Consider the following 72,089-nt stretch of genomic DNA (forward strand, 5'->3'; position numbering starts at 1 on the left):
ACTACAATATCGGACATTTCTTGAGATATTTTAGTTCATCTGCGCCTTCGAGAACAGGTGGCGGAAACTTGTTTATGCCGATGGACAAAACATTATCATTCATGGAAAACCAGGTCCCCCGGATTCGTGTCCACGGTAACGCGCAAAGACCATGGCACCTTAGGATTTTCCGGAAGCTACCAACGTTTTTTTCCGTAGCGACCACTACGACCTCTCCTTGCAATTGGAAGAAATATTTCGCCCACCTATGGGAATACTCCCGTCTGTTACAACGGTCAAAACAGAACGTTTCCTAGGATGACCTTATTTAAATTTCCTGCGTGAATGCCAGAAAATTGTGGAAACTTGTAACTACCACCCGACTGAAAAACAACAAACACGACAGCTCCTACACCATACCGCTTACAGGCCGCGCTGGTTCTCACATGCCTCTCTCGTAGCTCCCAGACGTTATGAATGCCCACTTTGTTTCCACATGTGAGCCGTCTCGTAAAATTTCACTGCTACGAAAATAAAGTGTGCCACGAACGCCGCTGGCCATCACAGCGCCTACGGAATTAGCATTTTCGCTCAAAAGTAAAATAATGGAGCATCACCGTGCTAGACATAATGTTGAATTAATATAAATGTTATTACTGTAATAAATAAATTTTTAATACGTATATTGTGGCAGGACCATTTTATATGACTAAACCTCTGGAAACGACCCACAGATGCAAACAATACTGCAAAATAGAAATCCTGGGCATACTCCCGACGAAGGTACTGTGCAAGCAAGTATTGCAGCTGTTTATAATCCAGCTAGAAGCATGGGCTGCTTCTGAACAAAAGAAATCAAAACCCGGAAAACGTGTTGCCAAATCAGTAAGGATCATGTTGACGCCACTAACGGCTCTCCCAAGATAAATGCGGAAGTAATGATTTTGAGCTTTGCGGCGGGGTGTCTGCTATGCGCTGGCCTGAACCGTCCCACTCCACAAACGCAGGGGCTGCGGCCGAGGTTGCCACGAGCGACGCTGAACTTCCCGTCGCCCTCGCACGGGTACTTGTCACGCTCGATAAATTTCTAGTGAGGCGTTCACCCTTATTCCACCACATGGCGCATTCACGCAGTAGCCGGCAACTTTTGCTCCACTGAGGACCGTCGAATGTCAGTGTTATCAGCTTTCATGAATAAACATTCAGGAATATCTAAAGTTTCACAATTCTTCTTTACAATCATTCTTCCTGGCGGCACGGCTGTAAAAAAAATTCGTCACCGAAAGTATATCCTAGTAGCCAAATAAAGCATTCGTCAGAGGACTCGCTGTAACAAATATTAAACCCACGGTTCGACACGATGCCCGAAAGGCCATTTCGACACTGTAATATCGCTCCGGCGTGAAAAAGCGAGCGTCATGGTAGCCGCCGCTACCGTATATTGTGGCGTCTTGTCTAAAATCGAGCAGCAGTGGACGCATCAGACAGGCACTAATACGCTACATGAGGCGAACATAAATCGCCTACAAAAAGCAGAACAGGTCTTCCTTCCTTCCTGGCGACGCGGGTTGTTGCTTTGCGGTCGTCTGCTTATGCGCGACTGCTCCATGTGCTAGATTAAAGGCGACCTCTGCACTAAAAATTTATCAAGCGTAACAAGCACCCTCCCGAGGGCGAGGGGAAGATTGGCGTCACTCGTGGCACTCTCGTCGTAAGCGAGCGCAGCAGGATAATAGCGCCTCAATGCGCCCCAGCAGCCGCTCTGGCTGCCTGAGCAGTGGTCCGTTTATAGCTTCGGCCGATAGTACGTAATCCTTCACACATCAATCCCGCTGAATGGTCCGAAGCGTTTAGGTTAAGCCAGCGTTTTCTATCAGTAGTAATTTTATGTCGTTTATTACTGGTGACTATCTACTGCAGAGTTTATCCCCACTAACGAGACGCTTCACGACCAATTTGCTCTTGCAGACACTAGCACACAGCATTCTGGCTGAGTTGGCCATGTAACATTGCGGTACGGTATAGCATAGACATAAATGCATAATTTTGGCTATACACAAATCTCATAGTCACCACCAGCCTAATCAGGTCCACTGCACTACGAAGGCCTCTCCAAATGACCTCTAACAGCTACTGTGCTGCGCTGCTCGACTCCACAGTTTACCCCCGAATTTTTTTTATTTCATCCTACGTGGGTACGTAAAGCCGTTTGAGTAATAAGCTAAACAGATAAAAATATTAGATTTATAAAAACACTGGGGTAATTACCCAAAATGGTTGCAACCACGACAACAAACTGGACTCCAAAGGTGCGGAACATGACGGTACTGGTTGCTGAAATAAAAAAAAACGTTTAATGGCATAAAGCATATTATGGCGGCGTTGTGAAGCACCTCCTGTTTCAAAGGTGCTGCTGCCATACCTCTGTAAACCGCAATATTTACCTTCACGTCTTCCGGTAAGGTTGTACAGTAAAATTGTCAAACAAACTAGAGTTAGTGGTAACATTAAAGCACACTACAGATTTTGTTACGGCCATTTAAACGACCGTGGACCGAAATTCTCTTCACCCTGCAAGGCTAACATTGCCTCTTTGACGCTCATGCTAGTATTTCAAGGGCTCAATGAGCTATTTTGTTAACGAGCGGGACATATTCTTATTCACACTTCTATAAAACTAAAGACCAATACAGAAAACTATAAATTTCTCGATGAATATTTTAAATTACAAACAAAACGATGCAGCCATCTTTGATTCTAACATATATCCTTTGTTACTTATTGAAATATAGGATACGCGAGTTGCGAAGGGACGCATCTCAGGAAGATTTTATCATAAAGCAACAATTTTGGTAACCGAAAATATCAGTACCGTATCAAGTCATAGCTTACCAAAAGAACTTCACCAAGAAGGCTCAGTGCGACTTTGAAATGAAGGCTCGTCGTTCGCAAAGATGGAGCCGCTTCACCGTCCTTTTATATGATACCAACCAAAGTCTATGTGTCTTTTTCTTTTATTTTGACTGACAGCGACATACCTCATCTCGGGCAACAACGGTATTTAGAGTTTTCCATATAGTTGCTACGAAAAATTGAAATGTCACCGGCAGTGTCCGCAACGTTGGAGGGTTAGCAGACTAATTAAAAAGCCTGAAGTACGCGACGTACCTTTCGTAGAAATGTATTTATAAAAAGCTGAATATACTTTCATTGTTGCAAGAAGTTCATATTACCGGCGTATAACAGCAAAAATCCTTGATATCTAAATCAATTTCAACCCATCATTCTGCGATGTTCCTTTTTTTATCTAAATTGGCCTTCTGCTATTGCCAAGTATTTCTGCCGCAGGTCAGAACCTTTTGGCGTTTATACCGTATGACGTATCGTTTTATTGTTTTTTTGCTTTCGCTGGGTAGACGGAACTTCGGGGTCTAAAATAGTGTTTACGAGAACACTACATGCAGAAAGACAGTACAGTGTACCAGAACTTTATTCCTTCTTCAATTGGCATATAATGTGTAAAGGAAGAACACGCGTTCCTAAAATTCGCATCTTTATTGACCCGGTTTCGCCAATTCTGAAATTCGGATCCTATTTTTCATACGCGCAACAGGAGGACTTCCTGTAGCTGAGACGGCTCCCCTGGGACTTCCTCTAATAATAAACTCCGTCATATGAATAATTGAGCTAAATGTATACAATTTCAGAATAAAATAACATCTTTAGATTGCAGGAGTGATTTCGCAGAAAGATGTTAAACAAATAAACCTAACCAATCCATAAAATAAAATATTCAACAAAAAAATTGGTCACCTGCAATGCTTTATCTGAAAAAATAGTTCACTATTTGACCAAAAATAGTACAGGCCGTTTAAACTCATTCCGAAATTTTGGAGGCCAGCCTGGAGACTATTCGCAACTCTCTAAAGAGGGGAAAGAATTCTGTACTGCGATATATTGATGAACACCAGAATAGCACATGCAAAAAAGCAGTAAAGGATCGTGAGGAAACTCCACTCGGCTGTCTTACTGAAAGTCGTAAGCAAATTTATATCACATGTACCTCGAAAGCAGGTAATTTCTTTCATTGGTGAAAGTAGTGTAGGTGAGTTAACCCAACAAGCGCGTCGCAGGATTGGATTTGGGTGGCTCCCGCGTTTGGGAGATTTTTTACTTTAGAGTGTATAGAATGTTGCGCCTATGGGCTCCTCTTAGCGTCGGGCTTTTACTCTGGTGGCCCATATAATGCTTTCAGATTTTATGGCACCGTACTTTGTAGAAACTGTTCATCTGCACATTGGTAGCTGCGAAAAATACCAGAGGCCGTGTTTATCATTGCACGTAAGACGCTGCAATTCCTATTTCACAAGACATCTGAAAGTGGATATGGTAGCACAGAAGAGAATAATGTAGTTATCGCGACAATTCATATTATATTCCGCTGCAGTACTGCCTAAGCAGTATACTGGTTCGTATGAACCTTCAGATAGTTCTGTAAAATCTAAGGAGTGCGCACGAATTTTTTTTATAACTTGTATGCTAAAGAGAACTCTTCCGTAAGCTCTAATGACGTTTTAAAACGAATGGGAAGTGTTTGGTATGGCAAAACGTGCCCGCAGAATGGAGAACCATTCAGAAAATAAACGAGCAAAGCTGCATGTGTGCAACATAGTAGTAGGTTGGTTTCGTTTTAAACAGCTACACTTATGTTTGGAAAATTTAGGTTCCATTTAAAGGCTCGTGAATTGCTTGTACAGTACATCCCAATTCTGAGTTTGTAGATGCGCGTAAGGTTGGATGAGCAGGGGAATGTAAAATCCTACAAACTTGTGGACATCGACAATTTCAAAGTGAGGCAGTAACCAAACGGCCCCGTGACAGAAACCATGGTATGACTAATATACCATCAATAGACTAGTGAACACGATCATCTGCTTTGCTGAATAAAGATACATTATCGTTTTTGATATTTTCAGGACATAGGAGAACACCTGATTGATGCAACGTTTTATATATAGTCCAGATTTGTCATCAGGCAACTGCAGTTACATTGCTGTGTAATATACATCACCATCATCTCGACTTGGAGGCTAGGTAAAGTATAGTGCAATTTGTTGATGTTTAAACTACGCAAGTTATTTGAATTTTACAAAATGGGGATTTCCGCCGTGTCACAAGAGTTGCGGCACTCTAGTTTTCGACTCTAGGCAGCTGCAATGTGGCGTCCGCGTCCTCTTCTGATATTTCCGGCCTTGTTACAAGAAGCAGTATTTGAATGTGGCGTCCGCATCCTCTTCTGATATTTTTGGCCTTGTTACAAGAAGGAGTATTTGAATAAAACAAGACAGATCAACTGTAACTTCGCCTAAATAAACCTCAGTTACTTTTAGTGGTCAGATTACGAGGACAAACAAGAAATCAGGTTATTTATAATCCTGACATCCCATCTTTAAAGGGACACTGAAGTGATATGTAAACATTGCGGGATTACTTGCGCAAATTGTAGTCCGGAGTCCCCAGGCCATGTTTCGACCACCCTGGGCGCGTTTACGCGATTTCATTTAGTAGAAAAATTAATTAGAAAATGTTGTCCTCCTCTCTTTACGCTCGCCCATTTTCTGCGGCGTTTTCGTGTGACGTCGAGAGGAGCCGAGCTCGCAATTGGCTGCGCTACTGCACGGCTCCCCGGCCTTCAGACATAGTCAGTCTGCCCAGCGTTTCGTCCGCCGGCCGCCGACGGGTCGTCGCAATTCGTTCGCTCAGTCGAAACGAAGCCAGGACACGTTTGTGAATGGAAGAATCTGCCTCTCTTTACTTGGTTAGTTTGTACACTGTATCTAGCTCCAAGTCAAGGTCGCTTCACACAAGCGCTGCACAAGCGCACATGCGACGCTTCGCTGACTGGTACGCCAGTAGGAAACTATAAGGCATCTTGAAGGCGGGAGAAGAGTCAGCGAAGTCAATATAGGTACTAAGGAAATAATATCAACTGATATTTTTACCGTACAGCGTAAAACTAGGGTGCGGGAAGCACTTTCTTGCGCTGGGCGAACAAGCACAGCGGTCAGCAGCACGACTACGCATCTGCGAACACTTTTCCGTCTACGAAATGCAATTGCTAGACGTGAGCTATTGTGGAAACTCGGGCGACGCTTACTGCACGAGCGCAGTACAACACATAATCACCTAAGCTGCTTGAATTGCCAAAACGAAATAAAAGTGTAAACTGTTTGTATAATATATACCCTATATTAAGACGGCCTGCAGAGCCCGCTCCCTGGTCGAGTGGGTTGGGGCGCCAGGTATGTCTCCGCAAGTATTTTGCAAGTCACGAGTTCGAATCCCCGGGGGTACGTGCTTTTTTTTTTTTTGTAAGGTAACTTTTTTGTTTTCCGCCGACGTTTTCTATATTGAGTTCACCTTTTTTTGGGCCGCAACGTTCATGGTTCCCCGAACTAGTTCACAAAACGCGCGCAGGCTGGCACTGGCGCGCTAGCGAGTTCTCGTTGGCGTGCTGTTGCCATAAGCACCGACTGCTTGCCGGCAGTGGGCACAGTCCAGAATGAACAGACCCTTGGCCAAGTGCGAACACGCTTTTTACGATACAGGCATGAGGGAGGCAAGCTCCAAATATGGGGGAAAAGCGCATGACATTTGGGCGTCTGCGGGTACGCGGAGGGCGTTCATGCACTGCGTAGGTCTCGGCAAGTGAATGCTACGATTCCAAGCCGTACTGGGAGGCTTATCTTTATGCATTTTTACAGCTGACAACATGGCAGAAGCGCGGTATGATGATTACTGAGTTATTGAGAATGCCCATCCAACAACGACACCGGTTGTGTTTTACGGAACCGAAACCGAAACCGAAACTTGTTTGGTTGCTTACCTTGGGCATCGTCCAATCACGATGCTCGCTCCTCCTAACGTCACAGCTTTAGTTGGTGCGGCCGCCGCAAACCGCGCATGGTAGTTTTTCTTCTTTCGCGCTTTGTAATATAATTACCGATTTGTCAACCGGATAAACGATGAAAAGTGTGCTAATTTGAGCCAGTCTACGCAGTGCAAGCAAAAACGGGAGCTTGACAAATTCACTTCAGTGTTCCTTTAACATGGCGTTTTCATGGTTATAGAAATTAATAAATATTAGAAAAACACAAGTGGTTCTATACGAAAACGTACGTCTTAGTTCAAAGAAAACTAGAAAATGTGAACTATAGTTACGATTCAGTGTAAAATGAATAAATCTAAAAAGCACGCACGAGGTTGAGGATAGCCTAGGCCTTGGTAAGCATACAACTTCAACGTATGAAATCAAACTACGTTTATAATTGTATTTTCAATGTTTATCAACTGTTTGTGTATTACTTTAACCGTATGCCAAAGGTTGATTCCTCACATGTGCGATCACGTTAAAATTAGGTATACGGTAGAAGTGGTTAAACGTTTATCACGTGTAATGAGTGCATCGCAAAGTATTCCATTTGCAATTCATTCGCGTTTCTTTATGTTTCGCTAGTGAGAACTTTTAAAATTTTGAACCTCTTAATTAAAAAGGTGAACCGCAACAGTGCATGGATGAGCATGATTGCAAAAAACTCACTAAGACTGCATTGAAGTAGAGCACATTTCTGAATTCATTGTTCATTTATTTTTATTGTTTCCAATGTTTATTCAAATATTCATTCAATATTTGTTTTATTTCTCAGAGCGAAATTTATCGTAGCATTGAATGGTTCAAAACATCCCTGGATATTTGTGGCAATTATAAACTTGACGTTTACGTACATCACATCTGATTCAAAAATTTACGATATCACAGGTCCAATACAATAATTATTATGCGTTTTTTGTGGGAACATGGCCGCTCCTTGAAATTGCGTTCTTAATTGCATATTATTGCTATTGGAGGAGTACCCGAAAAACCTTTCCGGTACTCCTCCAATCGAGGGTGATAATGCGATTGGAAGAGTATGCGATTGGAGGAGTACCCGGAAAACCTTTCGGGTACTCCTCCAGTCAAGGGTGAATTCGTAGCCAAAACTGGACAATAGGTCCAACTGTAAGCTGTTTGTGGTAACTAGAACTCTGCTTACCATGAAGCATTCTTGACATTCCAAATCCGAAACAGAGAGTAGCTACAACTGATACTACCTGTATTGGAAAATGGAGCACTAAGCTGTCGTTCTATCGCTGCAATGTTTAGTTTTAAAAAAGAGGCTTGAATGTGAAAATCTTCGTGACCAATCAATGTTTTGGGCTCAGAGTACCACGCAAATAAATGCGCAATTTTGTATATTGTTTGGGACTTTTTAAGGAACATGTAAGTGTAGCTTGCTTGAGTGGGCTTTCTCAAGCCTTCGATGTGCATTGTTGGGGAGCTGTATGCTTCTTTTCCATTTCAGGTCCAGTTTCTTAATTTCAGTTCCACATTTCAGTTCCAAAGTAAGGTTTCAAAACATGCGAAATGGCGAATATGTGGAAATCAGTCAATGTCAAATATTGTCTCTGAATTTATGAGATGCGAACAATGTTCTTTTGATCACAGAAGTGTTTGCAGGATTTAAAAGCAGGCTTCTGTGACTATAGCTCAAGTAAAAGTTTCCGAAACACCTTTTCGATGAAACAAACCGTTGGGGTTTTACGTGGCAATATACACTTTAGGTACAAAAAGAGGCACAGTGGAGTTTTTGGAGATCCTTTGAAATAGCCCAATGATTATAAAATTTCACGCAGGCGTTTCTATTGTCGCCGCCATGTTAAAAGACCGGGCAACAGCGGGTGCCGGGCCTGTGTTTTCTTGCATTGTAATTAACATTATTTGCCGCTGGACCACTGCGGATACTACAGAAGTATGCAGGGTAACTTTTACTTTCCAGGTTGCATTCAAATAAGCGATCATGACTACTGGGGCTTCGGAAAATTCAATCTCAGCTGTAAGCGGGCGTTGACACTTTTTTCTCGTCGACATACGTTTAATTGAAATTCCAATGTTGATTGAAAAGCCAGCCGAAAGAAGCTCACAGGACAATGAGAAGTGCCAGACCAGTCCTTTCTTTTTTCGATACCGAACATTGAATTAAGTGGGCAAAGTATTACGTCATCTAATGTTTGGACATGAAACACGGGCTGGGTAAAGTATTTTGCTTTTTTTACTTACCACTAACATCCGGCCAGAGCTACTCTAAATGTGGTTTTCTTCAGGGCACACGAGCCATCTCTGTGGCCTGCCACAGCGGTCGCACGTAACTGGTAACTTCACGCTGGAGCCACACTAATGTTGTTTTAGCGTGAAATTGCTAGTCATGTATAGTTAGCACAAAACCCTTCATCCAAAGCAAAAAATATTGGGGACAGGCGCGAAAGACATGTCCGAAGACGGCCCACCAAACGTGGCCGCCGGCTGACAGGCTGGGTGTTGCCTTCTTGAAGGGCTACAGGAGCGTCGTCTTCACATGTGCATCGTTGTTGGTGAAACGCGCATAGTGTGGCCGGTCACGTGGTGCACCACCAGACGGGCATGCTAAAGACACAATGTGCGTTTTGCGTGTAGTTGCGCATAGCCTCGCTCAATGTGCACCATTGCTTGGGGATGCTTATACGGGTGCCTTTCGGTCGCAGTAACAGAAACCAAAAAAGACAAGAATGGACAATAGCACGTTGTAAAATAGGACGCTCATGCTTTCCCCAACCCTAAATCGCATGAAGTGCTTGGATGCCCTTGCAATTTTTAATGAAGGCGTTGATTGCGCCAAATTTGTTTACCTAAAAGTACGCATACCGGATTGTACTCCAGGTAAAACTGGCTGAAGCAAATCAGGCAAGAAAGTAAGGAGAATATCTAAACTTTTCTAATTTTAATTTTAAACAATATTGTTTGGTTTGGAAGTGAACCGGAAAAAAATATGTGTGGAAGACTATACGAGAAAATAAGTGGAATGAAAAGCACAGAAATGAGGTGGACGTCATAGTTTATCTCTTAAAACTGAATATCTATAACACAGCTCATGTGAAGCAAGAAAACCCCTGGTGCAGGGCGTTTAATTTAAGACGGAAACAGTTGGCTCCAACTTAGCATCCCAGGCATTATGCTAGGTGTGTCTATTATATTTGCACTCTTTTTCCCTCTGTGTGGTGAAGAATTACGCAACGTTCCGTAGTGTGAAACTGTCAACAAGCAGTGCAATGACTTGCCGAAAACTGGGAACGTTCACCATTTGTGCGACATCTTGGAGTTACGGCGCAGTTGAGTAACCAGATTATTACAGTTTCACAATTTGTGATATTGATGCATGTACGCAATATTCACGCTTGAAGCCAGTTATCTCCAGGTTACATTTATTTGCTGTATCCCAGGAGCAGCTCAGCGGAAAATGAGCTGCGTCACTGAGCAAAAAGTTGCAGCGTTGACTCCGGGTAATTACAGCCGTTGTTTTATAAAGCGAAAACAGCAGTAGCCCTAGGGTAATGTAAAAGAAGCAAAATTCAGCCAGATACAATTAGGACCACTTAGGTAAACGAAAGCGCACACACGACATTTTTTTCAAGCTGGGTAATCCTCGATGTCGCATGGTCTTTTGTGATCAAGACGATGGTTGGATGTTAATGGCGCAAGGCCAGCTGAGGTAACGCGCCCCAAAACAATGGTTATATTTGAGTGATGAAACCGCAAACACTAAGATAAGTCAGCAAAACAGAAGTAAATTCAGAAAACGACAATGAGCATAACTGGTGCATAAGGCAAGTGAGTTATCACGCGTGGTATGACATAAGGTCTAAAAGTTTAACTTCTAAATGTTTAAAAACACGCTTGATAGAAACCTAGGGATCATAAGACAAGTAAAACTCTGGTTGTAGTGGGATGTGTAGTCTGTATAGTTGTGGGAAGTGTTCTTGTCGTGTTGTGTCAAGTGTCTTGCATTGAATGAGAATGTTAACTACAGATAGGGCCCCTCCACACCTGCTACACACAGGTGTTGGAGTCCCCGTGAGCAGATACGAGTGTGTGACATGTGTGTGCCCTATCCGTGACCTAGCAAGGGCAACTGCTGTGTATCTGTTGCACGTGCCAGTAGTGTATGGTCCCAAGCGTGGTTTTATGACGTGTGACTTGTTAACTTGTTATGCGTCTCTTCTGGATAACATTCTCGCAGCGGCAGCGGTGGCGTGTGAACGCTACCTGATCAACTCCTCTGCAATTCTAGAGACTGCGGGATGGCGCGCTGCGCCGTGGCTGCCATCACAAGTGCCAATCATCATAGACGACGCATCTTTCTGTCCGAGAGCCTGCTTCTCTGCAAACCTGCGTTGTTAGCCCTACCATCCATCAGTTCTGCCTAAACACTTTGACTTCCTATCGCTGGCATCGTGGGGGGCGCAGCTGCCGTGTCTACCAGAGCGAGGATCATTCTGGCAGCGGCAGCGGTGGCGTGTGAACGCTACCTGATCAACTCCTCTACAATTTTACAGGGTGGTTTGGCGGCTTATGCAACGACAACTTCGCCTAAATTGCTTGCAATTCTTTGCCGCTGCTGCCGCTGCCACAAGTGTGCTGCCACTAGTGTGCTACCTCTCTGTTTGCCAGCAGTGCTTTGAAGTCCTTTTCTACACCTCTCAAAGTTTTCTCACTCTGCCGGTGTCCCTCAGCGAGGTATGGGGGAGCGAAATGCTAGCGGCCACCAGGACGTGACGAAGGCTCTTGCTGAAAAGCAACCAAACCGTATTAAGGAAGTTGTAAGGGTTTTGGGCGATTTGCTAGCCAAGCTTGACGTCTTTTCCAGAGACGTAAAAAATGAGGTAGCAAAGGTGTCAACTTCCGACGCCAAAATTCGTACCGAGCTTGGCGATATTCACCAATTCATAAAATTCATGCACAATTGTTTTGAGAACTTCAAAAAAGATGTCAATAGTTTTCGTCGTGAGAATGCTGAGGTGAATACCCGGAATGCAGAATGCTGCAAACAAAATCAGGAATTAAGGATGAAGCTTGCTGTCACTAGGAAAGAAATGATTGAGCTTAAGCAGTATAGCCGCAATATAAACGTGGAAATGCAAGGTCTACCAGTAGCGCCTCACGAAGACTCGGAGAAAGTCGTTGAAGACATTGCTAAATGCCTTGAAGTCGAAGTTAGCAAGCAAGACATTGACGTCGCTCACCGGGTGCCAACGAAAAAAAAGGATCAGTTTCATGCAATAGTCAAATTTCGAACAAGACGTGCACGACACAGTTTGCTCGAAGCTACTAGGAAAAAGAAACTGCAGGTGGGTCTTCTCGGTTTTGACTGTGACCTCCCGCTCTACTTAAATGAGCACCTTTGTGTTGAAAACAAAATACTGCCTGGCAAGGCTCGTCAGGCGAAGCGTGATAAAGACTGGAAGTATATTTGGGTATCCCAGGGCAGAATTCCCATGCGGAAGAAAGAAAAGTCACCTGTACTTCACATCACCTGCGGTGCCGACCTTGACAATGTGCTTTAAAGTGATCCAGAAGTATGCTATACGGCTTGCCTTTTTCTAATAGCATCAGAGCTTGTAGAGGAAATCTGCATTTGTCAAACCTGCCTTTGCTGCTCTTGTGGCTTACGTGAAAACTGTAACATCACCCCGGTGAAATACACAATAAGTGAATCTCTTCTTTGTATACATATAATTTATAGAAATGTGAAAGGCACTGTATTATTGTCGGTTCCTTCGCTATCCCAATTTTCCTGTAAATCATGCCGCACCTTTACTTTAAAATTAGGCTCTGTTTTTTGTGTTTCTTTTCGATTTATTGCACATATTCGCCCTGTAATATTTGTGCCTACGCTGTGTAGCCAGGTCTTTGTGTCAAGTACACATGATAAAGCACGACAACCAGTCGCCGTTCAAGAGCAAAGTAAGACAAAAAATGCTTCCGCTAATGAACACTCAACAATAATGACCACAGTTAAGTACGGCACCTTTGATCAATTGAAAAATAAACCAGTCCTATGTGACACATTTTTTCGCTGTTTCCACCTGAACGTGAAATCTGCTGCTAATAAGTCGGCCACCATCGAACAACTGTTAGGTGAGCTTGACATGACGGATGTTTTCATGTTAACTGAATCTTGGTATACCTGTCCGGAACAAGTTATTCGGCTTCCAAATTATAACTCCTATTTTTTACGTAGACCATTTGGTGCCGGTGGTGAAGTATGTGTCCTGGTTAAAAAATCAACTGCTTGTGACCCCTTGGTTGGATTTTGTGAACTTACACCTGATTATGATTTTTCTGTACACTATCGGGCTGCATGGACATTGCGGTTTGTTACCGTCCTCCTTCTGGTCGTATCATAGATTTTCATTCATTTCTAGAGAAATTTTCGAACTTGTGAATCTTAAAAAATATTACCCGGGGCTAGGAGACGATTTTAATTTAAATTTGCTTTCTGATAGTAACGTTACCCGAGATTTTATTTCAGTTATTTCAGCCAATGGCTGCGCGAATTCCATACAAAACTAACAAGAATTACGCCTACCACTGAATCTCTTATTGACCTTTGTATACAAACTTTGATGCCAATAGTTATCTGAGTTCCGTGGTTGGCTACGGTATCAGCGACCACTTTCCAGTTGTATTTGCAGTTAAAACACAAGCAAACAAGGCGGTGCCGAGGCGGCGTCTAGAACAACGCGTTACCGGAACTAGACTTGAGGCCTTTAGGGAGGTAGTTGCTTGTGTGAATTGGGCTCACGTCGTTGCCATGAAGGATGCAAGCGACACATGCAACACTTTTTTTTCGTAAAATTAGTAGAAATCTACAATATTTTTTTCCAACCCGCGCTTGTTTCCAACTTCAACTTCATCTTTATTGAGCATTTCCTACGTAGAAATGCGAGGACAAACACAAACAGCTGCAAAACTGCAGCTTGACGAGGTGTTTGCCCCTTACTGTTGGCGTGGCAGAGCAGAAACAGGAGTTCAACGCATACGCACAGGAAACAGTCCTAAGAAAACGAATCTCGCCTTAACATGTCAATATTACATACAAACATAAAAGTACGCATTAAAACGCACTATAGCTCATAGTTTGTAAAAGATACTTATTAAACGATATACATACATGCATAAAGACACTGATAGGTACAGTGAGGTCCACTGTTAAAGGGAAACGGCGAGCGCGTGGCCACTGCGCTCCGCGAAGCGCCGGCGCCGAGAAGTGGCGAGAATCGGAGACAGCCGGCACATGCGCACTGGCCGCACGAGGCGGGAGAAGCCGCTGTGTCGTCTGCTACGGCGCTTCGCCCGGCCGTTCACATCCTTCGAGTGCTTCGAGTGCGAAATCCCTCAGCTTGAGCGACGCAGCGGAGCGCCGTAGCAGACGACGGAGCGGCTTCTGCCGCCTCGTGCGGCCAGTGCGCATGTGCCGGCTGTCTCCGATTCTCGCCACTTCTCGGCGCCGGCGCTTCGCGGAGCGCAGTGGCCACGCGCTCGCCGTTTCCCTTTAACAGTGGACCCCACTGTACATAAATACATATAAAGGTTACAACACAAAACGAGGTACACAGGTACATAAAAAGAAAAATATTGGGTATGTCCGGAACCTGTGTAGACACAGAAAAAAAAAGAAAAAGAAAAACTTCGAAGAAAAGAAAGTTGTTCTAGGCGTATGCACAGATTTTTCTCATGCATTCGATTGTATTAATCGCAGCATACTTTTATCGAAACTTGATAGGTATGGTTTCCGCGGTTGCGCTCACTCTTTACTCGCCTCTTACTTAGCCAATCGTACAAAGTATGTTTGCATGGACACGCACAAATTATCTGTTAAGCGATAATAGCTGGCCTCCCAATGGGTAGTTTAATACGACCTTTGTTGCTTAATCTATATATTAATGATATTTTAAGCTAATGTCAAGAAGCGAAGTGCATTTTGTATGCCGATGATATGACCATACTTTTTTCGTTGGACTCGTCACACCAGATCGGAAGGGAAACTAACGCTGCTTGCAGTCTATTGAATGCTGGTCAATTACTGATTGATTAAAAATACACGCAAATAAGTCCAAAGCTATACTGTTTCGACCCCAAAATAAACAAATCATTGCTCCGCAGTATGTTAAATTTGGTTCTGACTCAACAGAAATCGTGGAATGCCTGAAGTTAGGAGTGCACTTCAGTAGTCACCTTACTTGGGATGACCACGTAATTCTGTAATTATAAAACTGTCTCGCATTGCAGGAATTCCTAGCAAACATCGTCACCTAATTTCACTTGAAGTTAAGGTAATGCTTTATAAATCTTCCTTTAAATCTTATTTAAATTATTTTCACCTAGTTTGGGGAACTACTACACTTGCCAATAAAAATAAACTTCACGTGCTGCAAAAAAAAATTCTTACGTTCCATTTGGATTCTCAGGTTCTCGGCCCCTACTGGCCATGTATTCCAGAAATACTGCATTACAAAAACTTTCGATCTTTATAACGAAAGATTAGCTCTTAGCTTTCAGAAAGAACTAGCAAGAAAGTGCAAATAGTTTTCTGATCTGGCCTGCCTTTGCCCGAATTCTCCTGTGTACACTTGCAGAAACACTCAACGATGCCACGCGCCCACTTCTCGTACATCATACGGTCTGCAAACTTTATCTAATACTTTACCGCGCTTAGTGAACAAACTGGAAGAAAGAAATATAGATATGCCGCGTAATAACAAAAAGGAAGTGTGTGTATTGATAGCGTCATTCTGTTCATGTTTCTTTTTTTCTTTACGTCGCCCATCTTGTTATCGCAAAGCTGGCGCCTATCAATGCTGCCTTGCAAAACATTTTTTTGCGGGCCTTCTTTTATTCTTTCTCTTCTTTGCTACTCTTCAATTTTTCGGGTCTTCGAAATCTAGCAATACTTTTTGTAATATGTGTACCGTTTTAATGCATTATGCATTGAATTTTTCGGGACTTCAATAACTAGCATTACTGTTTTCCCTAAGTGTAACGTTGTAATGCAATACGCATCTCTCTGTGGGTAATACCCTGACTGGTGTAACCATTTTTCCTGTAGGGCTTATTCCTGTTCTGTTGTATGCAGTAGCTCATATGTACACTTTTTTATTACCCCTTTCTGTTACCGGTGCATTTTTGTAAACTGACACTATTTGCCTTTTGTATGTTTCAGTATGTGCCTCGTCATTGGTTCCTCTGTTTTAAGTGCGAATGCACTTCTTAAGCGACCCTGAATCACGCGTCCACCGCCATCCGTCCGTCCGCACCACATACCCACTTAGGGCGATTGTCCAAGAAGAGTTCCTTATTTCTTGAGCACATACCCACTTAGGGCGATTGGCCAAGTAATCTGAATCACGCGTCCACCGCCGTCCGTCCGTCCGCACCACATACCCACTTAGGGTGATGGGCCAAGAAGAGTTCCTAATTTCTTTAGCACATACTCACTTAGGGCGATTGGCCAAGAATCGGGCGTGAGAAGGGCTAATGCACCCGCCTAAAGGAGTACTGACACCAAATTTCAAAGCTGAGGTCCGCTCTAGCAATCAAGTACAACGACAACACAAATAGGTGTCTGTGCATGGCACATACCCACGTGGGGGATTGGCCAGGAATCGGGCGTGAGAAGGGGTAATGCACCCGCTTAAAGGAGTACTGACACAAAATTTCAAAGCTGAGATCCGCTCTAGCAATCAAGTACAACGACAACACAAATAGGCGTCTGTGAATAAATGCATCTTTCTTTCTTTGTATTTGTGTGTGTGTGTGTGTGTGTGATCTCTCTTTCGCGAACATTACCGAACCGCGCAAATTCAACTCCTGCATTCGCACTTTCACATTCTTCCCCTCGGGGAAATGCGGGGAAATTTCTGTCTTTTTTTCTAAGCAAAAATATGATTTTTTATGTAGCGTTTTCATGTTTTTTGAATACAATATCGTTTTTTTGTTTAGTTGCTACGTGCATATTTTTTTACTTCGCATATTTTTGTGATCACAATAGAATTGCGATACTTTGGTGTGTTTTTTGGTTATTACTGTAGAAGCTGTACTGCATGCATATTTGCCGTCTGCTGCTTGACGTTTGAATTGGGCTGGCGGGCTTGTCAATCTGCTTCTATGCAGCTTCTATCGTCAGCCATGCGATTTACAACAAAAAAATGAAATAAAAGATACCTCACCTTAAAAGCTCACCTCACTCCAGTGTGTTTGCCATCTCTTGCGAAGTTGGTGTCTGATCTGTGGCTTCATGTCTGTGTACGGCACTGCTGCTATGTCCGGTGAATTCAAGAGTGTAGCAGCAGTGGCAATTTGATCTGAGGTTTTGTTCCCGGCAACTCCAGAGTGTCTGGAGCCCAACAGACAGCTATTTGAAGGTTTGATGTGAATGCAAACATGATAGCCTTGAAAACATGATTGATGACGAAGTTTTCAAAACGCTTTCTAGATGAACGTGCACATACAACGCTAAAGAGTCCGTGTACACGATGGTGTTTAAAATTTAATGTTGGACTATGTGATTTAGGACAAGTAAAATACTGTGTGCGTCCGCTGTGAATTCACTGCTACAAAGGTTCATTGTTTTACTGACATGAAAGTTCGGCCCATGCGCAGCAGAACCCACAGCAGTTGCAGTCTTGGACGAGTCACTGTAAAACTCTCCACAGTGGTACTGATACTGCACAAACAAGAGATACTGCAGAATGGCAATTCTTGGTGACCTGTTCTTGTTAAATTGCATAAAAGACAGGCCACATGACACAGGGCTGAGATGCCATGGTGGAATGGCATCAATGATGGTTGTCTTGTGGATGCCTGAAAAGGAGACTGCTAGCTCAGAATCATCTTCTCGCACTCTCAGAGGAAACGGTATGGAGATTGGTGGACAATTTAAACAGAGTTGCTGTGAGGTTGCATCGTAATAGTCGGAGTAAACAGATGATTCTTCATAGACAAGATTTTATAGGCATACAACATGTCCATCTACACCCTCTGGCGATGTAGGGACCATTTAGTGCATTCTACATACAGACTTTAGACAGGGCTAGTGCGAAAAGCGCAACATGCAAGCATTCTTATTGCCGCTTTTGTTTCACACTCATATACGGCACTGCCGTAGTCTAAGCGAGATCCCCCTAGCGCGCTACAATCACGCAGAAGGAGTTGCTTGTCTGCAGCATACGACTCGTGGAAGAAAACTAGCAATATTCATTGTTTTTAGGCATTCTTGCTTAAGATGTTTCAAGTGTGAAACAAATGTTAGTTTGTTATCGAATATTACGCCTAAAAACTTGTGCTCTTGTTTAACAGGCGTGGAAACACCCTTAAAAGCAATATCACGGTCCGGATGGATCCCGCGCTTCCTGGAGAACACAACGCACGAACACTTTTCTGGATTAAGTTGGAAATCATTCTTGTCTGCCCAGCCGGCAAGTTTTTTAACACCAGGATGGACCTGACGTTCACAGATTCACATATTACATCATTTACTACTCGGGCGGTGGCGGAGGCGGTGAAAGGACGCTTTCCTTATCTGTTCTTTTTTTCCTGCCTACCCAGGTTGGTAAACACTCTTATTAATCAATTTGCCCTTGTGTTACTGCTGCCGCCGTTGCCCCCGTGTTGCCAGTGTCCTGTGCTTTGTTGTTGAGCTCCTTGTTGAGCTGAGTGCTACTTTGTGCTACCGTGTGCTCCTGAATCACGTGTCATGGCACACACATGCCAGTCCTGCGTTGAGCCCATGCCTGACGACGGACGGCTCCTGACATGCAGCGAATGTGGGTCCTGTTACCATATTGGTAGTTGTTCTGGTTGGTCGGAGTCAACATTCAAGACCAAAGGCGAGAGTGGGTGTAAGGCGTGGCGATGCGCTGCGTGTCGCCCATGTAAGCACAAAGGTGGGGACAAAATGAACATGGACCCAGAGCTAACTGCCTGTTTAGCAGACATAACTAGGAGGCTGGATGCTTTAGCAGAGCTGCCTATTCAAGTAGGGGAGATTAAGAAAAACATTCAGATGATGTCCGAAAAATATGACGAAAACCTAAATCGTCAAGGAAAGCAGGAAAAAGACATATGTAGTTTAAATAGGCGTGTTGGAAAACTAGAGACTGTTTGCGCTTCCGCAGAGATTCTTCACCTCAGAGCCACTGTCAATGACCTTCAGTTTCGTAGCAGGAAGTTGAACATAGAAGTGCACGGCATCCCAGTAGCACCAAACGAGGATCTGCTGTGTAAGCTAAATGAACTGGCCAAGTCTGTTAACCTTCCAGAACTGACTGTGAACGACATCGACGCAATTCACAGGCTTCCTACTAGGCCAAACAAAACACCCGGAATTATTGTCCTATTTTTCCGGCAATCAACCCATGATACGTGGCTGAAAAAGCGAAAAGCTCTCAGAAATTATTCAACTGTTTCTATCACTGAAAACATGACCAAACACAATCGAGAGCTTCTTCGCCGGACAAAAGAGTGGGCAGAAACCAACGACAACCGTTTATCCTGGCATTATAACGGCAAGGTTCTCGTGCGGAAAAGTGAGCTTGGCAATGCCGTGGTTATTGGTTCGGCGGCTGACCTCGACAGGCTGACTATGATTTAACGTGCCACTGTCCCCGATATTTCCTATTGCTTTTATTTCGTCATGCTTCCTGCGAGTGTACAGGTAGACGTCACAAGCCTTACAAACATATATGATACTAGTTGCAAAAAAAGCTTAAGCTGCGTACATTTAAACCTGAGATCAGGCAGAAATAAGCAAGGTGAACTCGGTCAATTTTTTAGTGACAAGAAGGTACGGTTTCATGTTATTATGTTTTCGGAAACGTGGTTTGCTTCGCAAGAGGAGGTGTTTGCATTTCCGCGGTACAATTCGTATATATAAATCGTACAGATAGAAAAGGTGGTGCCGTAGAAATGCTAATTTCAAACTCAATGGATTCTGAACTGATACCTGAATTTAGCAGTATCACTCCTTTCTATGAGTCGCTTGTTGTCAGATGTGGTAATTCAGTTTTTTGTGTGTGTTACCGCCCTCATTCATGTAATGTACATACGGTTTTACCCTTCCTGGACTCTCTTTTAGAATATATAATGAAAGAAAATACACAGTTATACTTCGAGGCGACGTCAGCATTGATATGTCAGCCAGCAGCATTACTAAATTGGACCTTGAGTCGTTCTTAAAAACTCATGCCTGTCAAAACTTTATAACGTCGCCCACGCGACTCACTCTGCAATCAGCGACAAGTTTAGACCTATTTATAACCAATTTAGATCATTCTCTTGTTAAAGCTGGCACTATAATCCACGATATAAGCGACCACCTGCCTATATTTATGTTTGTGAGTCACTTCATCAGCACACCTAAACCACTGCGTTCGGAATGTTCTTACAGATTTATTACCCCTCAACCGTAACAAGCTTTTAGAGACAGTTTAAGTGGAGCAAATTGGAATGATGTATTTGCAGCAGGAGATTCCAACTCGGCTTAGGACTTATTTATGAAAAAGCTCACAGAACTATACTTTGACTGTTTCCCGGTCAAGACGTGTCAAACATGCAAGAAGTAGGAAACCCTGGAATAATAAAGAATGCCTGAAGCTTATTTGGAAAAGGGACAAATTGTTTAAAGCGTTTATAGTGAGTAAATCTCCCGAAGCCCTCAATGAATTTAAGAAGTATAGGAATTTTGTCACTAAACACTTCCGTGATGTAAAATGGCAATATTTTGCTAACCAATTTAGCTCAACACAAGGACACACAGAAACAGTTTGGAAGGTACTTAAAACAGTACTTAGCAATGCATCAGAGACTGTAACAAAAATCGTTAATAATGGTGTCCAACTCCAGGGCCGGGACTTGGCCAATGCATTTAACGACTTCTTTGTTTCAATTGGGGACAGTACCACGTCCCGCTGCGACTTAAAATATATGACGGACCGAATAACCCCAACCATTTTTTTAGAGCCAGTGTCTGAGAATGAGCTTGTAGCAACATTCCTGACCCTGAGCAATAGTAGAGCCGTGGACGCCGACAATATTCAAATGAAACCTGTGAAATTCGTCATTGATATACTAGCCCCGTGCCTTACCTTTATTTTTAATATGTGTTTATCAATAGATGTTTTCCCACGCAATATGCAGAAAGCCAAAGTAACTGCTGTGTATAAAAAAGTAGTAGAAATGGACTGTCTAACTACCTTCCCGTATCGGTTTTGCCAGTGTTTTCAAAAGGCTTTGTAATTTTGACACGTCTAATCTATTTTACTAACCGCTTAAACTTGAATAATTCTGCAAAGTATGGTTTCAGTAGGAACTATTCTACAGAACTTGCGCTACTGGCCCAGAAGGAATTAATTCTAGACAATTTCGAACGCAAAAATATGGTACTTGGGCTGTTCCTAGACTTCTCAAAAGCCTTCGACCTGATTAATCATAAAACTCTGCTTCAAAAACTGGATCATTATGGCATAAGGGGAATTGCGCATAAGGTAATTAGTTGATACTTGCAATACCGCACTCAATTTGTTGTCATCGAAGGAAAACGTTCGGCAGTCAAACCAATCACAACCGGTGTCCCGCAGGTAGGCATCCTAGGACCGTTCCTATTTCTACTTTATGTCAACGAAGTTGTCCGAATTGATGAAACAGTCCATTATAAAGTATATGCTGATGATACTAGTTTATTCTTTTTGGGAAAGTCGTGCGTCGAGTTAGGAAGTAGAGCGAATCGTGTACTCACTCAAATTAATTCATGGGCTCTACTTAACTGCCTAAAACTAAACATTATTAAAACGAAGGCTGTTTTATTTCACCCCCACCACACACCCGCTCAGCTGCCCAAAATTCAACTGAACAACACTGAAATTGAAATCGTGAAAAGCTTCAAATCTCTCTGTGTGTATTTCTCACAAAATATGACATGAGATGATCATGTCAACTATATTGTTAATAAACTATCTAGGACAGTTGATACCATGCGTCGTCACTGCCACTATTTGCCCACCTCTGTTAATATACTCATATATGGCGCCCTATTTTCTTCTCTGTTACATTATGCGTTCCTCGTATGGTCAACAACATCTGCAAACATTAGTCGGCTTACCGTCTTGCAGAAAAAAGCTTTACGTCTAGCTTGTAAAGTGCCCTATCGCAGCCATACCGCTGAAATATTTAGGAGATATAAAATAATTAAGGTTCCATCAATGTATGATTATAAATTAAGTCATTCATATAAACTAGACATATTGAAAAATAATGATGCTGTAACCAGCATAGCAAATTTAAAGAAAAACATCCCGGCATATAATGTACGCCATCCTGAAGTGTGGCATGTCGCTAAATGCAGAACTAATTATGGAAATCATATGTTAAAATTTCAATTACCTACAGTTTTAAACCTTATAGTAACGTCAGCAAACATTGACGTATCCTGAATAGCAGTAAAAGAACTCCGCCTAATGTTTGTATAATGATGTGTTGTGGAGACTTGTACTTGTATCTTATTTTTTGTGTTCGAGTGACAATGCAAAACCTCAATGTGTTTTTCTATGAAGGCTTTTAATGCTTAGCCGCATGCTTTGTACGCCGCCCCGTGTTCCAGGGGGTCAGGGCCTTTAAAGCTGTTTCCACAGCTTTTACCTGTTCTCCTCGTAACATTTTATTGTTGCCGAATAAATTTCAATTTCAATTTCAATTTAAAAGATATCTGCACGTCATCTATAAACATATAGTAAGTAATGCTAGGTGGCAATGCCTTACCGAGGGAGTTCATTTTAATTATATACCGAGCACAGCTTACAACTCCACCTTGCGGCATGTCGTTTTCTTGCACATGAATCCTTGATAGTGCATTACCAATCCTTCACGAAACGCTCTTTTCAACATGTAACTAGCAAGGGTGCTTATCATATTGCCCGAAACACCGGAAGACGTGAGGTCACTGAGGATCCCGTCCCCACAGGGGGCACCTTGAGTAATCTTCATGACGGTATGGGCGACCCCACGAGCCCCGAGCCCCCAAACATATGCTGGAACCAATAGTGGCAGTGTATTGTAAGCACACGGTGGCCGTCGGAGCCCGGGTGAAGCTCCGGCGGATGGGCTCCCGGTCTGTTTACAAGCCAGGGAGCTCCGGAACCTCTATCGATATCAGGGTAACCCGAGCGAAGGAAATCCTCCGTCCCCGGACTTTGTACTGTACCATATGGCATTTTCAAACAACCCCCCTCCAAACGTGATCGGTCCATGAAAAGGGGCCGCACCGAAGTTTCTTTTCCTCCTTTGCCTTCGATCGCTCTTCCAAAGCCGCATAATTTCTCGCGTTTTTTGATAATAAAATCCCTGGGTAAGTCAAAACCCATCACCTCCCAGTTTGTCTTTCTGATTTCCACGCTACTCGCGTGAAAGAAAAAACCTGTCGTCACCACTGAGGAACCTGGACTCTCGGCGGCCATTTTCGGGGGAGAAGATTCTGCGCTACTGGCTCTCTCTGTCATCCGCTCAGAAAGCGACTGAGGAACTTTTACGCTTTCTACGGACGGCAAACTTAAACTTAAACACCAGACTATAGACTGAACGCCTCCAGTGGATATCAGTGTCAGTACTTCAGCGCTGGGCATACGTGTCTACTCCAACACATCTTCATTCTTTCTTTTCCTTTCTTTTCTTTGTTTGCCTATTTTTCCTTTCCCACGCGCAGGATAGCAAACTAGGCTCTAACCAGGTTAACTTTTCTGCCTCCCTTCTACACCCTTCCTTCCTCCCTTCCAGGTTTCTCGAAAGCCATATCGGAAAGTAATTTTAGGCATAGAAAGTCACAATGGGAGAAGTTTTGATTGAAGTACAAAATAAACAACAATCCTCTAACCTCCTCAAGCAAACACGCACGGTCGATGTTGACATCAAGATCACGCCCCATCGCAGCCTCAATAGCTGCCAGGGCGTGATCTCTGATGGGGATTTATAAATGAGGCTGAAGCAGATCTGCTCGAAGGCCTGCGAGATCAGGGCGTGACAGCAGTGAGGCCAATCACCAAACGCCGAAATGATCAAATAATTCCAACCAAGCACATAATCTTGACGTGTGACCACTGAACACTACCTCAGTCGGTCAACGCAGGTTTCATGAGATGTCCAAACCGACCCTATGTACCAAATCCACGACGCTGCTTCAAGTGTCAGTGGTTTGGGCACGGTACGTCATCTTGCCATGGTTCACTGACGTGCGCAAAATTTGCAGCACATGATCACTTCACCGACAATTGCGCATCTGAGAGCTTCACCTGTGCGAACTTCAAGAGAACGCACGCTGTGTATTCTATGAGTTGTGAAAAGGTCAAGCAAGAAAACCAAATTATTGCCTTAAAAGTGATCGATAACATCACCTTCCCAGTGGCCCGAAAGAGGTTCGCCTCTTTGCATCTCGGGAAGTACGCCGAGGCAGCTCGCCGGTGGCGGAGTGGCGTCTGGTTTCAGCGGGGACCCAGTACCGCGAGTCGGACCTGACCCCCTGGCGGCCCCCCCATGGGTTGCCTCTAGCGGCCTGTCCCACCACCGCGCCGCTCGCTGAGCCATCAGCGGCTTTGGTGGCAACCACGTCCGTCGGGGATGCTGCTGCATCCACTGCTTGCTCTCCACCTGCCCAACGCAAACGCGAGCTCACGGAGATGGATACGGAGGCACCCGCGGCAGTTCCCACCTCCGCCGCACCACCTCGGCCAACCGGGGCGCTCCTGACTCCCTCGGCAGTCGCGGCTCCAACGAAGGGCACCGCGAAGAGTGCCAAGTCCAAGTGGTCTGGTCCACCTGCTGCTCCCCACAAATCTGATGTGGGACCTTTCCTGTCTTCTTTGCAGGGAAAGAAGCGGGTCCCTTCATCAAAACCTCCAAAGAAAGTAAAAAAACCTCTTCCCAGAGTACAAGCCCCGACAGACCTTACATAGTCACACTCCAGTAGCTCTGAACACTTAATAAGAGGAAAGAGAAAATATTGTTTAATGAAACTGCAGAGGTCTTATGAATAATCTTGACGACGTGTACCAGATTCTGCATGCTAATGAGCCAAATGTATTGTGTGTCCAAAAAGCAAATTTAAATTTCAATCATGCAAATTTGTTCAATAGCTATATGGTATTCAGAAAGGATAGGGTTGGCTGCACACACTCTTGGGGCAGTGTGGCCATAACCCGATGGTAATCCTTAGCATGCCACCCTAACCCCTTCAATCCTTTCCTTGATGCTGTAGCAAGTCGCACAATAATGTTTAATAGGTTGATAACGGTATGCTCTGTTTCCATTCTTCAGGATTTTGCACTTTCCAGCTCTGACTTCGAGGCGCTGGTTGACCAGCTTTCCGAACCATATATCCTCACAGGCGACCTTAATGCGCACAATTCTTTTTGGGGCTCAGCTCCCGCGGATGCCCGAGGTCGCCTGATAAAGAAATTCCTAACATCCTCGGGAGCATCGCCTTTCAACAAAAAACACCCTAAATGCCATATCTCAGGGCACAATACAGACTCATATCTTGCCTTGGCTATTGGCTCCGCAGTTCTCTTTCGTCTTCTGGAGTGGGGTGTGGGTCCTGACCCATATGGCAGTGACCACTTCTCCACCTCAATAACATATATAGGTAAAGGCCCACGCAGTCCATCTTGCCAGAACAGGTTCAATGAAGCAAGAGCTACCTGGAATACATTTACAGAGACATCCAAACTACACTACACAACCATAAGACACCTACACATTGAAGAATGTTCCCAACTACTCACGGCGCACGTCCTCGACCCAGCCGAACAATCCATTCCCCACGCCTCTTCTAACCCCGCGCAACTAGAGGAAGTGGTGGTGTAATGAGTACTGTAGGCGAGAGCGAGAACCCCAGAACAAGGCGTGGGATATCTTTCGTCAGTACCCCACGTCGCGCAACCTCCTGTTGTTAAAACGGACCATGGCGTTTGGAAAACATGTGTGCCGTGAGGCGAAGCCAGAAAGTTCGCACAGCTTCTTGACATCCAATAAATCATACACGGACACATACAAAGTCTGGACACATATACGTAAGCTCAAGTGACAACAGATACACAGCCTGCCCCGGGTTAGCACAACAGGGGATGCACTCGAATACCAGGCTAGAGGGCTGGCACCACACTTCGAAGACGTGTCCAGTCCAGCACACTACACAAACACTCTCATGCAACACAAAACATTCACAGAAAAAAAGTCCCTGCGTGATAGCAACAAGTTGTACACTTCGTACCATTCTCCTTTTTCAATTCATGAGCTGAAGGCCACTCTGACAACATTTAAGCCTTTCGGTCTACGTGCAGACAAAATTACATAAACCCTAATACAACGCCTACACTCAGACACCCTTCAAACACTTCTACATTTATACAGTTAAATCTATACGTCTAGAGCCCCGTTTTACCAACACGCACTAAGTAAGGCTGTTTTGTTTTATATTTTTGTCTACAAGGAGATATTTGCGGAATGGATGCCGCTGGAGCATGCGCACAGCGCGGTGTTTGTTGACGTGTGGGCCGTGCTGTAACATCTCAAGATGGTTCGTGAACGCAAATGGATCGAACGTGGGCATTTGATTTGATTGATTGATTGTGGGGTTTAACGCGCCGACGCAACGCAGGCGATGAGGCGCGCCGTAGTGGAGGGCTCCGGATTAATTTTGACCACCTGGTGATCTTTAACGTGCACCGAAATCTCGTGCACATGGGCGTTTTTGCTTTTCGCCTCCATCAGAAAAGCGGCCGCCGCGGCCGAGAATCGAATCCGCGACCTCGTGCTCAGCAGCGCAACGCCTTAGCCGCTGAGCCACCGCGGCGGGTTACGTGGGCATTTGGAACTGCTATGTTACGGTAATTCCGTTCTTGCATTCACGTGGTTAAGTTGTGTTCGTGCAATCACTGCAAATAGGGCTTGAGCATGGTTCGCGGTGACCTTAGTTCACGGCAGTATAAAACGCGTCATTCGAAAACATCGTAATTCGAGTGCTGCGCTAGCTTTCTTGCGTTCGCATTTCTTGCGTTGGTTGTACATCAATAGGCGGCGCTCAGTATGCGCCCGCATTAGCTACCGACGTTTATGCCACGTTTATTACGTGCACTTTCCGGTGCTTTGACGCTGCTGCAAAATATATTTCACCTTCACGTCGTTATAGGCTGCTGTGCAAAGATAAAAATCAGCAAGGTCAAAGCACTCGCGTCTCCTCGTTGCCCTCGGCCATGGTGACTGTACTTTTGGCAGTGCGTCCGCGGCATGGCAATGTTCGTACGATAGGCGTTCACATATATGTCGGGCATACCTGGAAAATGCTGGCGCAAAGTACGCGCAATTAAGGAATACACTCAGCTTACAATTAGCTGTAGTGTACAGTTCTACAACTACCATACTCCAAGGCGGAAGCGCGCTAACAAGCACAATTGTGAATCATTTTTATGTTGTGCAGCCCACGTTGATTAATGTCTGGGATTTGATAAATTACATCTTGATACAGGCGACCTGGCCGTGACTGCACTGCTACACGATGTTGTAAATAAATGAGATGGGCGCAGGCAGAGGGCGATAGCTGGGGTAAAGAAGAAGACGAAGCTGCGCCCACTGCCTCGCTCACAGTTTGTTTCATCGTCTTACGAGAGCAGGTGCTGGGTCGTGCTTCTCTCTTGGATCCTCCATATGCTGGTGCCGTGAAACCCGGGATTCGAGGCACGAGCGGACCTGACTTTGACGGCGCAGCGGCTGCGAGGCTCGCGGGGCCTGGAACCTTCGCGCGATTTGATCCAGGAGGCCTTGCCCTCGACCGCTGCCAATGATGGCTCGTGCCTAAGCCGACCCTTGTTTTTCTACGCCACCCCTTCCATTGGAACGCCTGAAGCTGCGCCGCAGGCTCCTGCGACAGAAAATCACAGGGCTCATTACGGCAATAGACGCCCTTCTCCAGGACCCGGCTCCGCACATGACCGACCTTACCGCCAACTTTTACCACTTCCACGACACGCCGAGCGAGATACGGGCCCTCGACGCTGAAATTCAAGGAAACCTGACCGGAGACAAGCTAAAGGAAGACGTTGCCGTATCCCAGCATTTTGACGACAAAATGCGCTCGTGTCAAATGCGCGTGATGCTCCACCCGGTTGGCAAAGCCACTGTGAATTCAGCCGCCGATGGCTACGTCCGAACCACCTGGAGGAGTGACAATCGAGAGCGCACGGGTGTTCCCAACGTACCGCAAAACACCTACTTTGTCGTTCTTCCGAGGGTTCAGCCAGAGACGCACCAACAACAGCCCGAGCACACCATACACGACGAACACGCAGCCAACATAAGTTCATCCATTTGGATGGCGCCTGGTGACTCTGCTGTCAACGCCACTCACAGTGAGTCTCCAGTAACAAAACCGTGCACATTGGAAGCAGAGGACCTCACCCAGCGCCAAATGACTGTCCCGATCTGCCCTCAGAGTACCAGCCTCACCGTCTTCCCCGGCAGTGAGAGCACGCTGCTGTCGAGCGACTGGAATGAGGCGCTGGGTGACGATAAGGCAGACGCGTTCTTGCCGTCCCCTTTGAGAACTGACAGCCACGCCCTCACCCCTTTTCGTGAGGCATATCCGCGTACGCACCAAATCAAGGAGCTCAGTGATTCTGGCGAGAGCAAGCACAGCGGGATTCCTTGCCAGCCCAAGATATCGTCACCTGGTGACACGACCCTCATCATGCACCTAGATGACGCTCCTAAAGATCGTAAAACCACCCGTTTGGAGTCGGGAAGGAAGGAATTGAATCGACGCCCACCAACCAGAAGGAAGATGAGTAGCCACGCCTTGGGTCATGTGGCGGATAACCGCGAACGCATCCGAGCTAGCCAGCTGGGATGCGTTCCCAGCTGGCTGGGAACGAGAACAGGTGCTGGGTCGTGCTTCTCTCTTGGATCCTCCATACACGATTTAGCAAACGTGGATCGAGTTTTCCATCTGGTAGTGAAACATTAAGGAGCACTGCAAAAACATTTGTTGGCACGTCGTACAAGACGCGTTTCGAATACAAGACGCATTTCGTCGTATTTCGAAATTTCCTCAACTTGTTACGCACCATTCATGCGTATGCATACGTACAGCGGCGTGAGATCCCCGCTGCCCAGATTTTCAGCCGGATACATTAGACTGCACGTGCGGCCATCTGTTCAGGAGAGAACTGTGTAAAAAATGTAGGCTGTAATTTTGGAAATAGGTATGAGAGAAGACTGCGATCAATCGATAGGCTCGACTGAAATTCGATTGTGCTCTCTTGGTTCCACCAATACAATAGTAGATCAGTTTCTGTGGGATCAATATTTAAACAAATTGCTCTTGCAGTTAATTAGTTACCTTAATTGCTCATGCAATACCTTTTTTCTACAGGACGTCATCGCTTGCAGGCATTACTAAAGGAGGCGGGGACACGCAATTGCTCTGTACCGGCATATATTCTGGCATTTTTGTACATGGCACTAGCACAAGAATACATCCAAACAAATTCGAAAGCGAAACCATATCACAATGATTAAGACAAAACAATAAGGTGCACTACAAAAATGAACTAGTGTCACAAAATCACAATTTAATTCGAAGTCTGTAATGACCCCTCATTGGATGGTACACATTATAACAGCCTGCTATACCGCAGACAAACATCTATCTATACTAGCTTATGATTGACAGAGTTCACAACTAAGAACTGCGAAGCACTGAATACAAAAGAACTCAGATTGACCGTGACGAAGAAAATTGCAAAGGCTTTATATTAACTAAAAGGCTACTAAGAATACAGATCATTATGTACCGTCTCAAAAATGATAGGTTTTTATGAAACAAAGAACCACAACAATACACTAATCAACCCGTGCTGGGAATAATATTACAACTGCATAATTGTAGCAAACATACAATGCACAGAACTATAGGACGGTCTTAACAAAATGTACATTGGGGAAAAAATTTACATGACGAGGGTGAACAAGCTCATTCAAGGTAGTATGATGTATGCAGCCTAGCTAAGGGCATGCATGTAAACAAAAACTGAGGAATGTCTTGGACAAAATGTAGCAATCACACAAAGTAGTAGTAGCAGTATTATATGGCAAACATACACAGCACCCCCGCTACTGTAAATACACTGCATGAAAGCTCATATGCATCAAGAGAAAGCATGAACAGCCTAAACAAATAACAAATACCTTCAATAGAAAATTCTCGCTCTACATCATCACTTTTACACTTCGAAATGAATATCTAGTCCACAAGCATGACCAGTCGGCATAAAACTTGTCTGTAATGCTCGAGCAGACTGCAACACCATTTTTTAATAAAATATTGTACACCACGACTTGTTTTATACGCTTCAAAATGACTAGCTATTAGACAAGCATGTACAATGCATAAATCACGTTGACTAGAATTACTCAACAGAAGTTGTAGCTGCTTGTTTAGCAATGCATCTACTTGAACACTTCGTACCACTTTTGCTTGCCTCAACTCGCTCATTTCCTTTGCGGAGAAGAATGTGCAGTCTCGTTTTTAAGAATACCTTGAGCAGTTTGTTCTCAACACTTTGGCACGATGGGAAACAGTTGACAGATGTGACACTTTCGGATGCGGAAACCCGGAGTTCACACTCTGACTGCTGTTGAGGCTACGGTGGGGTGTGACTCTGATGTCCAGATCTGCCTTGCGGGTTTGAGTCAGGAGGTTAGTGGCTTGGTGCTGAGTGTTGACATTGACTAACACTTCACCGGTTTTGAGTTTCTCAGCATCGAACGAGTTTCTGAGGATGCCTTCCAGCAATTGAGTGATAAAGAATACATACTTGGAAGAAACAGGGTTTGTTTTGTCAACTGCCTCGATAACCAAGAATGGAGGACAGTTATCAGGTTTCTGAATATTGATGGTAGGAAGCGAGGGGAAGAAACTTGGTTGCGGCCCCTTTCGAGGGACGGGTCACGTTTTGAAGGGGGTTTTGAATTACCCATGGGGCATAGGAAAAAGCAGGGGACAGGGTACGTTCTCCTCAAACCTTACCCTCATAGCTTGAGAGGCCCAGGAGCTCCTCCTCTGGTAAACAGACAGGCAACTCATCCGCCGGAGCCTGACCATGACTCCGACGGCCACCGTTCGTGTTTTCTCACCCTCCACCAATAAACACATCGCCACGGTTGACTGCACCTTATGTTTTTGGGCAGGGCTCGGCGTCTGCGGTGTCGCCAATACCGTCACCAAGATTACCCAAGGTGGCCCATGCGGGGCAGAAGAGAAATGCTAAATTTCTTAGCTGCAGCTGCACTAAAAGAGATCCCAATGAATTTATATGCAACGGTTTGCTTGCACTTCGTAGTGACCCCACCCAACATGAATACAAGGGCATGTGTACCAAGAGTATCTTTGGGGCAGCTGCGATCTGGCAAGAGAATGGTCGGCCTACCAATCACTGCGCCGCTTGAAGGGTCGTAGGCAAGTCCGGGTGTTAGCTGTATTTCATCCAACATGAGGAAGGCATGGCTCGGGCTACTCCATTATGTTCAGCTGGGAAAGAAGTAGAAGAGAGAACATTATGAAGAATTCTGGACATGTTGCCACCACATAGCGCGAGAAAGGCACTATGAGGTGGCAATTTCAGTATTTGCTACAGAACTCGACTATTTCACCTCAAAGCGCTGACTCAAGAAATCTATATGCGCAGTTACAAAAGTTGACGAGTAGTTAGCCACGTGTAGTGCCGTATAAAGTGGTGTACCTTTGAACGATAAGTAACATTTCAGAAAAACAACAAATCTTCCACCCGCACCCTGTATCCTATGAGCATATTACGTTGTCTGCGAGCTAATATAACAGTTAAGAAAATTGGTAGATTCCGCTACATGACATTAACGGCTAATGACTAAAGTATTTCGGAGAGTTCCCCAGGCGAGAACGTGTAGTTGTCGACGTGACGTTGAATTGTCCGCTCACTTGGCAATGGTGCTGTGAGTTCCCCCACAGTGTTGTAGCACAGGGACCCCCAAGACAGTCTCAACTTCAGGGTTTTTTTAATGGTTGCTGCCGTCCAGGGAGTTCTTCGCATAGCCTGCTTTTCCAAGCTCTTTAACTGATCAGGTCCAAGGAAACGGTGCATTTGCTTTTTCCGCGTCTGTTTTTCGTGCATGACCTTCATTTTCTGCCTCTGGACAAGTTGCACCCTCCGCTCAAAAACATGCATTAGTCCCTCCAGTTCGTCTATGCGCTTATTCAGTGGTGCTGCAATTTCAGGAGTAAGTAGAGCAGGAACCACCACTGCAAGATACGTGGAAAACTGTTCATTTCCTTCCTAAAGGCACTAAAAAAGGTGCAAACCACAACAGCAGCTGCACATATTTGTGCATACGACATTGCCTGCCTTTAAACACTGCTTTTGTATCCACTCGCACAACTTTACACTAGAGACAGATCTGCAGGCCTCCACACCATTCCGCTCCCCCAGCACAAAAGATTATTCAGTGGGTTCTGCAGGGAAACAGCGCAAAACAGAAGTGACGAGTCATTGTTTCACTTTACTTGTGTGTGTGTGAAATTTTGCGCTGTTTCCCTACTTCAGAACCACGAGCGAACTTGCCCAAGCCCCTACCCTATTCAGTGGGTATCTCCATTAAACTCTGACCCTGCTCAAAGTTCTGAAAATTCGCATCATAACTTCTCAGATGTGATCCCAATATGGTCCTTGTGCTGGCAAGAAAATCTTTTACAAGCATTACTCAAGAACTCCAACAATATAAAGGACACGCAGGTGCCGTTGACGAGCACATGAAGGATTACAAAGTGGATTTCTAGTTTTTGCTAGTGAAACATGCGGATGACGCAAGGCAAGCACCACTCATGGTATTGGTGGGCAGTAGCAGCCAGGAAACGGTCTTGAGGTGAAGCAGTAGCTTGAGTGCCTGCAGAGGAAACACACGAGCAGCGACAGTGTCACACAACACCACTCTTCTCAGCAAGATGAGTGCCAAATGGCAGTGCAGTATGCGAGTAGTCTGTACCGTGCCAGCAGCAGCCAGGAATGTCTGGGTTGGCAACTGGAGAGGCGGCTGTAAGGAGGAAGGGAGAAGACATAAACAGCCCGCTCGGAGACTGGGGCTTCTGCTGTCCACAAGGCGGACACTTACTGGCAGCTGAGGATGGTTTCCACTGTTGCTGGAGCACGGAAACATCTTGGACTACAGGGCGAAGGTTCACCGGCGTGTGAAGGAGAAGAGTCGAATTCAGGGTTTCGAGTCTGCCAGTGAAACATGCACACGACGCAAGTCAAGCGCCACTCGTGGTATTCGCAGGCAGCAGCAGCCAGAAAATAGTCTTGATGTGAAGCAGCAGCTTGAGAGACCGCAGATCAAACACACTGGCAGCGACCGTGTGACACAACATCACTCTTCTCAGCAAGATAAGTGCCAAATGGCAGCGCAATACTCTGTACCACGGAGTCAGATAAAGAGGACCGCCGAATTTGCTCTTTCCGGCGGGCCCTTAATGTCCCTCTCTCGCGGAGCACAGTGCGGATGGCGCCGCGAATGCGAGGCCGGCTAACGGGCCAGCGTTCCCCGTACGCCAGCGGGCGCGTTGGCGTAACGCATTTCGTCAGCTTTGTCGTCTGCTTCGGCGACAGTAGTTTTTGGCGAAGAGTACTTTGGCCCTGCTTTGGCGCCGCTTCACGTTCTTTGCGGTCCTTCTTCGTACAGCTTGATTATCTTGTAGGACAGTACCTTCTGGGTAACCCGGTCCCGAAGGAATTGAGTGGCCGTACAGCAACGAGACGTTAATGATTTGCTTGCCGGGCGAGAAAACCAAATGTAGAGACCAGATACCGACATATGGCCGCTATAAAAACATTACATTTGCGCAGTGCTTGCCGAGAATGTGACTCCATTTTCTACATTTGTGAATACCGATTCGGCTCCGTTGTAACAGGTTTTACAAAAGGCAAAAGCAGCAACTGCTTCTGATCAATCGCGATTATAATAGTTCCGTCAGCTTGATCGCAATTATCAATCTTATTACAAAACTAGTTTACATTGCTACAATTGGGAATCACTAAGCTCACATGCCGAATTTTTTGGTGCCTGCGCTTGTGTGGCGTGGCGGGTAAGCCCCGAGCGAACACACGAGCATGGCTAGATTCGGCTGTCTTGTTTCGAGTCGCCACACCTTTTATTTTTCTTCACTTCTTGAACTACAAAGAACCGTATACATTGCGCTATGTGCACGAAACACACTGTGCTGTATGAAAAATGATAATTGGGAGTAAGGGCCTTTGAAGCAAATACTAATTTCCAAACTACCTTAAGTATATGTATTGCGTGAAGAGCTATTACTACGAACGTTGTTTTAAATATACACGGTGTAATATCATTGCATCAATTCTGACTAGATAAAAGTGCCGAAACAACAACCACGGCAGGGGCACGAGTGTGGGCGCATGAATAAATATTCATATCACGGCGCCACGTAGTGCCAGTAAGTCCGACGCTTTTCCGACCCTTCACTTCTCACCTTTACCCTCCCTCTCCAACCGCAGCTACAATGTAACGTCCACGGCGTCCTCTGATATTTGCGGATTTGCCACAAGAAGCATTCAAGACTCTGACACGCCTCAAGGAAAGCCCAGCTACTTTCAGTGGTCCGATAACGCGAGCAAAGGAAACAATTCGACACATTTATGATTCTGACACCCTGTAATTGACATGGGGTTTTATGCGTTTTAGAAATGCAAAGTAAAAACAAAAAACACGTGTTTCTATAGGACAACATACGTGTGAGTACCCTAAAAACTAGAAAATGTGAACTATAGTAACGCTTCAGTGTAAAATGAATAAATATATAAAGCCCACACGAGGTTGAGAAGCATTTTTTACTTCTTTTGTAAGCAGAAAACTTCAACGTATAAACGCAAACTGCGTTGGTGATTTTATTTTCTATGCTCATCAGTTGGTTGTCTATTAGCTCGACCGTATGCCAAAGGTTGACACCGGACATGTGCGATCAGGTTAGAATAAGGTAGGCCGTAGTAGTGGTTGAAATATTAGGAAGAATAATACGTGCACCACAAAATATTCCATTTGCAAATCATTCGCGTGTTTCTCTATGTGTGGCTAGTGAAAAGATTTAAATATCGAACCTCTTAAATAATACAGGTGGACTGCAAGAGTGCATGCATGCACAGGATACCAAGAAACTCACTTAGTTTGCATTGAAGCACAATAATTTGAAAATATTTGTTTTTTAAATTTATATTGTTTTCAATAATTATTCCATTATCTTTTCAATACCTTTTATTTCTCAGAACGAAATACCTCTAGCATAAAATGGCTAAAAAATGCCTAGATATTTATGGCAATGATAAAATGTGACGTTTGCTTCAATCACATAGAGTTAAAAATTTACATATCTCAGAGGTGTAATACTATGATAATTGCGAGTTTTTCGTGGAAACATAGCGGTTGTTGGAATAGTGTTCTTCATTGCCTAATAATGCGAATGGAGGAGTATGCGAAAGAATGGCAAGGGCGACCTCGTAGCTAAAACTGGACCATGGGTCCAACTGTGAGCTTTTTGTTTTAACAAGAACTGTGGTTACCATGACAATTTTTTGACATTAAAAAAAGGAGCAACAGAGAGTAGCTACAACTAATACTGCCTGTGTTTGGAGGCAGAGCGCTACACTATCGTTTAATCGCATGAATGTTTCATTTTTTAAAAAAGAGGCTCCAATGTGAAAATCTTGTTACCAATATATGTTTGGGGCTTAGAGTACCACGCAAATAAGTGCGCAATTTTGTATATTGTTTAGGAATTTGAAGGAACATGTAAGCACAGCTTGCTTTCAGAGGAGTTTCGGTACGTTATTTGGGAGTGCTTTATTTTTCAGTTCCAGTCCAGGCCCAGTTCCTTTATATTTCAGTTTAAAGTTTCTGCTCAATAAAAGGTTTTCTAAGTAAAACACACGAAATGGTGAATGTGTGGAAATCATTATTTACGACATTTTGTCTCTCAATCTCTGAGATGCGGAAGTGTTTGCAGGTTTCAAAAGCAGGGTTGCATGACTAAAAACAGATATATTAGTCCCAGAAACACGTTTTTGATGAAACAAAACGATATGGTTTAAGGGCCAATGTACACTTTAGGTATTAAAAGTGGCAGAGTGGAGTTTCTGAAGTTTATTCGCAAGAGCCTGATGAATAATAAAATATCACTCAGGTGTTTCAATTGCCGCCTTCATTTTTAAAGATTGGCTAACAGACAGGGCAGGGCCTGTGTTTTCTGGCATTGTAGTGAACGTTCTGTACCATGGCGCTCCCATGGATTTTAAAAAGGACCGCAGGGCAAGTTTCACTTTCAAGGTAGTATTGAAGAGCCAATATGGGTACTGGGCCTTGACAAAATTCCATCTCAGGTGTAAGCTAGCGCTGACAATTTTTTTCTCCTCGGCATTCATGTAATTGAAATTCCAATGTTGAGTAAAAAGCCAGGAGAAGCTCACGGGATAATGAGAAGTGTCAGACCAGTCCTTTCTTTTTGTTGATACAAAACATTCAATTAAGTGGGGAAAGTATTACGTAATCTAATGTCTGGACATGAAATACCAGCTGCTTTAAAAATTTATATTTTTAACTTACGCTAACATCCAGCCAGCACTACTTTGAATAAATCGTTTTTCTTCAGGGCGCACAACGCCATCTCTGTGCCCTAGAATGGCCATCACACGTAACTCTTAACTTCACGCTGGTACCATACAAATGATATTTTGGTGTTAAATGGCCAGTCATGTATGCTTAGCCCAAAATCCATTGAATAATAAATCAAGTAAAAAACAATCTTCCCCTTTGAAAACCAGTGGCCATTTTGGACCAGCAAGGATAAACTGGAAATTTGGCACCACTTGCGTTGTGAGGCGAAATGCCAAATGCTTCCATGGTTTTGACGTTTCCAATAACAATTGTGACAAGTGTGTGGCGCCCCAGACCCTAATCTTCCTGCCGCTAAGTACGGCGGCCCCACCAGGTTCGGTGGGCAACATTCTGTGTGGCTGGCGAATAAACACCACCGAGCACAGCATTTCGCGTTAAGTCACAGTAACCACCAGCACGCTGCGTGTCGTCTCTCGGCGGGAGGGTACCCTCGCCCTTCCACGTTCGCGAAGCGGGCCACATCGTGACACTGGCAACGACGGAAGAAGCCCGCGGAGCGGCATAAGCCACCTTGAGCGCCAAGACGCCGCCCCCTCACGCCGGCCGCCATTACGCCATGCCGCTGCACGGGAGGCTCGAGCCGTTCGACGTTTAAGCGTCCGCCTGGCCGGTGTAAGAGGAACAAGTCGGCGTGTTTTTCTGGGCGAACGACACACCAAAGGCAAAACAGCGTGACATTTTCCTGTCCAGCTGCGGGACCCGCGTCTTCGCTCTCCTGCTCGACCTCCTCAGGTCGGCCACGTGGCATGACAACTCGCTCGGTGAGCTGCTCGCGACGCTGCGCTCGCACTTCAGCCCGGCCCCGTCTACGTTAATGGATCGCTTCCGCTTCAGCAACCTGACCCGCCAAGAAGGAGAGACTCTCGGGCAGTACCTCGCAGCGCTGCGAGAGTTGGTGAGCGGCTGCGCCTTGCGATGGTTGGCGAGCGGCTGCGACTCGCTGCTCCTGGACCGTTTCGTCTGTGGCATAAACGCCCCCGCCATGCAGACACGACTCCTGGAGCTTCCGGACCGCTCGATGGACGACACCGAGAAGGCAGCGCTGGCGATGGATGATGCGGCCAAGGACGCGGGTCAGATAGCATGTGCGGCCGGCTCACCGTCGAAGGAGGCGGAAGTGAACAAGATGGCGACACTGCATAGCAGGTGCAGTTGTTGCGGTGGTGACCACCACCCGTCACAGTGCCACTTCGCGCAAGCGGACTCCTTTGCGTGTGGAAGAACTGGGCACATTGCTCGGGTGTGCCGACGGGGGCGGCGAACGGACAGAAGCAGCAGCCGGGGGCAAGCACGGGTTCACCGCAAGCACACGGCCAAGGGAGCCGGGGCAAGGCTAAGAGGCGGGGACGGGCGGCAGCAGCTTCGGGTTCCTCGGTGGCTAGGCTTCACGTCGTGGCCGAAGACCCGCATATCTTTTACATTTGGCACACGGACATACTTCAGTCGTCTGTGCCACCATATATGCTCACTGTCGAAGTCTGAGGGCGTCCCATTTCCATGGAGCTGGACACGGGCCAGCGTGTCGGTCATGGACGGGAAAATCTTCAATCGCACCTTCCCTGGCGCTTCCGCCGAGGCGTCGGGCGTCGCGCTGCGCAGCAACTCTGGACAGCTCGTCCAAGTCGAGGGTCAAGCCCAGGTCAGCGTCAAGCCCAGGCCACGAACTCTTCCCTGTACTTGACCAAGACGTCGTCACCGACGGGCTGTTGGGCCAGAACTGAATCCAGGCATTGGGCATGTGGCTACAGAGGTACCAGGAAGCAGTTAGGGTGGCGGAAGATGTCTCAGGCCTCCTGGCCAAGTGCCAGGCCCTGTTCCAGCACGGAGTGGGCACATTCACCGGCACGGCGGCAAGCATACCTTTCCCAGAGGGAGCCCGGCCCCGGTTTTTCAAGCCGTGCCCGCTGCCGTTCGCCGTGAAGGACGGAGTAACACAGGAGCTGCAGTGGTTGCAGTGAGGCGACATCTTGGTGCCCATAAAGTCTTCAGAGTGGGCCACTCCCATCGTGCCAGTCGTCAAGCAAGATGGCAGTGTTAGGATCTGCGAAAACTTTAAGGTTACCATCAACCCCGTCGCTACCGCGGAAATGTACCCGATGCCCGAATTGAAGATCTCTGGCCGGCGCAGTCCGGGGGACAACAAGTTCACCAAGCTGGACCTCAGAGATGCGTGCCAGCAGCTGGTGCTCCAGGAGTCGTCCCGCAAATATGTCACCATATCGACAACGCTCGGACTCTTCCAGTACAGGTGCTGACAGTTCGGCGTGGCCTTAGCACCTGCAATTTTTCAGAGGGAGATGCACAACCGGTTCAGGGGCATGAGGGACGTTGTGGTGTACTTGGATGACATCCTGGTGACCGGTAGAGACAACGATGACCACCTGCAGAACCTCCACAGCGTCCTGGCAAAATTGCAGGATGCTGGGCTGAAGCTCAAGCTGGAGAAGTGCATTTTCTTGGCCCCCAGCATTGAGTACCTGTGCCACGTCATTCCTAAGGCTGGCCTGGCCCCGAAACCCCGCATAGTTGAGGGTATGTTTTAGGTGCTCAAGCCCGAGAACAAGGACGAGCTGCAGAACTACCTCGGCCTCGTAAACGTGTTCAGGGGCTTCCTGTCAAACCCGTCGTCGAATCCACAGCCGAACATATACTGCTTCGAGATGGACAGCAGTGGGCGTGGAACAAGGAACAGGGCTAGACCTTCCAGCGCAGCAAGGAGCTCATCACCAAGGCTCCGTGGCTGGTGCACTTCTATCTGCCCAAGCTAATCGTACTGACCGTAGATGTGATGCCGTACAGCGTTTGGAGCTGTCCTGGTCCACCGGGATAAGAATGGCCGGGAACGTCCTGTGTCGTTGTCGTCCCATCGGCTTCATGCGGCAGAACAGCAGTACAACCAGCTGGACAAAGAAGGCCTAGCCCTCATTTTCGGGGTCCAGTCCTTCTACCAGTATCTTTGGGGCCAGAGGTTTGCGGCGGTCAAGGACAACAAACCGCTACTGGGACTGCTGGGGCCTGACAAGGCGGTTCCAGTGCAGGCATCGCCTCGAGTGGTGCACTTGGCATTGATGGTCACGGCCTACAGCTACCGCCTGGTCTACTGCCCGGAAAAGGACCTGGCACCTGCTCATGCACTGACCGGACTGCCCGTGCCGAAAGTGCATGTTGGAGCACGCTTTCCCGGACGTGCTGTCTAAATCAGCAGTGTCGCATGCGACCTGCCGGGACCCAGTCCTCACGCAGGTGGCCAAGGCGGTGTCCCGAAGGAAAGAGTTCGTGTAGCGTACGTACAGCCACAAGGCTGCCGAGCTCAGCCTGCAGCAGGGCTGCCTTATGTGGGGTAGCAGGGTGGTTATTCCACAGAGTGTGTGGTCCAGGGTCCTACAGTTGCTGCACGCGGGTTATTCAGGCGTGGAGGACACCAAGATGGTGGCCCCTTTTATGTTTGGTGCCCTGGCGTGAACCAGGACATCGCTCTCATGGTGCAGAGGTGGCCGGTCTGCCAGGAGAACACGCGAGCATCGCGCCATGTGTACATCACCTCCTGGCCCTTCTCGAAAAAACCCTGGTCCCGAATGCACGTAGATTTTGGTGGCCACTTCAGGGTCACTACTTCCTGGTGGTGGTGGACTCTTCCTTCAAGTGGGTGAAGGTAATGCCAGTCACCACTGCCTCGGCAGGAGCTACCATCGAGGCGTTGCAGCAAGTCTTCGCAGCCCAGGGGTTGCCGGACGTCATCGTGTCCGACAACGGTACCGCTTTTGTCAGCAAGGAGTACCTTTCCTGGCTGATGAAAAATGGAATCCGTCGGATGCTGGTTTTCCCGTACCACCCTGCGTTGAATAGTGCTGCCTAGCGGGTGGTGCAAACAGTGAAGGACAAGCTCAATTAGAGCAAGGCTGGGGATTGTCGGACACAGGTTAGCCGGGTCCTGCATCAGTACTGGAGTACACCCCATGACGTCACCGGCTGTGACCGTTGCGAGCTCCTGTTGGGCCGGATGGTGAAGGACGCGTTGGACGTGTTGACCCAGACCTCCAGTCCACAGCGCTGATGAAGCAGCTCAAGCAGAAGCTGGCGGCTGACTGAGGTTGCCGTCCTGGGCCTTTGCCGGAGTCTGGAGCTCTGGTCTTCGCCATGAACTTGATGCCTGGTCAAGCCTGATCTACCGGGAATGTGGTCTCTCCTGCCAGTGGGTAATTCCTACTCGTTCGCATGTCGGGCGGGACCACGTGGAACCGGAACGCGGACCATGTGAGGCCTCACCTGAAAACTTCAGCCGCCCCTTGAGGATGCCAGAAGGCAGGGGAGCCAAAAACTACAGCGGCCGCTGCCAGCCCAGCACCAGGGACTGGTGCCGCTCGTACCTCTGCGGTGCCACGTGCAACTCCGGTGACATCTGCAAGGCTGCTGGGGGGTGCGAGAGTGACAGGGGCGGCACCTGATGCTGCCACAACTGCATCAACCCCTGTGCTTAGGCGGAGTTCGAGACTACGGAGACCGCCAGACCGTTACTCATCGGGGTGAAAGGTGTAGTTTCGTGTTTGCGTTGGACGAACAACGTTGGGGGTGAGGGGTGTGACAAGTGTGTAGCGCGCCCAGACCCCAATCTTCGTTAGCCACTATGTTCAGTGACCACACCAGGCTCAGTGGGCAACATTTCTGTGGCTGGCGAATAAACACTACCGAGCACAGCAGCTCGCGGTCAGTCAGCGTCACCATCAGCTCGCTGCGAGTCGTCACTCGGCTGGAGGGTACCCCGACCCTTCCACGTTCACGAATGTGCACCAAATCGTGGGGACAATGTTAAATATTTAACTGTTTTGTGTACCGTCTGCCGTTTGCTGTGTCACATTAACCATACTTCCACAATTCCCCATTCGCCCCGCATGGCTGCCGCGACACGTGGCACGACCTTCGCAAAGTGGCGTTAGGAAAAAAACTGAGTGCACCGGAGCGTGCGCCTCGTTACGAGCAGGCGACGTCATCGAGCCTTTCGCCACGTGTGTATCACCTGCTTTTGTCGTCGTAGTCATTCGGCGTGGTGGAGCCGTTGGGGCCCGCCGGTTGCTTCTACACTTTTCCAGTCTAACCGGGGGCGGTCATGTTTCCGCGTCACCCTCATGATCCATTGATCTTGAGAATTCTGGGGAGGAGTCGTGAACACGGTAAATCCCTGGGTGGGTCGGACGGAGGCGATGCAAGCGTGCTTCACTCGGTCGGCAGCGGCGACGTCTTCGCGCACTAAAATGTCGAGGGTGACAGTCTTAGGTTGCCTCTCGCCATCGGAGCAACGTGCATAAACTCCCTATTCGTGCTCCCTCTCTCCTGATATCCAAACGTAGCCTGTTAAGTCACAACGTGACAAGCAGACTAGAGTCAAGAAATATACGGCCAGCTGCATCTAATGAAGCCAGTCTTAGGACGATACCACACTGGTACGCGCAATTGACACACGGCAGTCACCTTAGATTACAGAGAAGCCACACACGCGCCGCACACTGCCTCACAGGTTTTTCAAACCCCTGTAGAGCGGATGCAGAGTCCGCCTACCCGTAATCCTTATCATCAATCACTGCAAGTGAAACGCATCCCATAACTATAGAGACAACACCTTCCACTACATCCACATCCTTTTCAGGTGACGACCCCATTGCTTCGCGTATGCGTACTTTTAATTTCCTTAACCATGGTAAATGTCTACCTCTCATTTCTTACTACGCATAGGAACAACCCAGTTCTCTACACCGGCACTCTTCACTGTTTGTAATTTATTTTACTTTCTTTTTTTCAGGCTTATTTCAAAGTTTCCGTCTCTTTTATTTAAACCGCTTTGTTTTGGTGCTCTTTGCTCTTCTTGGTCCTGCGCCATGAAGCAGCAACCATCGTCAGAACTATCGTCATCATCATTTTCTAAATTACATATTGAGGGTAAATTTTTGTATAAGTCGCAAAGGTATGATCCCATGGTTGTCGTTCGAATACCCGTATACGCATCGAGCGCGGCCTGCTGCGGCGCCACTAAAATCCCCCTAGTGGCCCGTTTCGAAAGCAGGCGCGGGAGTCTCCGGCCCGCTGCCCCCTCGCGCCATTGATTTGAGGCTCGTTCAAGACTGCGATTCACCATTTGTACGCTTTCTAAATACAAAATAATGTAAAGGAGGCACTCTGTTTGCAAGCGTGGTGTGTTTAGGAGAGTTTAAACGTTTAGACACGATCTTAGTGTGGTAAATTCGGTCTGTAAGAGCGCCAGGCGTGTGTCACAGGCCAGCGTCCCGAAGCAGGCATTTGCAAGGAGCTGATTCCAATTCCTCTCCCCTGAAATTTAGCGGCAGTGTCTCGGTAGGCATTGTTTCCTCCGATGGTCATGTTGCGGCCATACACTGTGATGGAAATCGGTTTTATGCACTTGCATAATCTAGCGGAGCACTCATACCTGACAGCACGCAAGCTACGCTTGCCAATATAACATATCAGATATTGATCAGTACCCTGGACAATCGGATGGATTGTGGGGTTTAACGCGCCGACGCAACGCAGGCGATGAGGCGCGCCGTAGTGGAGGACTCAGGATTAATTTAAACCACCAGGGGATCTTTAACGTGCGCCGAAATCTCGTACACACGCGCGTTTTGGCTTTTCGCCTCCATCAGAAAAGCGGCCGCCCCGGCCGGGAATCGAACCCGCGACCTCGTGCTCAGCAGCGCAACGCCTTAGCCACTGAGCCACCGCGGCGGGTACCCTGGACAATCCAACGCAGCATAAATTTCACAAACATTCTACGAAATAAGTACGATGGATAATGTAAAATTATAATAGGGAGTCAGTACACGACGACAAATTTAATGGTGGATCGTCTTGTCACGAGGTGAGCGCTCGCAGGTCATGTTACATTGATCCTCCACGAGAAGCGCGCCGGTGGGCTTATAGAGGAATCCGCGTCCGCGACTAAACTCTTCGAAACATTGTAATATGACACAAAGAGACAACAGAATCCAACATAAACCGAAATCAGGGCCTCATCAGATACCACACTCTTCCAACGAGCCCGTGTATGCGAGATTTTGGCGCACGTTAAGGAACTCCAGCTGGTGAAAATTAATCTGGAGCCCTCCATTACGGCGCGCCTAATCGCTTCCGTTGCGTCGGCGTGTTAAACCCGACAATCAATCAATCAACTCTTCCAACGACACCTCGTATCGCTAGTGAACTGCCCACCCTGTATTCTTCAAAAAATCCGTCCGCCGAGTGATCAGCCGTTGGTTGAAGGCAAAATGCAAACGGAAAGTGAAAATGCAGCGTTTGTGAGTGATTGCTAAAAGGTTCACTCGTTGATATCGCTCCGCCTATTTGTAAACACCGATAGTTGAGCGCACCCTCCCCCCTACTCCCTGTCTCGCGAAATACCAGCGAATTTCGTATCTAGTTGGTCTGGTGAATACTTAAACAAACGTCTTTAGCATTTCCGAAGCTCCACTAGTTTTCTTTTTTTTATTTTCCGTACGACTATTTTATTTATTTTTGATTTGCAGACCATTCCTTTTTCCGTGGTTTGTTAACTTGTGCTTTGGTTCTTGCAAGTTGACACATATTTGACAACGGACAGCCCTTGAGTGTACTTAACATTTTCGCGTGGCCTATATTCCCGTAAAAGGGTCAAGTTATTGTCACCTATTGGGTGATCATGTACATCCCGGAATCGCATTTTTCTACGACGTACTTATTTGAAGCAAAGCCGCATTTGTTCTCTGCGCTGCAAAACGAACCATCCTCTCGCCATGCCAATATCAGGTCTAAACGAGGCGACATTTAATAGAATTCACTTGTGCTGACTTCTTCGAAATTGACAGTGGTAATATGTTGCTTCCGTCGCCGACGCCCGCAAGAGCGGCCAAGAAGCGCACAGAACCTCCTCCCCGGGTTTTTTGGCGTTCGAGGGCTCTACCAAGAGGCAGCTGTTTTTTTTAGTTCCCAAAATGTACAATTTGCTTACAGACGTCACCATAAGAGTTGTTTGGTGTGCGTAAAGGCAAAGAAAAGCGAAATAGAACCAAAACACTGCATGAAAACCTATCAGCCACACCGCCGTAAACGCCGCCGAAAAGCGGCGACTGGCGGCGCAGCGATTGCGAAGCTCGAGGCGTATAGGTTGGTTATTTCATCTGTTTTTTTTGCTGCAGCTGCTATTTGGAGTGTAAGATTACCCAGCTTTATTCTCCATTCATTCTCAATGGTGTTTTGTTTTTTCTTCTAAATTTCTCATTGTGTCCTTCCGTGGGTTTTGGTGTGGTCTTATTTTGGATTTCTATAGAACCGTTATTTCCGATCGATATTTCTCCCCTTTAATCACATGACCGATTAACCCTTCGCCTTGGAGGATCTTCCTTCTGTTGAATACCCAAGCCATTAGTGAGGATATACCCTACATGAAACTTACACTCAGTAAGCCGCATTTATCCACGAATTAAACGCACAATTCATTCGGACTGCACAGTAATAACCACAATGCAAAAGTTACTAGACACAAAATTACAAATTTGCGCACCTTGTTTGAGGAATCACTCATTCTCCACAAGGGGGCAGAAAAAATGCTTGTGAGCTTTATTCAAGGCCAACTAATCACCCGCACCACTGCAGTTCCAATAGACTGCCTAATAATATATTTGTAATGGATCCTAAGAAAGCCTCCAACGAAGTTTTTCATGCTCGCGTGTTACTAAGAAAATTCTCAAATAAGGCACTGTATATAGAAAAAGACGTTTCTGTACTAGATAAATAGAAACAGGACGTTATCACGTACTGTGTCATTCTAGCAAAAATGTGAATAAAACCTCGTCTGTTAGAATTTTCAAATGCCGCAATTTTTATTTATTCTTGTTCATAGGATCTCCTATCATTGCCGAACATTTTATTTTAGCAGTGAGCCCTCTATACACTGCTACTGCGAGGGAGTGTCTTCGGCGCGTGCCATGGCTTCTTCTGCGCGGCCAGCACCGACTGCGCCACCAAGAGCAGCACCAGGGGCTGCCAACATGGCTGCAATCGTAAGAGAAGAAAATTGAGAGGCAGCTTGTTATAGCAAGCACACTTTGCTTTTACAATTGGCGTTTTCACTTTCGCTTCCTAGTTTCTACATTTTGTTACGGGCTTAGATGTGCTCAACCTTCACAACCACTGAAAATGCCAGTTTGCGGCATCAACACCTCATATTGAGTACTGGCATCCCGCCCATATCTACTAAATTCAGCATCATGAAGTCGGGCTCTTTCGGACTGCACTCGCTGTCAATCTCTTTGTCTAATTTCAACTGCTTATAACTATAATACGTGGCTTTAAAACAGCATAGTTGTCGATTATAACTCCAAACTAGGACATTGTTTAGAATGTTTCCGTCCGTCTGTGCCCTGCAGAGCAGCTGAATAAAACTTCTTTGCGCTCAATTACAAAAAAATATTATGGATTGAAAACCACGTAACCCGGATTCATGTCCATGGCAAGCCGCAAAGACCATGGTACCCTAAGAATTTGCGGAGGCTACTAACGGTTGTTTGCGTGGCGACCGCTGGGACCTCTTCTTGGAATTGGTATAAATGTTTCGCCCACCTACGGGAACGCTACCATCTGTCAAAACGGCCAAAACAGATGTTTTCCTAGGATGACGTGCGTTAAATTTTCTGCGTAAATGGCAGAGCGTTTTGCAAACCTGTAACCAAAAACACGACCGCAACTACATCACATCGCTGACTAACACATCCCTCTCCCGCAGCCCCACACGACAAGAATGCCCATTTCATTTTTTGTCTTCACATGTAATTCCTTTCTTAATATTTGACTGCTACCAAAATGAAGTGTGCCACGAAGCTACTAGTCATCATCACTGCGCCCGACGGCATGAGCATTGTTGCTCACAAATAAACTAATGTAGCATCCCTGTGCTAGACCTAATTTCAGTTAATAATAAATGCTAATATTACGGTTTTAAATAAAGTTTTGGTAAGAATCTTGTGGCAGGATCAATTTAAATGCCTAAATATCTAGAAACGACTCACCAATGGAACAATACTGTACAGTGAAAATCTTGGGCATACTTGAGACAAAAGTGCTACACAAACAAGTATTAGAGCTGTTTTTAAAAAAACTAGAAGCGTAGACTGATTCCGATCAAAACAAATGAGAAGAAGAAAAAAGGATTGCCAAATCAATCTTGATCCCCTGAACGCCACTAATGTTTCTTTTAAGATAAATGCGGAAGTAATGCTTTTGAGCTTTGCAGTGGGTTGTCTCCTATGAGGTGGCCTGAGCGGTCCCTCTGCGCAAATGCAGAGGCTGCGTCCGGGGACGATATGCCTTATGCTTCTGAGCGGTGATGTACTCTATACTTCACTGAGCATTCCTCCCCGTTGGTGACACTGAAGCATTTAGGTCAAGCCCACATTGTCTATCGGGCGCAATTTTATGTCCTTCATTACTGCTGTCTCTCTACTTTTGAATTCATTCCAACTAACGAGACGTATGTTGACCGATTTGCTATTGCAGAGACCACCCCTTGCATTCTGGCTAAGTTGGGCACGTAACGTTGCGGTACGCAATATGAAATACATGTATGCATAATCGTGGCGTCATGCTCATCTCATTGTCACCACCAGCCAACTTAAATCCACTACACGACTAAGGCCTCTCCCACTGACCTCCAAGAGATGCTGTTCTGCGCTTCTTCACTCCACGGGTTACCCCCGAATTTCTTTATTTCTCTCACTGTGGGTGTGTATACCCATCTGAGTACTAAGGCACACAGATAAACATTTTGAGATTATCAAAACACTGTGTAATTACCCAGAATAGTTGCAACCACGACAACAATCTGGATTCCAAAGTTGCGGAACATGTCGGTTGTAGTTGCTGAAATAAAAATTGAGTTAACGGCGTTAAAGACGATTTGGCGATGTTGTGAAGTGCATCCTGTTTGAAAGGTGCTGCTGACATACCTCTATAAACTGCAATATTTAGCTTCAAGTCTTCGATTACGGTTGCACATTGAGGAAATCGTCAAACTAAAGGTGGTGCTAACATTTGAGCACATACTAGAATTTCTCGTCCGGCCGTTTAAACGACCGTATAGAAAAATTGCGTTCACACTGATAGGCTAACATGGCCTTTCTTGCGATCTGGCTGATATTTAAAGGGCTCAAGAACCTAGACCCCTGAAGAGTCGACATATTCGCAATTATGTAACAAAAATACCACAAACACAGAAACTCTAAATTTCTGGATAAATAATTTCAATTACAAAATAAACAAAGAAGGCAGGATTAATACCTACATATTCAATTTAATACTATTGAAATATTGGATATATGAGTTGCTAAGTGAGGCATGTCGGGAAATATTTACCATAAAGCCAAATAATTCGTAGCAGCAAATATCACGACCACATCAAGTCATAGCTTACCAAAAGAACTTCAAAGAGAAGGCTCAGTGCGTCTTCGAAATGAAGGTTCGGAGTTGACAAAGAGTTAGTCACTCCACCGCCCTTTTATATGAAGCAAATCAATGTCGATGTGTCTTTTCCCTTCATTCTGACTGACAGCATGTATCTCTTTGTGGGCACAGCGCTGTGTTTTTTCAATTAAATTGCTACGGAAAATTGAAATGTCAAACAGTCTCCATTACAATGGAGGGTTAGCAGACTAATTAAAAAGCCAGAAGTACACGACGTAGTTTACTTAATAATGTATTTACCAAAAGCTGCACGTACGTCCATTGTCGCAAAAAGTTATTATTGGCTACGGATAACAGGAAAAAACATTGTATCTGAATATTCTTGAAACGATCATTCGGCGATATGCCCTGCTATAACAAGATGGCCCTTCAGCGATATTCAAGAAATTCAGCCGCAGTTGAGAACGTTTTGGCAATTACAGCGTAGCACGTATCATTTTTATTTTTTATTATTTTGCGCTTGGTATCTGGAACTTCGCGGTATAATATAGTGTCTCGGAGTACACTACTTGCCGAAAGACAGTACAGTGTACGAGAACTATATTTCCTCTTCAACTGGCATATAAGGTAAAGAGGAAGAGAACGGATTCCTAAAATTTCCATCTTTATTGAACCTGTTTCGCCAATTTTGAAATTCGGATACCATTTTTCATACGCTCAACAGGAGGACTTCCTGTAGCTAAAACGGCTCCCCCGGGACTTCATCTAATAATATGTAAAACACCGTTACCTGAATAAAGGAGATAAATGTATACATTTTCACAACAAAATAAAATATTAGATTGCATAGTGACTTCGCAGAAAGAAAGATTTTGAACAAATGCACAGAAACAATTCATAAAATAAATTATTTAGCAAGAAGTTGGTCACCTGCCTTAAGGTATCCGAAGGATCCTTCGCTCATTTACTAAAATAATTTATGTCGTTTAAAATCATCCGGAGATTTTAGGCGCCAGCCCGCACACCATTCGGTATTCCGTATCGGGGAGCAGGAATTGTGTACTCGCATATCTTCGTGGCTAGAGAATGCATCATGCCTTTTAAAAATTAATTACTAATGCAAAAACACAAGAGTTCCTAAACGACAACCTACGCCTGAGTACCAGGAAAACTAGAAAATATGAAGTATAATTCCGATTCAGTGTAAAATTATTAGATATCAAAAGCACACACGAGGTTGAGAAGTATAGTCTATGGGTTGGTAAACAGAAAACTACAATGTATGAACTACACTGCGTTGTTAATTTTATTTTCAGTGTTTATCAGCTGTTCGTGTATTATATTGACCATATGCCAAAGGTTGACTCCGGACAGGTGCGATCACGTTAGAATTAGGCATGCCGTATTAGTGATTCGAATGTTCGCAAGAGTAATGAGTGCACAACAAAATATTACATTTCAAAATCCTTCGCGTGTTTCTGTATGTGTGGCTAGTGAAAAAATTTAAATTTTGAATCACCGAATTAAAACAGGTAGACCAGAATAGTTCATGCATGCACATGATTGCAAGAAACTTACCTAGTTTGGATTGAAGCTAAAAAATTTCAAAATAATTATTTTTTAAAATTTAGATGGCTTTCAATAGTTAATCAATTATCTGTTCAATATTATTTTATTTCAAAGAACGGAATATCTCGTAGCCTAAAATGGTTCAAAATATGAACAGGTATTTATGGCAATCTTACAATGTGACATTTGCGTCAATCACATGTGATTAAAAATTTACGAACCTCAGAGGTCCAATACAATGATAATTATGCGTCTTTTTTGGTAACCTAGGGGTTCTTCGAATTGTGCTCTTCATTGACTAATAATGCGATCGGAGGAGTACGCGAAGTTTGGCAAGGGCGACTTCGTAGCTAAAACTGGACTCTTGGTAAAACTGTGAGCTTTTTGTTTTGACTAAAGATGTGCTTACCATAACACATTTCTGACATTAGAGAAGGGAGCAACAGAGTGTAGCTACAACTGATATTCTTGGGGTTGGGAGACAGAGCACTATGCTATCCTTCTAAATAACTTGAATATTTCGTTTTTTAAAAACGGCTCTAATGTGAAACTCATCTGTTACCAATCTTTGTTTGGGGCTTAGAGTACCACTCAAATACGTTCGTAATTTTAAGTATTGTTCAGGACGTTTTAGGGAACGTATCAGCACAGCTTGCTTTCAGTGTACTTTCTGAAGGCTTTCTGGGAGTGCTTTATATATCAGTTCCAGTCCAGGCCCAGTTCCTTCCTATTTTAGTTTCAGGTTTCAGTTCCAAAGAGGTTTTCCAACTCAAACACGCGAGATGGTGAATATTTTGAAATGAGCCATTATGACATTTTGTCTCTGAATCTCTGAGATGCGGAAGTGTTTGCAGGTTTCAAGAGCAGGGTTTCGTGATGAGAAACCAAATATAAGTCCCCGAAACACGTTTTTGATGAAACAAAACGGCAGGGTTTTAAAGCCATTTTTCAATTTCAGTATTAAAAGCGGCACAGTGGAGTTTCTGGAGTTCATTCGCAATAGCATGATGATTATAAAAATCACTCAGACGTTTCAAATGTTGCCTCCATATTAAAAGTATGAGCAACAGCCGGTGCCGGGCCTGCGTTGTCTGGCATTGTAGTGAACATTCTGTACCACGTCGCCCCCACGAATTCTAAATCCTAGGGCAAGTTTAACTTTCAAGGTGGCATTGAAGAGCCATCATGTTTACTGGGGCTTGACAAAATTCAATCTCAGGTGTAAGCTGGCGCTGACAATTTTTTTATCGTCGGCATTTGTTTATTGAAATTCCAATGTATATTGAAAAGCCAGCGGTTAGATGGTCACGGGATAATGAGAAGTGTCAGACCAGTCCTTTCTTTTTGTTGATACAAAGCATTCAATTAGGTGGGTAAAGTATTACGTCATATAATGTCCGGACAAGAAACACCGGCTGGTTTAGGAATTTTGTATTTTTAACACATACTAACATCCGGCCAGAGCTAGCCTCAATGGGTTTGTCTTCAGAGCACACAACCCCTTCTCTGTGGCCTGCAAAAGCGGTCACACTTAACTCGTAACTTGACGCTGGTACCACCCAACAGACATTTTATGCGTAAAGTGGCTAGTCATGTACAGGGTGTTCTGACGATAAATGGAACACTTTAAAAATTTCTCCTGGGCGAACGCCGCTCAGTTAGTGCTCAAACTTGCCACGAAGGTCGCAATTTGTCGTTTATTTTGTGTGACACCGAGAACAACGATGGTACTTACTTGTGTATTCTAAAAATAAATAAACACGATTTTCGCCTATGGGAAATGGCGGATGATTTGGATGTGCGAGCCAGCGTAAGTTGATGTTTGAACGACGGATCCACCTGGGGTATGGAGCACGAAACGCACGTTTGGGATTCACGGTAGGAAGGAGACAAATGGTGCAGCAGATGATCAGAAAATGCACCTACGACTGACCAAGCAGACGATCAGAAAACCACGTTTTCGGGCTCACACGTCCAAATAAGCCGCCATTTCCCGTAGGCAAAAATCGTTTTTATTTATTTTCAGGATTAACAGGTAAGTACCTCATTGTTCCCGGTCTCAAACTAAATAGACCAAAAAATGGTACCTTCGTCCAAAGTTTGAGGAAAAATTTTAAAGTGTTCAATTTATCGTCGCACCACCCTGTATGTTAAGCCAAAAATGCTTTCTCAAAGCCACAACAAATTAGGGTGGCAGGCGTGAACAAAAACGCGGACAAACGGCCCACAAAACAAGGCCAACGCTTGAAAGGCTCGGTGCTGCCTTCTTGAAGGGTTAGAGGAGCGCAGTTTTGACATGTGCACCCCTGGTCGATAAAACGCACATAGTGCTCCCGGTCGCGAAGTGCAAAACCACACGGGCATGCTGAAAACAAAATGTGCGTTTTTTGCACAGTTACGTATGTGGTGAATGTGCGGTATTGCTTCGAATTGCTTATACGGGTGTCTGTCTGTCATAGTAAGATAAACAAAACAGTCGTAAAACAACACTAGCGCATTGTAAATTTGGAAACTCAAAATTTTCTCATTCCTACATCACATATTGGGCTTTGGTGCCCTCGCACCTTTTACTGAGGACATTGATTGCGCCAAATTGTTATTCCTAAAAGTACGCATACAGGTTTGTAGTCTGCATAAAAGTGGCTGAATAAAAACAGGCAAGATATTTAGGGAAATAATTGAACTTTCTAGCTTTAATTTAACACAATATTGTTTGTTGTGGGAGTGAACCAGTCAGATATAGGTGTGGAAGATAATTTAAGGAAATTTAGGAACGAAAATCACAGAAATGAGGGGGACATCAAAATTTTTTTCTTAAAGTGGAATATATGTAACACAGCTTATGTGCAGCAAAAGAAGCCCTAGTGCGAGGTGTTTGTTTTAAGACAGAAACAGTTGGCTCCAACTTAGCATCACAGGAATTATGTCTGGCTGTGCCTTTAACATCTGCACTCTTCTTTCCTCTGTGTTCAAGACTTACGCAACATTCTGTAGGTTGCAACTGTCAATAAGTAGTTCAATGACTGGCCGTAAACTGGGAACGTTCCCGATTGGTGTGACACCTACTAGTGAAGGGCCCAGTTGAGTAACTTGTTTAATACATTTGCACAATTTGTAACATAGATGCATGTACGTAATAATCACACTTGAAGCCAGTTATCTCCAGGTTATGTTTTTTCGCTGTATCCAAGAAGCAGCTCAGTGGCTAATGAGCTGCGTCACTGAGCATGATGTTGCCGTTTAGACTCCAGGCAATTTACAGCCGTTGTGTTATTAGGCGAAAACAGCAGGGGAGTTTTGGATGCGACGATACATGAAATGCTTGATTGGTCTTTTTCCAACACCAAAGCATGCAATCAGATCCTTCATTCCAAATTAGCAGAATGCCAAAACTGATAAGAGTACACAAGTTTACTGGATCACTACTTTACAAGAGCACCCATATATAAAATAGTTAAATACTGTAAAATATAAATAATAACGCATCACACCATGTTCTAAATAGCATTCTTGTATCCTCGTTAGATCAAGGCCAGAATAAAGTAGTTCTTTTTCAATCGACACCTTTTGCAGCATTGGAAATACTTGACAAACTGCGTGAATAATTCAGAGCTCTATCTGGCGACGAGTAAATTCTATAAAAGCTTCAATTTATGTGCACAGTCAAACGCCACCACAAGGAACGCTTGTACAACGAAACAGCCCGCACAACGAAGCATGCTGCATGGCCTCGCCAGATACCTATGTTTTTTCTGTATTGTGAACGCCACTAAATGAAGAACACTCTAGCTAATTTGACAGTTTAACTAAACATTTATGCGTCCTCCGTCGCTAAATTGTTGATTGATAACGCATGCGCCTAGTCGTAAACCTGGTAAGATGTAGCTTACAGGTGTAGCGGCGACCACGAGTCCTCCAGTTTTGCCACCGAGCCGCAGGAATAAAAAAGAAACGTATACTGCGTGTTCTGGCACAGCATGGGTTGTGACGGCCCACGATTACGTTGCTTTGGATAACCAGGTCCGGGTTTGCTCTGACAAGACAACAAACGACATCGTGAAGAGTAGCCAAGCGTTGCGACTACCCCTGAAGCAGTAGCGGCGGTTGGTGCTCTGCAGACAGATATCTAGTCCCTGTCTGCCGTCGCGCCGCAGCAGGCCGTGAACGTTGACAGCATCAGGTTGGAGATGGTCGCGCATTCAGTGCATCCTACTATTGTTCAGAAGAAAATTTGTGACTTTATTTCGCTTATTGCAGTTAAAAGCTGATGATTGTTTGTTTCAGTACGATTATGTGCTTTATAGGGGGTCACTGAAGTCACGACGCTTATAACAATAGGACACGCATAAACAACAATTATGACGATCCTACATATTTCGCTATACAGGCATTTGACTATGTGAAGCCACGGTGTGGGCTTTCGATATTTACCGACGCCCGCAGTTATATTATATACACAGGGTTTGATTTTGTCGTGTAAAACCCGATTTTATCCGATTCTTACAACCTTAAATTGTTTCAGGAGAAGTGAAATAAACGCGATTTCTCCCCAAATGAACCTTTCCAAAGTTTGAATCCCCAGAAATATGTGCTAACGGTCAGCAATCGCGAACCAGTACTTGCTGGAAGCAAGCCCCACAAACACAGCTTTCGCACTGAGTATCGGCTATACTATACCGCTGGCTACCCCAGGCTCGCGAACGCTGCGTTGATATTGTTGTGCTTGACTACTGGGAGCAGTGACGTCGAGAGAACTTTCTCTCACGTGGAAACCGAGATGTTCCGCAGGCAGATGATAATATCCGTAAACAAGGATTAGTAAAAAATTGAGGACCAGCATTTTGTCACTAAAATGTTTCATTTTTCAGCAGTTATTATCGCTATTTATTTCCATCATGACTCACTGATGCTAAATGATGGCGTTGATAAAGCGAAATGCTTTAAAAAGCCTACAGCATTTTAAAGTATTCTGGAATAAAATGGACAATTAAAGCTCCATGCTGAGTTCAACCCCAAAGGAAAAATTACAGTTTTGTGGCCTTCTTTCACTCACCAATCCCGGAGAAATTGCTCATAGCTTCCCTGAAGGAGAGCAGAGTTTTCAGAAACTTTTTGGTACTCTTATTTTGAAAAACATATTATTAAACATTTTTTTCTCTGAAAAAAGACCATTGACGAGGTTCACTGGCTTCAACTTTAACGAAGAACTTGTGGGAAGCTGCAAAGGGGGTTCAAGAAGATTGGTAGGCACGCAAATACCACGCTTCTCTTTTAAATTGTCACTATTCGGCGAAACATTTTGAGTTGCACCATCCTTGCTAAACTTTTGTAAGAAACGATGGACCTTTCGCACACACTGTGCGTAAAGCAACACATTCCTCTGTTTATTACCACTTGAAGAAGAAATAACATCATAATTGAAGCCTCATTCACTGCAGAAAAGAAATCGCCATGCGTGATAACTTTAAAAGATCACAATACCTATGTGAACGATACATGTATTAAAGCCTTAGTTCCTAACCTTTTCTTGTATAGGTTTTCTAAGCTGAAGCAGAAGCTTCTCAACGAGATCAATGACCGCTTTGAAAAAATGTTTCAAGGTGCCACCTTAGTAGCCGTGTACGTGTTTTGAATATTTGGCAGAAACTACGCCTTTGCAACACATTTGTTGCTACAGGATTTTAGAAACCTATAGCTGAGAATCCCTCGACAATGTAAAAAACTAATACGGTCCGGAGAAGTACGGCCTTCGCCCCGATGGTTTCCGCGCAGGTAAGTCTTTCACTGTGCCTTTTTTACGTGCTCTTTGACAATGAACCTTCCGAGATATAGAGCACGTTTGTTTTCACAATATTTTACTATTGACAGAGTCAGAACATACTTAAAATAAAGATGGTGAACACTGCCGGGCCACAGGTTTATTATAACGGCTCTCTTCCCGTTGGCTGCTTCTCGAAAACGTCCTCCCGGGGTGATTGCCAGATGTTCAACGTACCTTTCACACATTCTTTTCCGTCTTAGGGTAGATCTAATTCTACACTGTGGCTCTTTCTGGGAGTTCAAAGCCTGAACAATGTGGTGCAGCAGCTGGCGTTCATGCTTCCTTTGCCGTCATAAAGTCTTCATCGGTGATAGTACAGTGTAACATTTGCCGCTGTAACTATCAATAAACTTTCCTTTGGGGAATTGTTCTTCCGGTGCCAGTTTTTGCTTTCTATTCCTCAGAGCGCGTCAAGTGGTCCGGAGGAGGAAAAGCCACGTCCCGGTGCGGCGGACTCCACGGGACCCCAAGATATAACCAACATGGCGGTTTTATACAGTTCGTGCACTCGCCAACGGCTGCTAGCCAAATGTCCGTGTTTCAAAGTTACTTGGACACTTATTCGCCATCGGTACGTGACTTGGAGTACTCGAGTCAGCAAGAATCGGGTTTACCTGATTTGTAATGCTCGCCTTGGTTTGCCTCCTAGCACCAGCGTCGTCCCGGCGCTGTCGAGCACCTTTTTTTTCACTGCAGGTTCATCACGAAGGGCAAAAATGGCATCTCTCTTGCGGCGCACGGTCGAGCAGCTTATCCTTGTGGCAGACACTTTTAGGAACAAAGAAGGGCTCAGATATTAGCTGGCTTCTTACCTGACCCGCCTTGCACCGGTTAATTGCCTTAACATCATGTATATTCACAGGGTTCCATCTCTTCCTCTCCCACTGCGAAAAGCAGAAATTTTCACCAGGATGAGACGGTGGCTCTGACTTGAGGTACAGGGTACAGGCGTAGGGAGCAGTGTACCCGTCATTATGCATATCTACCTTCTCGGAAGGCGGCGAGAATATTTTCCACAGAAATTAATAAAAGCAGAAGAACATATGGACAACGAGAAACATCAATATTTCGGGCTTATCAGAACCACAACTCATGTTGGGTAAGAAGATACTAATGCAATTATTTGTTTTTTAGAAGCACGGAAGAAAAGTTGGCGCAATTGTTTTGCACTCTTGGGGTTTAGAGATTTCCGTCGTCAGTCTTTTACTGTTCATGTGGCAACTATTGAATATCAGGCTCCTGCGGTGTCCCATACAACTCCTATGCTCACACAAACTGTCATTAAGTCACCTCCACCCGTTTCTAGCGAATAATGCATCCTCCTAAAACACACTATAAATATTAGCGAGAGTTTGTGGGTGGAGTAGTGCCGCAGTTTATTTGCGTGTTTTAGAGAAGAAAGAAAAATAAGACAAAAAAGAAAGATTGTAAAGACAGCGCTGTAGCCCTGTTTTCTGTCTACGTAATTTGTTTTTGTGCGTGGGTATTGCAGCGTAGTAGGAATGGTATTTATCTCTCACGGTTGTCATGTTTCGCCATCATTTTCTTTTACTCGAATTGTCGCCATTGGACTTTATAATTTCATTTTTTTAACTGTATGTTGCGCCTACGGCTTTCCAAATGGATGTTTTTCACAGTTGAATAGTATTTGATCGTTCTTTTTAATAAAGCTGCTTATTTTGGTTATTATAATGACGCTATCGCTTTGCGACCGGCCTACGTAGCGCTCTTCTATATAAGTGTTCGATGTCGTTCATTTTATATAACTGATATTCTGTATGCTTTATTCTTTAAAGTCTCTCTCGAGTTATTTAGTTATTTATTTTACACATTACCCTGCAGTGTCGAGGCATTGCAGCAGGGGAGTGGGTCTCATAGTACAAATGACAATAAAGTCACTGGCACAGTCACTGTTTGTCAATATATAATACCTAAAAGGGAGCACACAACAAAATAATATTTATACAACGACAGCATCGCACTGCACTAAGCACCCCAGTAAACAGTGTAATATCTAAAAGAGAGCACAGAACAGCATAATATTTATACAACTGAAGAATCACATGTCACTAAGCACGCGAGTGAACGTCTGAACACTATTCGAAACGATGTCGGCTGCCAATTCATTCCGCTGAGATATAGTCAAAGGGAAAAAAGAAAACTTTTTATAATTGGTCCTGCATTTTATCACTCGTATTTTGCTAATGTGGTCACGTCTTTGGGATACATAGTGGGGGGTTTGCCAATATTTCCCCTTCATTATTCCTGTTAAATTGTTATATATACAATAGAGGAGTTCTAATCTATGCTTTCTACGTCGCTCCCTGAGAGGTTCTAGGCCTATTGATGATTTCATTTCTGTGACGCTTGCCCCCCAAGTGTAATTACTGAGAATAAACCTGGCTCCGCGATTCTGTATTGCTGAAGTTTTTGTATTAAATACTCTTGGTGAGGGTCCCATGCGACACTCGCATATTCTAGGATGTGTCTGACCAGCGAAAAATAAGCGGCTTTTTTTGTAGATGAAGGAGCATTGCGAAGGTTCCAATGAAGTAAGTTTAGTACACTAACTGCTTTCTTTCCGGTATTTTCATTATGATGATTGAATGTCAGATTTGCACTGAGTGTGACGCCAAGATATTTAACTTCAGACACTTTTTTTAGAGTTTCAGTACCAATATGGTAAGAAGAATCGACAATTTTTTTTAATTTTACTGAAAGAAACATAGTAACACTTAGCTGTGTTTAGCCCCAATTCCCACGTGTGACACCACGAGTTAATGTTGTTCAAATCCTTTTCCAGGGTTGACACATCATTGAAGTCACTCACTGTGCGGTAGATGACGCAATCATCTGCGAACAACCTGATGCAAGATGAAATCGTAGTTACAATGTCATTAATATAGACCAAAAACAATAGTGGCCCCAGAACCGATCCCTGGGGTACGCCGGACGTCACAGCGTCAGTTCCCCATTTTTCGCCCCCTACAACAACACATTGTTTTCTATCGGAAATGTGCTCCGCAATCCAAATTAAAAAGTTATTTTCAATTCTTAAGGCTCCCAATTTGTGCATCTGAAGACTGTGTGAAACGCGGTCGGATGCCTTAAGGAAATCAATGAAGATAGCGTCCGTCTGGAGACTATGCACAAGCAGAAGTAACAAGGTCATGTAATAGTTCAATTAGTTGGGTTCCACAAAAGAGCCCCTGGCGAATTCCATGTGGATTAGTATAAAAAAACTATTTTTTTCAGGGTGCTTTTTTCAAGGTGTAAAAATTATGTTCAAATATCTTGCAACAGATACAGCAAAGGGAAACCGGCCTGTAATTCTCAACATTTGATTTTGGTCCATTTTTATGAATTGGCACAACATATGTCATTTTCCAGTCCTGCGGTAGCCGTTCGGATTCAAGAGACTTGCGGAATATGACATAAAGATATTGTGATACGATGGAGGAACAGGCTTTCAACAGTTTCGGTGATATTTCATCTGGACCAGTAGCCTTCGATTTGTTTAGAGAGTCTAAGCTTTTTCTTATTCCTTCTAGGGATATTGTAATAGGCGGCATTGCACTTTTTATGTCAACCAGATATGTGGGGAGCTCTTCGAAGCTGCGTTGTTTCAAAAAGATCGTTTTGAAGTAGTTGTTAAAGTGGTTTGTTTTGGCCGAGTTCTCAGTTATATCGGTACTCTCGTGTACGATTTTCGGGATGCTGATTGTCTCCTTCCATGTCTTTCGGAGGTAGCTCCAGAAAGCTTTTGAGTTGGATGTCATGTCCTTGGACAGCCTGGAAAAATATTTCTCTTTCGCTGTGGTTACTGCCACTTTGTATAACGAATCAAGGTTGCGAAGCTGATCCCCAGTACTTTCAGTAGGGCTTTTTTTTGTATTTTTTATACAACCGGCCTCTTTGTTTGAATAATTTCTTGACATGGGATGACATCCATGGTTTATCAGGTTTCATTTTATCTACTACATGCTTCGTTGGAATATGTAATTCAACGAGTGATCTGATGGAGTTTTTGAAGCTTACCCAAAGGGAGTCAGTATCAGCATATTCTGACTGTAAGGCAAAAGTGTCGTACTTGAGCTCAAGTTGGTTTATTATTTCACTAATATTAGCCTGGTTGTAGAGGTATACTTTCTTTACATCAATACTAGGCGGAGTTAACTGTGGCAGTGAGAACTTAGCCGTAACTAACTTATGGTCGCTAATTCCGGGTAAAGTGCATACTTCGCGAACAATAGCTGGGTCATTGCAAAACAGCAAATCTAGTATATCGTCACCTCGACTAGCAGTAAAAATTTCCCCGCATTTCCCCGAGGGGAAGAATGTGAAAGTGCGAATGCAGGAGTTGAATTTGCGCGGTTCGGTAATGTTCGCGAAAGAGAGATCACACACACACACACACACAAGTACAAAGAAAGAAAGATGCATTTATTCACAGACACCTATTTGTGTTGTCGTTGTACTTGATTGCTAGAGCGGATCTCAGCTTTGAAATTTCGTGTCAGTACTCCCTTAAGCGGCTGCATTAGCCCTTCTCACGCCCGATTCCTGGCCAACATCGTTCCCGGCCAACATCGGGGGCACGACATCGTTCGCCGCAACATGTTCACCGCCCTTCTACTGTTCCAGGCCCTGGCCTACTGGATTTCCCCGACAGCATGCCTTTTCCCTGGACCACTCACAACCATGGAGGGCCCAGACACCCCGGCATTCGTCACTCGGCTTCCGCTTCCTGGAAAATTCCTGCGCCCACCAACAAAACCAGAACCACCAGTTCTGGCCCGGATTCCTCTCGTCACCTGGCAACATGTTCATTCGTGTACGTCATCTGTGACGGGACCGCATCGTAGTGTATATAAGCTGGACAGCCGCGCAGGACGCTTGGGGCACGACATCGTTCGCCGCAACATGTTCACCGCCCTTCTACTGTTCCAGGCCCTGGCCTACTGGATTTCCCCGACAGCATGCCTTTTCCCTGGACCACTCACAACCATGGAGGGCCCAGACACCCCGGCATTCGTCACTCGGCTTCCGCTTCCTGGAAAATTCCTGCGCCCACCAACAAAACCAGAACCACCAGTTCTGGCCCGGATTCCTCTCGTCACCTGGCAACATGTTCATTCGTGTACGTCATCTGTGACGGGACCGCATCGTAGTGTATATAAGCTGGACAGCCGCGCAGGACGCTTGGGGCACGACATCGTTCGCCGCAACATGTTCACCGCCCTTCTACTGTTCCAGGTTTGTTACCTTACTTGTTCTGAAGAATATCGAAGCAGCAACCGTTTCCTTGTCGCGGTGTCGTGCCCCAGCGACCTGCAGTGCAGTAGCATTATTCGCCTAATAAGCGATTCGTTTGCATACCACTTGCTGTCTGAGTTGTTGCTGTTACTGTCGGGAGATGTAGAGGTCAACCCCGGGCCTCCTAAGCCTGACATCGCCTCGCTGGTTGCTGCTATCAAAAAACTGGAAGACGGGCAAACAGATATTCGTGCAGAGCTAGTTCAAGTCAAGGCAGCTCAAGCTGCCCATGAACAGCTGATATCGTCATTGAGTAACCGGATTAATATGCTAGAATTAAAACAGTCCGAGCCAACGTCCACCACTCAACTAAATGAAACTTCCCAGATCAAACAGGAACTCGAGGTTTTGAAGGCCGCTCACATCGACGCGAACAACCGCATGCGCCGAAATAACATTCTTTTCTTGAGCCTTGACGACTGCGAAAAAGAAACTTGGAAGGAGTCGGAAGAAAAGGTTTTACAATTTTGTGCTAACAACTTGGAACTGCAGCTGAGCCCAAATGACATTGAACGGTCTCATCGCCTGTGCAGATATTCCGCTAACAAAAAGCGCCCTGTAATCATAAAGCTTGCCCATTTCAAAATTAAAGAAAAAATTCTTGCATGTGGCCGAAAACTTCAAGGAACAGATTTTGCCATTAGAGAAGACTTTGAAGCGGCAACACGACTCGCACGTGCTAAGCTAATCAAATTTATTCGTCCGAAAAAGTGCGCCTTCAAACTGCAACTCGATAAGCTCCTCGTTGGCTCGAAGTCTTATTCCTATGACCCTGTTTCAGACACAGTCATCGAAAGCTCTAGTCAAAGTACACTTTCGTCTTCATCTAGTTCACCAGAAAGCGCTGCACCTGATGGCCAATGACACGCTAAGACATATCTTTCCCCGCCTCCGTTCCGCCAGTCGACCCTATCTTCTATGACCCTTAACATCGCCTTTACTAACGTGCGCAGTATTATTCCAAAACGCGATGCATTTTGCAGCTTTATTGAAGACGTATCGGCAGATATAATCCTATTAACAGAAACTTGGTTGAACGAGGACATAAATGATAGTGAAATATTTCCCGCCAATCTCAATTTGACGCTTTATCGTCGTGACCGCAGCAATCGCCGCGGTGGCGGCGTCCTAATCGCCGTAAAGAATTCTTTCTCTTCTTCCCTCATCTTTCATGACGGTGACTTGGAACTAACATGGGTGCTCGTGTACAACACCAATGTGAAGTCAGTATTTGGCATCTGCTACCGCCCACCGGATCACCCCACCTCCTTCTGTAGCTGCCTCCGTTCTTCACTTACTCGCGTTAGAGATATGTTTCCACAAGCACCTATTTTTCTGTACGGAGATTTTAACTTTCCGGAAATTTCATGGCCTTTGCTGACAACTACCCACAGTTCACCGCACAGCGAATCAAAAGAGTTTATAAACTTAATTTTGGACTTCAACCTTAATCAAATGATAACGTCCCCTACCAGAGGAGATAATACACTAGACTTACTGCTAACATCCTGCCCTGATAACGTCCAAAATGTTACTGTTCTTGGAGGCTTGAGCGACCACAATCTTATACATATTTGCCTTTCCCTGCCACTACGTAAAAGATCACCATCAAAAAAGTTCATCTGCGATTACAGGAAAGGAAATTTTGAGGCGTTTAACCGGGAGCTAGAGCATTTCTTTCAAGACTTTAAAAATATATACCTAAACCGCTCTGTCAACGCAAACTGGGAAATTTATAAAAATGTCATGCTAAACTTAAAAAAGAAATACGTACCGAATATTCTGGTCAAGACTGATTCAAACAACCCTTGGTTTAATAAACATTTGAAATCACTCCTAAACCGTAAGAAACGTCTGTACAAACGAGCAAACGCAACTGGTCATTCTGAGGCCTGGCACAGGTACCAGTTATGTTCTAAACAGTACATTCAGGAGTTAGGTAAAGCTAAACAAAAATTCTTCTCTACAGACCTGCTAAATATTCTTCAAACTAACCCCAACAAATTTTGGTGCATGATTAGCAATAAGCCCGGCTCTAATCTAATACAACTTACTGACCAAGGCAACGAGCCAATAAATAACGATAAGTGTGCAGATGCCTTAAATGACTATTTTTGTTCCGTTTTTTCCCCTATTAACGCTGCTATTTCGGTCCCCATTTCAACCACTTGCGTGAGCACGATGTCCGCTATCCACGTTAGCTGTGAAGGCATTTTTAATCTCATCAAAGAACTTAAGTTGTCATCTTCTGCCGGTTGTGATCAAATTAACAGTAAATTATTGAAAAACACTATTGTTTTATCCAGTCAGATACTTTTCTTGATATTTTCGCAATCCTTAGAATCCAGCATCATTCCCGATGATTGGAGGGTTGCGCAGGTTGTGCCGCTTTTTAAATCGGGAAATCGAGCAGACCCCGCTAACTATCGTCCTATTTCGCTCACAAGTGTCCCCTGCAAATTGCTCGAGCATATAATAGCATCTGCCCTCATGAATTACCTGGAAACAACTAACTTCTTCTATCCACATCAACACGGTTTTCGAAAGTCATTTTCCTGCGAAACGCAGTTAGCAGAATTTACATATGACATCTTTTACTACATGGAAGACAACCTCCAAGTGGACGCAGTATTTCTGGATTTTTCAAAGGCGTTTGACCGGGTTCCCCATAATCTTCTCTTGCTTAAGCTTTCTTCTCTTGGAATTCCCATTAATATACTACGCTGGATCGAACACTTTCTACAAGGCCGCATGCAATATACTACCGCTAACAACCAACGCTCATCGCTCACCAATGTAACTTCTGGAGTCCCGCAAGGCGCAAGCCTGTCACCATTGTTGTTCCTCATCTACATAAACGATTTACCTACCAATATTACAACAAAATTACGATTATTCGCTGATGACTGCGTCATCTATAACCCCATCCGCTGTCCCTCTGACAACCACTCCTTGCAACACGATCTCAACACAATTTCTACTTGGTGCGATAACTCTCTCATGCCATTAAACCTCGAAAAATGCAAAGTCTTGTCATTCTCCCGAAAACACACTATTGCTCAACACCTTTACACAATTAAATCAGTACCAGTAATCCCGGCCACTACGTATAAATACCTTGGTGTTCATCTGACGTCATCGTTGTCATGGGTGTCCCATATCGAATCCATCTGCTCAGACGCTTCACGCACACTTGGCTACCTCCGTCGCAACCTTAAAACCGCATCCGACGATGTTAAAAAACTTGCATATCTAACGTTCGTTCGACCAAGGCTAGAATATGCATCATCAATTTGGAACCCCTCGCAATCATATCTTTCTCACGATTTGGAATCGATACAAAACCGTGCCACCCGTTTTATAACATCACAGTACTCCCACACAGTCAGTGTGACGTCACTCAAACAGTCCATCAACCTCCCCACCCTCGCTACACGCCGCGTTATCGCTCGTTTGTGCCTTCTACACACCTTTTATTTCCCGTCCCAATCACGACATGCTTTATTAACGCCCCCACCAAGAGCTTCTGCCCGTCTTAACCATAGTCACCCAATCTCTAGAATCAAGTGCCGTACATTATCAATGAATAGTTCTTTCTTTCCTCACGCAATAGCGATTTGGAATTCCCTACCCAATGACATAGCTTCATGCCCTAACCGAAAATTATTTCGCAAGAAACTTGAAACGGCGAACCTTTCAGCCTTCACGTGATACCCCTGCCGAATCGATTGTGAAAATTCCGTTGTCACGTTTTCTCTTTTCTTTTCTCTCTCTCTCTCTCTCTCCCTCTATCTGTCGAGTAATTATGTTTGCAATAGTTTCGCTATTCCTAACTGATGTTGCTTTTTATTGTAGTCTTGTTTTTGTTGTTGTTATTTTCGGTGTATGTATTCTTATACCTTGGCGCAAGCCCCCCCTTATGTAATGCCTTCGGGCCTTTAAGGAGCAAATAAATGAAATGAAATGAAATGAAACTCCCACGTGGGTATGTGCCATGCACAGACACCTATTTGTGTTGTCGTTGTACTTGATTGCTAGAGCGGACCTCAGCTTTGAAATTTCGTGTCAGTACTCCTTTAGGCGGGTGCATTAGCCCTTCTCACGCCCGATTCCTGGCCAATCCCCCACGTGGGTATGTGCCATGTCAGCGGCAAGGCAGCGCGCGCCCATCTCCCCCATTACCAAGGAAGACGAGGAGATTCCTGGCCAATCTCCCACGTGGGTATGTGCCATCTCCCCCCGTTGCCAAGGAAGACGAGGAGCGCGCGCACCCGCAGCTGTTGCTATGTTTACGGACGGCGGTCAACGGAATTCAGGGTCGCTTATAAAGTGCATTCGCACTTAAAACATATTGCTGAAGACCATACCTGCTTGTTATATCGCAAATGTGGACCTAGTTTCTTCAGCTCCGTTTTCGTCCCATTTTAGGTTCGGCATGGTAAAATCACCAGCAAGGATGATGCGGTCGTCAGGGAGAGAAGCCAACACTGAATCTAATCCTCTGATATTTTCCATACTAGCGCCAGTGGGTCGATAAAATGAGTCTATGGCCAGTGTTCCCCTGTCAGGAGTTTTCATTCTACACCAAATTGATTGTCTCCCCTTGTGTTAGGCTGTCTACCAAATTGCTTGTCACGTAATTATTTCTGACGTTTTTAAAGTATTTCAGAGATTCGAGTCCGCCTCGAAGGTGCCTTATGTTGGTCTCGAAGAAGTCAAGTTTGATTGCTACAATAACGGCGTAAAAGAGCATAGCAACCCTTTCCCTCGTTGCTAGCTGTTCTCGGTCTCGAAACTTTTGTAATAAACAGGAATTGTCTCGGCTCCTTGAATCGTGTTTTCTGTACGGTACATTGTCGCGGCATTACGCTGACACATGCACTCCGAAATCTAGCATTCTAGTACCAACGGCGATTCGATTTGCATGCACTGCCTTTGCGCGAGAGTGAACCCATTAAATCAGGATTCTTGCATGCCTTGTGGCTTCGGACCTTTACATAAGGGGCGTATCAAAGGTTAAAAGAAACGTTCTGGCCACGCGGTGCACGACGGTAGAGCCGCCCATTCCTGCAAACAGATAAGGTGCCGCCTGCGGGAGCCCAAGTCACCACTTCCTGCCGTTGCCACCTCACGCGACGAGCTACCCACTCGGGAGAAACCAAGGGACAGCAAACGACTGAGCGGATAAATATCAAGTTATCCCCAAATCACTGCGCCAGCGCGACTGCACGGTTAAAGGCGCTCAAAAAACCGCAGCCACTCGCTTTGTGTACTCGGAGCAGCCACAGTGGTCAGTGAGGTCCGGAGTGATGAGAATCGAGCGAGGCAACGGTACATGATATAGACCTGACACAGAACTTGAAGCAGAACTTCAAGAAATCCCCTATCGTTCGCAGATACACATCAGATTTTATTCTCAGGCCAACAATTGCGAAAATTGGACTTCTGGTAGGATCGTGCAAAACATCTCTACTGCCATAAAAGAGTTGTGGTAAGCTTTGCAAATTAAAAATTTGGAAAGCATTGATCGCCTAGCTGCATGCAACTTGACACGTATTGCAGCGTGTCCTTTGTGATTTTCCGAGCGATAATGCAAAAATCCGCGTGAAGCCACAATCAACTAAATTCTCGTCACCGAGTTCAGCAGCAAGATCTAGTGTTCCCAATTCGTACCCTTAATAGCAATTTACCTAGTAAAATTGCTAGTAAACCCCGCAAAACGCTAACGCAGTGGGAAAAACTGATCGCTGATTACCACAAATAAGTGCGTGCCCTTACTGAGGGAATAAAATAAGGATATGGTAACGCGTCTTCAGTGGGCGGCGGCGGACAAAAAACCGGTGTGTAGTGTCAACGGTTAAACTTCGGTGATAAAGACGATGCGGCGCATGCCTCGGCATAGAGGGCGAGCCAAGTACCAGAGGAAAACCATGGCGTCTGCGCTGCTGGTCGGCAACCTACGGAAACCCTTGGTCCGCCGCCACCTGGTGCCACCGGATATTATCTCCATATAATCTTATCTTATGACCAGCAGGAAAATCACATCGGCGCATACATTATTTTTAAAATATTTCATATTTAAAGGAAAGCACCAGGCCGCATCAGCAGATATCATGGTGTAGCAATGTAAGCCACTGCCATTAGGACGGACTGACCCAACCACTGACACAAAAAAGTGACCGAAAAGCAGTGCGCCTAAGTTTATTTGATAAAAGCATTTTTATTCTTTCCTCTCAGTAGCTGCTCCCATCGTTGCTGTAGGCTGTCTTGTAGCAATGAACCCAGTGTCCTCTACTTCTGCGAGACAGTGTCATCGGCCATGGCTTCTTCAGCACGGCCAGCGCCAACTCATCCTCCTAGAGCAGCCACTAGTGCTGGCAGCATGGCTACGAAAAAAAGATTGGGAAAGTAAAGGCATTTTACTATTTCAATCTCTATATCAATCCTTTTGATAGTTTATTCGTTCAATACGAACTACGATTCAAAATTTCTATGCATGTGTCAATGCACAAACTGAATTCAAATACTTACGTTTTTATCATAACGACCAACCAATCTCAGCCGTAATTCTCGCTTTCCCTACTATAAAATCAGTCGATATTTCGAGCTTATTGCCCACGTAATTAATTAACAATAGTAAAAATTTGTGTGGTCATCATATTTGTAACAAAATTTCACGCTTTCGGTGGCCAGGACACAGAAAACAACAACGCCATCAAAATCACTTCGCTACTAATACCCAGTGTACCACGTCGCCATTCTGAAGCACCTCTTCAACCCTCAAGAGAGTTAGAAAGCCTCGTACGTATGTCCCCAATCAGCGCTCTCGTCTATTTTTAAAATGACGCCCGCAAACATTAAACCGCAGTGGAACGGCCACAATCAGTTAAATTTATTCGTATGGCTAGTCTGGGTAAACCAGGGATGTACGAGTGCCACTTGGTTTTAACTTTGAGTCACGCAGCCCAGAAAGTTTTTTACTCATATATACAGAAGGAAACCCGGTGCAAATTGCTAGGCTAGCCCCACATCAGAGAGCGTGTCATCATAAACATGATAAACTTGGCATGGCCTAGCAACAGTCAAAAGTTTACTGTGGTTGCAAAATACAGCAATAATGAAGCAAAATGGTAATAATGTCTTCAAAGTAGAAGTGGTGCTCAAACACGATTTTTTAGGGGAATATTGAAAAGCTTTATGACTGAAGAACAAGAAGATTTAACTCGTTTATACTGAGCTTTTTCTCAGCAGCAAAAAGAAGACATGTGGCAAATCAATCGGAGTAGAACACAAATGCTTCTAGCTGCTAAGGCGGCACACAAAACGACGCACGAGATTTCGCTGCAGAATACATTGGTAGAAACTTAGTTACAAGGGCGCACCAAACGAAGCCATGAAAATTTCGTTCCTAATGCAGCTCAGTTATTTGCAAAATCGAAGCCTTTTCAGTTGTAATAATCAATTGGTACTGGTGGTTTCATTCCACCTGACAAATTTGATTTTTTGCGTATACATTGTTTTAGCAGCAGCGTCATTTTGAATAAGAATTGCCGTCTTTTTTCTGGGTTTTTTGCGGATGACCACATCTTATGTTCTCGCTTCGACAAGCCGGTGTATGACTAGCGTGTGGCAGATCATCAGGTATCACTGAGTGCACTGGGACGTCCTCCGAAACACTAATGAGCTCGTCTGCCTTTGCTTATGTAGAGAAAAGCAGTGATGCACTTACAGCACTCATCTTTCGGTGTAAGCCTGTGGCTATTTAAAACATTTTTGTTTGTCCTCTTCTGTATTATTTGGAACTTGTGTAGCTCTTTCACAACAACTAAAAATGTTGCTAAATTTAAAGCACTATTTCTGAACTTCCGTGTTTGACAAACAGAAAAGTAGAAGAATGCTGTCAGCCGTAAACCAGCTCCGATCAGTTGCAGTGCAAGCCTCATTGAGAACTTCAGCATTACATAGGATCACTCCCACCACGGCCACAAGCTGAACTCCAAATGTGTGAAACATTGCTGGGTTTGCTGCTGCAAAGAGTCAAGCACTTTCCTGGATAGAAGAAAAAGATGTATTACTGAATATTAAATCCTGTACCCGGAAACATAGCTCAATTTAGGTCGGGTTTAAAGAGAGCATGCTGCAATAAATTAAAACATTAAACAAGGCGGACCTCACGATGTACAAACAAGTGGTTAAACTGAAATGCGGGATTCGAAATGGGGGAGACATGCGACTTCTAACCAGGAATTTTTCCTAACCTTGGTAAAGTTTTGTACACTGGTGAGCCGAAATGTTCTTCTATTTGCCAATTCAGATATTACAACAGGCTGATAGGGTACCTTCGTACGGTGTATGAAATATTGTTGGTACTGTGAATGTAAGCAACATGAGTTATATTACGAAATACCACAATTAAGTGCATTTTCTAAATAAAACGGATGTGTCAGCAGTTGTTGCAATGTTGTATTAAACCTTGAAATGAATACCCCCATAAGTCTCTAAATGGTGATCTCTGTACATAGTCCAGAGTAAAGCGTTAATTAAGTTTGTTGCAATTATCAATCCCCCGCAAAGTCACCCCTTACCAAAAGATCTCCAAGGCGAACGCTCGTAATACGCCTAGACCCAGGATGACAATAACCAGAGCTCTGTGACGGGTTTCTATCGTACGCAAACCAAGGAGGTCATTTCTTTATTTTAACATTGGCTAAAACTCACGCATGAAAAACACCAACGCAATTATCTGTTTTCTTTTTTGTTGCCACGGAAGTAGTTGTCATGGCAGATTTGCGTCAAATGGAAAGGAAGCAGCTTAACTGGAAATTCCAAACCTACACACATTGTTTTAGGAAAAATTGTTTTTTTAATACTTATAATTGAATTGCCTTGTTGCAAAAACATAATGTCGACAATATACACAAAACTCAATTATCTGAATGCTCTTCAAATTTTTATTCTGTTACGTGTCTGTCTCGAACTGGCCACACAGCCTCTACCATTGTCGCAATATCCTGCATCAGCTAAGAAACGTCGAACCAATTAAATATTGCGGCTTACCAGTTACTATTGCGTTGTTATTCCTGGTGCACAGCCACGAGGTAGAATAAAAATACATCTGCCCTAAGAGTTTTAGCTGCAGCCAGGCACCTTTTTACCACGAAACGTTATTCCTTGTTAAAATTTGCACTACAGATAATAAGAGTTTCTAGAAAGTATAACAACTATTATCAATACGGCAGTTTTTTTGGCAATTACTGAAACTTCCAGTACATTTTTTATGCGCATATAAAAGAAAGTCTTGAAGTTTGAGGAACTGGTTGCACATTTCACACTAACTGATGAGAATATATTGTTACATAAAAGACGCGCGAAAGGGGTTCATTGACTTAATAAAATATATCATTTTTTCACATAGCGTAATTATGCGTAGGTTATTCCGTTCTGCGAACTCAACTAGTAGGTCCCCCGGCTGTTTCTACAGCCCAGACAGTAGTTCCCATCTGCCTTGTCTTCAGCCTGATTCTTGCCTACTTTAGCATTGAATTCCCCCATAACTACGGTATCCTGTGTTTTTACTCTAGCCATTGCCGATTCCACATCTTCATAGATGCGTTCCACTACCTGGTCGTCGTGGCTGGATGTAGGCGCATAGCCCTGTAACACCTTGAGCTTGTACCTCTTATTGAGCCTAATTACAAGACCTGCTGCCCTTTCATAATGCTGTAGTATTCTTCTGTGTGGCCAGCTAAGCTTTTATTGACTAGAAATCCCACTCCCAGTTCTCTTCTGTCCACTAGACCACGGCGACATAGGATGTGTCCTTTTTTCAGCACCCTAAAAGCTTCACCTGTCCTCCTAACCTCACTAAGCCCTATGCCGTCCCATTTAATGCCCAATAATTCCTCGAACAACACCTCTAGACTCGCTTCACTAGATAAGGTTCTTGTGTTAAACGTTGTCACGTTCAAATTGCAATGGCGTCCTGTCTAGGTGTGACCTGCTCGCGACGCTGCGCTCGCACTTCAGCCCGGCCCCGCCCACATTATTGAGCGCTTCCGCTTCAACAACCCGAGCCGCCGAGGAGAGACTCTTGGGCAGTTCGTCGGAGCGTTGCGATGGTTGGCGAGCGGCCGCGCCTGCGGGGACCAGCTCGACTCACTGCTCTGAGACAGTTTCGTCTGCGGCATTAACGACGCCGCCATGCAGACACGACTCCTAGAGCTTCCGGACTCCTCGATGGACGACACCCTGAAGGCAGCGCTGGCGATGGATGCTGCGGCAAAGGACTCGGGCGATATAGCACGTGCGGCTGGCTCACCGTCGACGGAGGCGGCAGTGAACAAGATGGCGACACTGCATAGCAGGTGCAGTTCTTGCGGTGGTGACCACCCACCGCAACAGTGCCACTTCCCGCAAGCGGACTGTTTTGCGTGTGAAAAAACTGGGCACATTGCTTGGACGTGCCGAGGGGGGACGGCGAACGGACAGAAGCAGCAGCCGGGGGCAAGCACGGGTTCAACGCAAGCACACGGCCAAGGGAGCCGGGGCAAGGCTAAGCGGAGGGGTCGGGCGGCAGCAGCTTCAGGTTCCACGGCGGCTAAGCTTCACGTCGTACCCGAAGAGCAGCAGATTTTTTAGATGTGGCACACGGACATACTTCAGTCGTCTGTGCCACCATATATGCTCACTGTCGAAGTCTGCGGGCGTATTATTTCCATGGAGCTGGACACGGGGGCCAGCGTGTCGGTCATGGACGGGAAAATCTTCAATTGAACCTTCCCTGGCGCGTCCGCCGAGGCTTCGGGCGTCATGCTGCGCATCAACTCCGGACAGCTCGCCCAAGTCGAGACTCAAGCCCAGGTCCACATCAATCTCAAGTAACATACCCTGCCCCTATACTTGACCAAGACGTCGTCACCGAAGCTGTTGGGCCAGAACTGAATCCAGGCGTTGGGCGTGCGGCTACTGAAGTACCAGGAAGCCGTTCGGGTGGTGGAAGACGTCCCAGGCCTCCTGACCAAGTTCCAGACCCTGTTCCAGCCCGCACATTCACCGGCACGGCGGCAAGCATACATGTCTCAGAGGGAGCCCGGCCCCGGTTCTTCAAGCCGCGCCCGCTGCCGTTCACCCTGAAGGACGGAGTAACCCAGGTGCTGCAGCGGTTCCAGTGAGGCAGCATCTGGTGCCCATCAAGTCTTCAGAGTGGGCCGCTCCCATCGTGCCACTCGTCAAGCAAGATGGCAC

The 72,089-nt window shown here is 45.2% G+C and overlaps 2 long non-coding RNA genes across 2 annotated transcripts in view; both read right to left on the reverse strand.

The window, feature by feature from the left end:
• The window catches only part of LOC144147357 (uncharacterized), a 3,977-nt gene extending 974 nt beyond the window's left edge, over positions 1-3,003 (reverse strand). The window contains exons 1-2 of the long non-coding RNA XR_013317903.1: positions 2,872-3,003; positions 2,248-2,313 (exon numbers count right to left, since the gene is read on the reverse strand). This is a non-coding gene — a long non-coding RNA (uncharacterized LOC144147357). The remainder of the gene's footprint in view (positions 1-2,247; positions 2,314-2,871) is intronic.
• Positions 3,004-45,539: 42,536 nt separating this feature from the next.
• On the reverse strand, positions 45,540-48,277 carry LOC144147358 (uncharacterized). The gene is made up of 3 exons (XR_013317904.1): positions 48,150-48,277; positions 47,534-47,599; positions 45,540-45,736 (listed from the first exon to the last, which is right to left on the reverse strand). It is a non-coding gene; the product is annotated as an uncharacterized LOC144147358 (long non-coding RNA).
• Between the last annotated feature and the right edge of the window lie 23,812 nt (positions 48,278-72,089).

This window comes from Haemaphysalis longicornis, unplaced genomic scaffold (genome assembly GCF_048455015.1).
Source record: "Haemaphysalis longicornis isolate Haplotype H1 unplaced genomic scaffold, Haemaphysalis longicornis Haplotype H1 scaffold_7, whole genome shotgun sequence".
Taxonomy (NCBI): domain Eukaryota; kingdom Metazoa; phylum Arthropoda; class Arachnida; order Ixodida; family Ixodidae; genus Haemaphysalis; species Haemaphysalis longicornis.